The 72,089-nt window shown below is 37.3% G+C and overlaps 1 protein-coding gene across 1 annotated transcript; it reads right to left on the reverse strand.

The window, feature by feature from the left end:
• Positions 1-25,995: 25,995 nt before the first annotated feature.
• On the reverse strand, positions 25,996-27,504 carry LOC308522767 (PCI domain-containing protein 2-like; the record flags this gene model as incomplete). Its single annotated transcript, XM_081096333.1, is given in 2 exon segments — positions 25,996-26,887; positions 26,889-27,504. Coding segments are annotated over 2 exon segments (1,197 nt in total). The 5' UTR covers positions 27,194-27,504.
• Positions 27,505-72,089: the final 44,585 nt, after the last annotated feature.

Consider the following 72,089-nt stretch of genomic DNA (forward strand, 5'->3'; position numbering starts at 1 on the left):
ACTCTTGCATTGAAATGCCCTTTGATTCTAAGATGGCTCAAACTCATGTTTTATTATTTTACTTAAAATACTTTGTAAATGGCATTTTGCTAAGAAATGAATCCATTATGAAATCGTATTGCTTGAAAGAGTTCTAAAGGTTGTAGAATGAATTTTCTAGTTAAATATTCATGACAAGTCTTTGAATGATAGGGCTATTTTGAAAAAGAGTGCTCATATATACTTTTCTTATTGTTCAGTTTTGCCTATACATAAACAGTGTTGGGGGGGGGGAACAGAAAAAATTGAGACCCAAAGAAACATGCCAATGCATAAATTTAGAATTAACTCATGTTATTTTTGAGCAATGCAAATATCTTGAATGCGTGCAGGTAGCTAGCAAGTGGCTACAAAATTGTAGTGATTTTCAGCTCTATTTATATGGAATTAAAGCTGCAGTTATTACACATCATCCTACTTTTAGTAAACAGTCAGCAGATAACCAATTTGCATCAGTAGTTACACCGAGCTTACTCTGTCTGAGGTTCTGTTCCTCATGATCCTTTATCAGTCTCTTCTATGGTTGCCCCTGACAGTGTATCTAGTACATATATTGAGTCATATCCTTCAACAATCCTCAGGGAAGTTAGATTCAGTTCCATTCTCTCACAAAAGGCCATCCCCAATATTTCCATTGCTGGGCCAAATATCTGGATCTTGTAGATTTACCCTTGCATTCTTCCTTGTGTCCTACACAATGCCAGGCACGTATTAGGCACTCAGGCTAAAACAAGAGCCTCTCAACAACATCAGGTTCTGCTAGTAGAATTCTCTCCCTTTCTACCGACTATAGAACTTCTCATTTTTGCTCTCTCCTTCTTAAAAGTTGCAGAACACACAAGGTAAGCTGTCTTGATGACACTGTTCTCATCCCACTTCACAGCTCACCAAGTGATGGTAGTTAATGGAAGGACTTGTAGTGGCTTCTTGGGCAAAGAGGGAAAGTTAGGAGGAGAGTGGGACAGGGGAAGGGGTATATAAACTAGGCAACACATGTTCTGGGAACTGAAGGAAAAGGAGCTGAGTATCTTCCAATGAGCACACAGGATTACATTTACTCTGTAGATACTGAGGCTTCTTGGTTTAACCCTAGAGCTGCTGTGAAGTTAGGTATGTTGAGTATATTGGGCCATTCAACATAAAACACATATTAAGTATGTTTACCTTTATGATCTACAAAGTAAACCACCTGGCTGGTACAAACACTAGAGGGGTCTACTTACTCTTCATTCAGATTTTTAATCAACTCAATTGTCTTTAGCCTCATCTTACACACCTCATGTCCTCAGCTAGTGCCTTTTCCAGGATTTCTGATGAGTTTATCTCTTAATGTCCCCAGCATTCACCTGTTCTCCCTACCCAGGAACTCAGTAGAGAGGTGAAAGCTGAAACCTAAGCCAAGTATCCATTTACTTTCCAGTTTTCTCAGTTTTGTTGACCTATACTATCTGTTACCCATTCTCTCCTATTCTCTTTGTATTTGTGAATTTGTGCATTTTTTATTGTCATTTTAGTGGCCCTTCAGGCACACTCTTGTAATCAACCTGTCATGGCTAACTGGAATTTTTAAATTATTTAATTCTGTCTTCCCTGCCCCACATCCACCTGGTTGAATATTGAATTTCTAGGAATAGAGCAACGACTAGCTTATGCAAAGAGATCGATAAATCTTTGTTAAATTAATTAAGGATTCAAATTTATTTAGGTGTCTGTACAGATGCAAATTAATTAAAATGCTCCTCAAATTATGTTATTCTCGGAAGGGAATTTCTAGTAGTTTCCCAAGGTTGAATTATTAGAGAACAGTAGAACTCAAGGGGTGTGATGGTGTGAATAGCTAAGACTACCTCTGTGATGGGCAATTCTAAAATGAATATTGAATTTGTATTATATTGGAGTGAAACAAACATTTCATTTCTGTTCTTCAACTTTTAACAGACAATTCACATCTTGAAGGGAATTCTCAGATGTTACTAATACCTAGATGATTAAGCACTTATTAGAACTATACATGATATACTTGAGAAATTTATTGATTCAAGAAAGAAAGCATTGTATTTGGGAGTTTTGTTTTCCTAACGCTATTTTATCTTAATTTTATCAATTTGGCAGAGTATTTTCATGTCATCATCTTCTTCAGTAATTAGCAAGTAAGAAACCTACACCAGAAAATCTGAATATGGTCTTACATGATAAGTAAGAATGACATTTCAAAAGCTGTACATTGCACTTTTTTTTTTTGTAAAATAAATACAGTCTATTTTTAGGGGGATAGTTTTGAAGTGATATATACAGATATTCATCAGGGTAAAAATGTAGTTACTTGATAGTTTTCAGATGTGTATATATCTTCAAATTCTAAAATTGCATTGCTACGAAGTGAGCCACCACATGCCATACTATGCTGTGCAACATATGGCCTGGCATACAGCAATAATCGCCAAAATTTGTGTCAGTGCCTTCAGAAAAAGTGAGAAATTGTCCCTGTGGTGGAGCAATGTTAGTAAATAAAAAGAAAGTCCTAAACCTCTAAGCCAGTGGTTCTCAACCTTCTGGCCCTTTAAATACAGTTCCTCATGTTGTGACCAACCATAAAATTATTTTCGTTGCTACTTCATAACTGTAATGTTGCTACTGTTATGAATCGTAATGTAAATATCTGATATGCAGGATGGTCTTAGGCGACCCCTGTGAAAGGGTTGTTCGACCGCCAAAGGGGTCGCGACCCACAGGTTGAGAACCGCTGCAAGCCTTTGCTTATATTTAAGCCTATTTTTAAGGTTTAAAAAATGACTCAAATAAGCTGTTTGGCTCATATATATAGATCTAGATCAGTGATGGCGAACCTATGACACGTGTGTCAGAGGTGACATGTGAACTCATTTTTTTTTGGTTGATTTTTCTTTGTCAAATGGCATTTAAATATATAAAATAAATATCAAAAATATAAGTCTTTGTTTCACTATAGTTGCAAATATCAAAAAATTTCTATATGTGACATGGCACCAGAGTTAAGTTAGGGTTTTTCAAAATGCTGACACGCCGAGCTCAAAAGGTTCGCCATCACTGATCTAGATCTTTAAGGATTTCCCCCACCATACACAACTAAAATGATTATTAAGTAGCCTTGTTTTGAAAACTGATTTTAATAACTTAACCTCACCTTAATTATTCTTTTGTGCTGATTCAGTTAAATTTTTCTCTCTTTGTTACTTTGGAACATTAATTTGTCCTCTTACTAGACTTTGAATAAATTCTATTTGTTTATTCTTAAGAGGTGCTTCATTAAAATGGTAATATTTTGTTTGTTTTTAGTTATTTCACTCTCATAGAAACCTTACAAGTTTTGAACATTGCAATAGAACCTGGTGCAAATCATCATACTTTTACAAACTATAAGAACATTTTGGAAATCAAATGGGTTGCTGCACAAAATTAATTTTGTTATGTTCATGATTATTTACATTGAATATATATTCATTTGGTTCGATAATGACATCTGAGCAAAGCAAAATTCTTTTTCTGTGATTAATTTTTTCCTAAAAATGGTATGAGAACCAGGTGTTGTGGGAAATTATTTATTACACAAAATTCCCAAGTTACCATTGACAATGCAGAAAGGGCTTCATTAGAACCTAACCTGTAACACTGTCCTGAATCTTACAAAGAGAGCAGGCTACATCAAAAACCTTGGCCTTGATCATCAATGACTTCTTCCTATCTGCTATCGACTTTGGCAAGTGGCCTATGGGGCATCTCATTACTTTACCTCTACTGTACTTTGCCTTGTCTCTAAATACATTTTGCTTTGAACTTTCCATTGTGCCCTAATTTTAAAATTAACTAGGTCTGTTAAAAGAGATTTCCACATGATCTGCCCGAAAAGGTCCATTTATCCAACAAATATTTATTTGGCACATGCTGTGCATTGAATATTGCTTTAGGAACTGGAAATAGAGCAACAGACAAAACAGACCAAAATCCTCAGCCTCATATTCTTGTTACATTCTTGTTCACATCCTAGAAATGGGGAAAGAATATATTAAGTGGGATAAATAGGAAACATACAGTGTGTTAACCCAAAGTAAACAATAAGAGAGAGAATGTAGGGAAGGAAGGGAGGTGGATGCTTTAGTGGTGGGACTAGCTGATGAAAGTCAGGTGGAGTAAAGGGAATAGTTGTGGGAGGGAGCTGTGTGACTATTTGGAGAAACAGCATTTCAGGTAGAGGGACAAGTGAAAAAGTCCCAAGGTAGGAGGATGCCTGATGTTCATAGGAGGAGTCCAGCACGGCTAGAACCCAGTGGATGCCCTGGGCAGCAGTTGGAGATGAGATGAGGTTCAAGAGCTAAAGAATGTGTATGTTGGGGGTGGAGGGAAAGATTGTGTGGGTTTAAACCCAAGGAAAACTTATGCTCTAGGTATAACAGAAAGCATTTACAAGGTTTCCAGCGAAGGAGGGATGTATTCTGTAGGTGTGAACAGAATAGCATTAGCTACTAGAATCTACGGATCCGGCCTGTTTGAAATGAATAAAACTAAAAAAAAAAAAGACCGTACCCTTTTATGTAATGATGTTTACTTTGAATTTATATTAGTTCACACAAACACTCCATCCATGCTTTTGTTCTGGCCCTCCGATCCAGTTTAAGAACCCATTGTGGCCCTCGAGTCAAAAAGTTTGCCCACCCCTGTACTAGATTGTCACTAGTGTTAAAAAGAGTAAGGGCAGAAGCGGAGACCAAATAGGAGTCTAATGCAGTAATCCAGAAATCAGTGACTTGAACTTGGAGATTTCAGTAGAGATTATGGGCAGAGGTTAGATTTTGAAGGTCTAGTTGAGAGAATTGGCTAATAAGTAGGGTGTTGCATGCAACAGAAATGAAGACTGATTCTTAGTTTTGCCTGAGCATCTGCAAGCATTGCAGGGTTTCCGTTAGCTCAGGCAGGAGGACCCCAGTGGGGCAGGCTTAGTGGCAGTGTGAGAATAGACTGATATCAAGAGTTTTGTTTGGGTCTTTTTAGGCTTTAGATGCCCATTACACACTCAAATGAAAAGACCAATTGGGCAGTTGGATATACAAGTCTGGAATTCTGAAGAGAAATATGAGTGCATCAGTTGGCAGTTATCAGCATATAGATAGTATTTAAACCCATGAGCTGATGATCTACTTCATATAAGTTCAGACAGTTTTCTGCCATTTCTAGAGAAATTCATTATTTTAGAGTTTAAAAGTACTGCTATTTTTAAGGTTATACTATTTTAGGGTAATGCTAAAATTTCTGTGCTTTTTAGGACTCAGTAAATTACTGCAGGCTTAAGAAGGCTGTAGGTCTTAGTGTTATACAAAACAGAGAATAATGCTCACATTAAAATGTTAAATAAAATTGTATGCATTATATAATCAGAATAATGTAAAATACGCTTAGACAAAAATGTGAAGGAAATATAATATTGATTGTCTTGGTTATTTGGGAGTATGGATGAAATTTTCCAACTTTTATTTATTTCCCAAACAAGAATATTTTTAAAATGGAAAAAATGATAGTTTATCTTCCAAGGTTATAAAAATCAAAATTCCTTCCTATATGCTAATTAGTTAATGTTTGGATATGTAACAGAACCAGTGACTAACTGCACTGCATTTCATCATGTATGATTATATTTGGTCTGATATAAAAACCAGAAAATTAAGATGAAGGGGATTTAGCAATCTTATTTGGATATCATACAAAAATATTGGTTGTATCAACAATTTATCAATACCCCAGGCCAGGTTTCCTAGAGAAATGATGAAGAAAACAGGTCCTATAATTAGTCTACTTCATGAATCTCACTACATTGAGGCTGCCCATTTCCCCCCAAATCAAACTGATGCAATTTCTAGCTTCTGTTTTGGTCTCTGATCTCCTTCTCCAGCACACAGCCCCCCTTTGGGATTTCCTTTTTAACACAAGCTTTCACCATGGGTTTTTTTTCCACCTTGTTCTTCCAGATACACTAAAGGGTTTTGATTCTTCAAGGTTCATTTCAAAGTACTTCAAAGAGGGACCTCCTGACATGGGGTAAAATAGATTTAACAATACCAACCTACCTCATAAGACTGCTGTGAGGAATAATAATATAAAGGACTACAAAGCACTTTGTAAATATAAAGTTCTATACAGATGTTTAATAATAATTGCTGGGTACAGCACAATGCTGTCTCCTGTGCATTTATGGAAGTGCCCATGAGGAAGAAAAGTTTTTCTCCTTTGGCCATTTTTTAATTTTTATGATAAAATTGTTTTATTTAAAATCTTGGACAGAACATCCTTGTGCTCTGGGCCTTGGATGGATTCCCAAGGAAGAACTGAAACAATGTCAGGCTGTGGGAAGAGAAGGAGGGTGTTCTGGGCGCAGCTCTCTTCATGTTTGAAGAGGCTTTAGCACAGCAGGGAAACCAAAGATATATAACCTCATGCTATTTTTTCTCTCTGAATGGGCAGATATATATAATCTGCAGTGCTCTCTCTATTCAGATCAATGTGAAGATCTGCTTAAATTGTGCAATCTCACCTCTGCTTTCGATGATGCAAGGAAATTGATGCTACGTTTTAAATTTCCATCAACTAGCACTGGCATTAAACAGCTTCACATTCCTTGTGTTGTTACAAGTTTCTTTCTCCATCCCCCTTAATTCACCAGACATTTGCAGCTTTGGTCTACTGGTCTGCTTTCTCATTAGTAATCCAAGCTTCCGAGTATATCATTCCTTCAGTGTCTGAAGGGTACCCACAATCACATTGGTGACCACTTACTTTTAGGTACTAGTATCCTCATGAAATATTTTTTATCAAAATACTTTTATTTTAAAAACTCCTTATAATTTTTTTCTAAGATGAAATCTACCCTAGGTTATCTCCAAAGTAGTTCCCCATTGTAGAAGTTATAAGGATAAAGTTGATGGGTTTTTCCAAGGCATAAGATTCTGTCACACCAAGATCCCTAGATGCTGGCCATCATCAATGACACTTTGTAGAGATTCTGGATTCTATTATCTTACTTTGAGGAGTGTTGATTTTTGTTTCCATAGCTGTTGCCATTGCTGGCTGGTCAGTTTGAACTACTGTCGGGTGTTTTTACTATGTTAGGACAAATCTATGGGAATCCCAAATACTTCCCAAGCCCTTTAGCTTTGTAAGATTCAAAAAATTCAAACAGTATTTATCCTAGGGATTTCTTTCAGTGCATAGTTTTAGGCTTTGTTATGACAGTTCTAAAGTAAGCCCTAATCTAAGGCTTGTTCTTCCTGTTGTCTTGCGGGATATCACAAGGTCTTAAAGAAATTTCTCTCCTCTGGCCAGGCTAGGTCTCCAGCATCTCCAACCTCTGACCTCTAGAACATCTGCTCTGTTCTAAATTCCTTAGCAGCCATTCTCTTGAAAGCCCTGGATAGTCTTGCACTGTCAATCTGCAATCTAGCCTTCAGGAAAATGTTTGTAGAGGACCCTTGTACAACTCCGGCCCTCTTCTGTAGGCTTTCTCCTCTTCTTCGGTAACTTGCTCAAATGCCAGTCATGGAAGCTCCCCCATGCTCCATCCTTTGTACCTCAGCTCAACAGCAATTCCATGCTGTTTGGACTCTAGTGTTCTCTGCCATGGTCAGGAAACGGTGCCCAGGCAGAGTCAGGTGAATTGTGAGCCTCACCTCATGAGTTCCTCTTTTCTCAGGGATCACAGGAATCAGCACATCCATTAGAGTGGACTGTAGCATGTGAACTCACGTTTGGGCTCCTCACGCTGGAGAGGTGATCCCAAATCTGTCCCAGGACAATCAAACCGAAAATAGTTCCACCTGGTGATCATTAACATAAAATTTCTCCTCCTTCTGAACCTACAACTGTGCATTATTTTTCATGTTTAAAATCTACTTTCTCTTTATTTTTAAATTTCTCTATACTGTTTTCACTGTAAGTATGATTTATTTCCACTTAACAAGACATAGATTTTTGCTTTTATAGATTTTAGGATGATTTGGAGCTTGATGAGAAAATGATTGAGAGAAATATAATATCATTATCAATTTTTAAGAAAAAATGGCTTCATTAATGCAATCACTTTACATTTTCAAAATAATTTCAAAAATCTTGGCATCACATAACTACTATATATATTTAATTATTAAAGAATATATATATATATATATATATATATATATATATATATATATTACCAATAATGGTATTTGTGACATTTTATCAAAACCACTTCTCATCACTCAATCTGGACTCTCGTTACTCACTATCACCTAAATATCAATCTTGATAAATAGAGCTGGGAATTGAATCACAATGACTTAAAACTATACACTTAGATGCAGCTCATCTGTTAAGCCAATATAAGAACTCTATCATTTTATAATTCCGATGAAAAATTGAAGGCAACTTTATGTAAAGAGAGGGTTACTTTACTTTCAATTGACTTAAATAGCTTGTGATTTTCTACTACTTGTGAGGAGACAATGCTACCAAGTTCCTTTTTTGGAATATCTTTAAGTGTGAGAAAATAACATTTAAAATGTTAAAAAATTGCCTATTTAAAAAAGTATCTCTACAAAATGGACACCAACAGAATCCAGCTATACATAAATAAGCTGTAAATTCTATATATCTTTAAAAATTAAATCCTTTTTAATATTTTAAAATCATGAAAAGAAAGAATACTAAAATTTGTTCATCATTATTACAGACAATGGGTTTTCAACAATTACTAGCAGAGTAGTGTTGTTAGACAATGTGCGCCTTAATTTATTTGCAAAGACAAAATCCTTCTAATCTATTATAACATGTTTAATAGTATTGTTGTATTCACTTTTATAATCCTCAGAATTTTGCTAAAAACATATCTCTACTGACTATAACATCTGACTCTATTTTCAGGCAGAGTAAACAATCACCTCTAGAAAATAATTCTGAAGTAGTGCAAAGCCTGCCCATCCTAAAGTATGTTTTATTCTAGAAACCTACCACAACTCTTTGCATTAAGGCTTTGCTTCCAGGAAAGATCTATCAACTTGGAAATATACTAACCAACAATCATGTTAACACAATTACCAGGTGTTTAAGGAAAGGGAACTAAGACAGGTAAATGTTGATGTTGGGGAAACAGAAGACCACTAGGTGGGAAGTACAACTAGATGGTTGATTCAGGGAAGAGTGTGGGGCAGTAGAGAGTCCTGGCATTAAATACCTTGAGAGAACTCTGGGAAAGAAAGTGGCAGAATGAAATATTAAGGGGCACTAAACATGAACAAAACCCAAGTATTCTGTAAGACCTGTTTTCTAGAATAAAGTAAAGCATATATTTTGAGTTAAGTCACAAGATTTTTAGGTAAGCTATTAGTCATGGTCTTGGCAGGAAACTTTAACTGAGTATTTTGAGTGTGCTGAAATGGCATATTCACATTGCAATTTGACAATCTCTATATATAAAAGCCAAGTGACTGGAACGACAGAACGACTGGAACAACCAGAACGACTGTTCACTATGATGCGCACTGCAGCAGCCAACTGGGTCAATCGGGGCCAATTGGCCAACTTCCTGTGGCCCCTCCCCAGCCAGCCCTGCCCCTGATTGGCCCTCTCACCCTGATTGGGGGAGGGGGCTGGCCAGCCAACCTCTCACATCCTCTCACCCCTGCCTGCCCAGCCCCAATGGCCCCCATTGAAGCAGCCCAGCCAGATCCCACCCGTGCACCAATTCGTTTACTGGGCCTCTAGTAGTTCAATAAAGGGGGTGTTTATTGTGGGCCAGGTGTGGGGGAACTACAAGGGATACTGCAATAATCAGGGGTGGTAACAAGGGACAGGTAAGAATGAATGGGACTACAATAGGACCTGAAAGCCAGGGACATGGAAGAGGCTGGCTCTCAGGAACTATGACTTTTGGTTGAAAAATCAGTCTGTTTGTGGTATAAATACCATAATCTCACTCTCTTCCCTCTTTTCAGTCTCGTGCCTATGTTCTCCATGAACGAAACCCAACAGTACATCAGTGGGTAAGGGAACCCATTATAGTCCGTAAGTGTCTCCCAGAGTAGCAAGCAGGTGGAGAAGAGTGGGAAAGGTATCAATAGGGGCAAAAGAAAGATATCCTACCCAGGAAGAAAGAAAAAAGTACACTTTTCTAATTATGAAGGAAAAACATTTGCTTTCAGAGTTGGATTTAAGAAAAATATTTTCATACAAAATTTTTCAGTAGTATAAAAATGTAGAAAATCTATGTTGAGGATTTATGTGAAGTTGGACTACTTTTCAACTGAAGCTATCCATATGCTCTGTGTAATATAGTATACTTGATCAGAAGTCATGTAAGCTTACATGGACCAAAAGTATATTCTGACTGTATTTTATTTCTATAACTGTGTCCATTTCAAGTTAGAAAACTAATATTTATGTTGTTTCGAGAAAAATAGAGATGAAATGTTCAGCATATTTTATGTTGGAGAGTTTTTAACATGTTTACACTTCTTGTTATCCAAATTTCTGGGCACTAAACGTAAGTTCTACTACTATCTAATGTAATATTTACTCATGCTATAAAAATAAAAAAGATATAGGTGTCATGAATTCTACATTAGTAAAGAAGACTTGTCTTCTCAAATGTTGCTAGTATTATGTAATTAATTCTACTTAACAGTAATAAATTTCATTTCTAGTTTTTAGAAATGTAGATTCCATACTGTGTATTTGGAGGGAGAGGAAAGAGAAGTTGAGAATGAAGCTTTGAAAATTAATAAGAAATTTTTTCTGTTTAAGATTTAATTATTTTCCTTATTTTGTCAAGACTTTGTTGTTGTTTTATAGACCTTTTTATGAGAAGGAGTTGTTGGAGGATAATTGGAATATGTTTCTGAGTAGTTCTATTAATCTGCTGCTTATTACCTAAAAATATAATGGACTCAAATTGATAACTACTATAAGGATTAGATAAATTATTGATACTCTAATCTAGAAAGAGCAATGCCAGACAAGCATGGGTTCAACTGGGTCTTTTCTCAGATGAACATGACTTAATTCTAAACATATCTCTTACGTGAGTAAAGATAAATGTGATCTCATTGCTATGTTTATGTGATCTCATTGTAGGAAACATAATTTTTTATGACTACAATGTGTGGATGAGAGAGAAAGAGTGAACTCACAGTTACAATGTACTTGTAAATTCCAGGCCCCATTTTAATTACATTTTCTATGTAATTATAATTATTTCATCCTGTAACAAACTTATACTATTATAATCAAAAGGAAACTTCACAGTTGAAGTAACTTTCTCAAGGTCACTCAGCTAGTAAGTGGATTGAACCCAGGCAACCTCACTCTGGTGTTTGGGCTCTTAGCAAGTATTCAATTCTCTCTCTCACTAACTTGAACAGAGCGTGCCCAAAGGTATTCTTTTCATTCTGAATTACTATTTATATTATGAAGAAATTACAAGTACATTAATCATGATTTTCTTCTTGAAATTGAGAGAATACTCCAAAGTGGCTTTCATATGGATGGTAAAATTAATGTAAACAATCTTTAGATTTTCTATTAAACCAAATCAATTAGTCAATTCCTTTGCCCACACAGATGGCAAAGATAATTTCAATAGTTTATTCATTAATGTGACTCAGTCCAGGGAAGAGCATGTTTAGTTAACCTATTACATTGGCATTATGTAGACAGAAGACATGTTAGTAATTGTTAAATCTAAACTTTCTGTTTTCTAGCATTGTTTCCAAAGTAATTATTGTGTGATGGTTAAAAAAAAAAACCTGCAAATTTCCCCCTTATAATTAGTATTCTTGGGATAAAGCTATTGAAAACACAACACTAAAATTAAAAAAATGAAAAGAAAAAAAATTTGGGGGAAGGCATTCCTTTTCAAAGAAACATGAATAAATTATCTAATAATTGTTAATATATGTTGAATATAGTCAGCCATCTACTTAACGAAATGGGGAGATCTAGGCTCCTCAGGAAAGCATTTCATATAGTGGTATTGCATGAAGACAACTTTTCTGTTCAATTTCTATCGAGTTTTGTAAAAACTACTCAATTATTAATGTGTTCTTTCTTGATCTGGGGCTCTCCTGTGCATTTAACTTTCTCTGAGTATTTTTATCTTTGCTCATATTAAGAGACTCTATACTAAGTTATCTTTAGTGAGAGCTTTTAGAGAATATTTTATTGGCACCTTGAGATGAAATAACATAACCTATGCCTAAGACTCCAATATGATACTCTGAATATGACATAGGATCTTTGGAATAATAATTTATACTCATAGGGCTATGAAATACCAACGATTCACAAAAACAGTCATGAAATGGTAATGGAAGATTTAGAAATGGGCCCTTCAGAAGCATATTTTACAAAACAATGAGGTGAAAAATCAATATCGAAAGAACTATGGTTTTTATTTTTCACCAGAGTCCTCAGAGCACATTGCCACAGAAATGAATCAACACAATTATTCACCACCTATACTATTCTACCCAGAGTTATAAGCATAGTTTTTCAGATATTTAAGAAAAGTTCCCATTACCAGATTTTAGCCATTGTTTCTCTTGTCACCAGTACAGGGACATGCTGGCTAAAAGCTAACAAATGTTTTGAATAGATAGCTGATCATTAATCCAAGAGAGAAATCCCCATGCGCCAGAAATAAAGAAGAACCTCAAAGCCAGAGTGAGCAGTAGCTCAACTGAAATGCTAGGCGCTACCAAACCAAACCAAACCAAACCAAACCAAACCAAACCAAACCAAACCAAACCAAACCAAACCAAACATAGGCTGAGTGGCAGGTTGGAGTAAGAGGCGTTATTGGTTTGACACCTAAATGAGAAAGGAGACCAGTCTGAAGTCTGCTTGTTGTTGAGAGTTAGAGTTAAAATACTAGCACAAAGCCAGATTTTAGGAAGGGCCTGCCTTGACTGAAAATGGTGCTCAGAAGTGCTATATGCTTTGACGTGGACAAGTGACTAAGCAGCTGGCCTTCTCCCCACGAGAGTAGAGAGCCACTCTCAGAAGCCAGAGCTCGGGATGTGGCACAGACCCAGGCAGGTAATTTAGTGATTGAGTAAATGAGCAGTGTCTTCACACAGGTACCGCCGGCAGGTAACCTAACTTAATGCTATCCCCAATTTTCTTGAGCACCTACCATGGTCCAGGCATCTTCACTGAAGGAGATAAAAGGAATGAAAATGAAAGAAACAAAAAACAAACGAAGTCCTTGCCCTCATAGAACTCACATTTTGGTTTTCTGAGAAACAACCACAAATAAACATTTAAAATATGCCATATGATAAAAACTGCTATGAGGGAAACTGAGGTAAGGTGAGTGTGATAGGAATGGATGAGGGGCGCTATTTCCTACAGAGCCATCAGGGGCGGCTTCACTCCTGTGGTGACATGGGAGCACCCTAAGGGAGTGACTGTGCAGGTATCTGGGGGCAAGCACTCCGGGCAGAGGGAGCGGTGAAGACAAATGCTCTGAGACAAGGATGTGCATGGTCAGTTCAAGAAATAGCAAGGGTGATCTAAGCAGTCCTGCCTGACTCACTGAAAGGGAGAAGCTGAAGCTCTGGCAGCATCAGTCTAAGCCAGGGGTGGGCAAACTTTCTGACTCGAGGGCCACAATGGGTTCTTAAACTGGACCGGAGGGCCGGAACAAAAGCATGGATGGAGTGTTTGTGTGAACTAATATAAATTCAAAGTAAACATCATTACATAAAAGGGTACGGTCTTTTTTTTTTTTTTTAGTTTTATTCATTTCAAACGGGCCGGATTCGGCCCGTGGGCCATAGTTTGCCCACAGCTGGTCTAAACTAACCATATTCAAATTTTCCATATCAACTTATTACAAGATTTCAATTTCAAAATTGACCTTTCTTTTCATGTTTTATATATTTTCCTTAGGCTATAACATATTACACTAGCTGAAAACAGAAGAGAAATATTTAAAAACAAATCCGTTTCATATCAAAAGCTGATTCATAAGCTGATCCATTTCTGGTTAATTAACTGAAAGAGATGGAAAAGTGCAAAGAGTAATTTTCTGGAATTTATAATGATTTAAACACGGACTGACTCATTAGGGCTTTATAAACACATTATGTGATATTGGAAACACTGCTAATCAAATGACTTCAATTCTAGGACTTAAAAACCAACACGTAAGGCAGTCCTTGCGGAGAGCAGACAGTGGTCCTTCCATGTTAGTATGCAAACTAACTACTGGAGGAAGGCTTCTAGAAAGGGGGATCCCCATAGGCCACCTGAGAGATCCCAGGCACAGGAGGGGAGCCCAGGGCTCTTCATGCGGAACAAGCCCCCATGTAACTCTTAGCCAAGAGCCCTTTGACCACATTTTGGGAAAGGTGGTGAAGGGGGGTTGGAGAATCTCCTTTCTGGTTCTTCTTTTGATAAGTAGCATTGCCATCTTCCTCTTTCACCTTTTCTGCTCCAAAAGACTTAAAGAGGTAGATAGTTGAAATGGACATTGGCCAGAGTGGGCAGGGAGACAAATATCAACTCCCTTTATACTCTTAAGTTTAAGGCCCTTAAAGTGTACTTGGCTTTTGTGCGTGTGGTTCTCTGCTATTTTAATGCAAAGTGACTTGGTCCAAAAGACCTGAGGGTCTAACTTTTCAAACATTATTTATTCGCCGAGTCTTGAAAACCCAAACAGTAATTTGGCTTAATTGACAGGGGTGCAGTGATGCTGAAATGTAATAGCATAAGCAACATGATAAGTGTGAAGCAAGTGGAAAATCATATCTCTAGGACTCAACTTTATTTACTAAATATAGATAAAATATTCTGAAGACAAATGTCTACACTTTATTTTTTTTTTTTACTATGGGCAGTTTTAAAAAAATATTTAAAAAGGGAAACATACTACTACAAGCTCTAAACAAGAATGTGAATTCGCATTAGCTACCTGAGCAAGTATATTCATACATCTTTCATTGCTTGGTGAACGAGATGTGACCAGAAAGACCCACTTCTCCAGCCAGATCTATAAATATAGTATCTTTTCTATTTCTTTAGTTGATTACTTGACGCCCCCCCCGCCCCCCGCGACCTTCTCTATTGCCATTAGCCATCCAGGCAGAAGTCCAGAATCCCCCCTTTAGGGCACCCTTGGGACAGTTGTCCAGTCTTCCTGGGCTGTACTCAGGTCCAAAGTTGTTGGAGCTGCTTTCAGTCATGAGGTGGTGAGCAGTGGGACATGCTGATCAGTTCACTATAGGTCCCTGACTCAGGGCTGCCCTTGTCGCTGTGTTCACCACAGAATACTGCTCCTGTAATTTGTATGCAAGGACTAGCCCTTTCCAGTCAGCCACAAAATCTCTGTTAGGCTACATTTCTGTACTTGACATCCAGGTTATAACTTTTTATTCACATTCATATGTAGAATACTTATTTTGTACTTTAATGGTGAAGCAAAGAGGCTTGACATGGCTTCTAGTCTCAGTCATATACTAAGGTACTTCTCAAGATTCTCTCTCATATCACAGCAACATCCTCTTTGTAGACTTGTCTGTCCTTTTCTACCAGTGACACCCCCATCAGACTACTTTAAATTGTGAGCGTGGGGAGTAAGTTAGATTGAAATCTGTTGATAGGCAAATTTTCTCTCTCCTCCCCTATGATGTCCTGTATTTCAATAAGGTATCAAGTAGCAAACAACCACAACAAACAAATGTTTTACACTCTTCACTAGGAGTAACTGGTGCCCAACTGGTATTTGTAAACTAGGACAGTCTAGGGACTCTCAAAACAAAGAATACTTGCTCCAAGGTGACGTGTTTTTCTGAATCCCAACTAAACAAGGGTTAGAGAGAGCCTTTGTTCAGTTTGAGTAGTCAATGATTAGCACAGAACTTTGAAATTTTTGTGCTTGATAGCTTTTAAGTGTATTCATTTTTCTTTATTATGTATCCCGCTACTTCCTGCTACCTCACAGTCAACCTGTCATTCACATATGCATACCTATTTAGCTATCACAAACATTTTCCTTCACACACCTCTTCAAAATTGACCAAAACTTGACTTTTGCTTCAAAAAGGCAAAGCTTAGCTTACTAGGCACCCTGCCGCACAAATACAAGCATACCTCTGAGATATTATGAGTCTGGTTCCAGACAACTGCAATACAGTGAGTCATACACATTTTTTAGTTTCCTAGTGCACATAAAAGTTATGTTTATACTATACTTTAGTCTATTAAGTATGCAATAGCATATGTCTAAAAATGTAAAGAGCCTAATTAAAAAATACTTTATTGTTTAAAAAATGCTAACCATCATCTGAATCTTCAATGAGTCATAACCAATTCTGGTGGCAGCTGACTGGTCAGGGTGGTGGCTGCTGAAGGCAGGGGTGGCTGTGGCAATTTCTTAGAATGTGACAGCAATGAGGTTGGTCACATCAACTGTTTCTTCCTTTCAAGGACAATTTCTCTGTAGGATGCGATGCTATTTGATAGCATTATACCCACAGTAGAGCCTCTTTCAAAATTGGAATTAATCCTCTCGAACCCTGATACTGCTTTATCAGCTAAGTTTACATAATATTCCACGTGTTTGCTGTCATGTCAACAATTTAAACAGCATCTTCCAGGAGTAGATTCCATCTCACAAAATCACCTTCTTTCCTCCTCCATAAGAAGCAACTCCTTAGCTGTTAAAATTTTAACATGAGTTCACAGCAATTCGGTCACATCTTCGGGCTCCACTTCTAATTCTAGTTCTCTTGCTATTTCCACATTTGCAATTACTCCCTCCACTGAAATATCACCTTAAAGTCATCCATGAAGGTTGGAATCAACTTCTTCCAAAGTCCAATCAATGTTGATATTTTGACGTCTTCCCATGAATCACAAATGCTCTTAATGGCATCTGGAATGGTGAATCCTTTCCATAAGATTTTCATTTTAGTTTACCCAGATCCATTAGAGGAATGACTATCTATGGCGGCTATAGCTTTACAAAATGTACTTCTTAAATAATAAGACTTGAACATTGAAATTACTCCTTGATCCAAGGGCTGCAGAATGGATGTTGTGTTAGCAGGCTTGAAAACAACATTAATCTTCTTGTACATCTCCATCAGAGCTCTTGGGTGATGAGGTGCATTGTCAGTGAGCAGTAATATTTTGAAAGGAATCTTTTTTTTCTAAGCATTAGGTCTCAGCAGTGGGCTTAGCATATGCAGTAAACCCTGCTTTAAACAGATGTGCTGTCATCCAGGCTCTGTTGATCCATTTACAGAGAACAGGCAGAGTAGATTTAGCATAATTCTTAAGGGCCCTTGTATTTTCAGAATGGAATATGAGCACAGGCTTCAACTGCATTAGTCCCTACCAAGAGACTCAGCCTGTCTTTGAAGCTTTGAAGCCAGTCATTGACTCTAACTCTGAAAGTCCCAGATGCCATTTTCTCCCAATATAGAGCTGTTTCATCTACATAGAAAATCTGTTGTTTCGTGTGCTGCCTTTTAAAATGATTTTAGCTAGATCTTCTAGATAACGTGCTGCAGCTTCTATATCAGCACTTGCCGCTTCTCTTTGAACTTTTATGTTATGGAGACGACTTCTTTCCTTATATCACATGAGCCAACCTCTGCTAGCTCCAAACATGTCTTCTGTACCTTCCTCACCTCTCTCAGCCTTCATAGAATTGAAGAGAGTTAGGACCTTGCTCTGGATTAGGCTCTGACTTAAGAGAATGTTATGGCTGGTTTGCTGTTCTATCCAGATCACTAAAACTGTCTCCATATCAGCTGTTTCTCTTTCTTGTCATTTTCGTGTTCACTGGAGTATCTTACTTTTAAGGGAGAGGGATAGAGAGTTAGAAACATCGATGAGAGAGAAACATTGATCAGCTGCCTCCTGCACACCCCCTACTGGGGTTGTGCCCGCAACCAAGGTAGATGCCCTTGACCGGAATCGAACCTGGGACCCTTCAGTCCACAGGCCGACGCTCTATCCACTGAGCCAAACAGGTCAGAGCTGGAGTATATTACTTTTAATTTCCTTCAAGAACTTTTTCTTTGCATTCACAACTCAGCTGACTGGCCTAGCTTTTGGCCTATCTTGGCTTTCCTCACTAAGCTTACTCATTTCTAGCTTTGATGTAAAGTGGGAGATGTGCAACTCTTCCTTTCATTTGGATACACAGAAGCTACTATAGGGTTATTAACTGGGCTAATTTCAATATTGTTGTGTCTCAGGGAACAGGGAAACCCAAGGAGAGGGAGAGAGACTCAGGAACGGTGGTTGGTGGTGCAGTCAGAACACACTCATTTGTCAATGAAGTTTACTGTCTTATATGAGCGAGTTTCGTTGTGCCCCAAAACAATTAAAATAGCAACATCAAAGATAATTTATGATAGATCTTATGTCAAATATCATGATAATGAAGATGTTTGAAATATTGTGAGAATTACCAAAATGTGACGTAGAGACAAAAAGTGAACAAATGCTGTTTGAAATAATGCACCAATAGGCTTGGTCAATGCAGGGCTGCCACAATCTTCAATTTGTAAAAAATGCAGTATCTGCAAAATGCAATAAAGCCAAGTGCAATAAAATGAGGTATGCTAGTATAATCCTTTTTTTAAAAAAAATGTATTTTTATTGATTTCAGAGAGCAAGGGAGAGGGAGAGAGAGATAGAAACATCAATGATGAGAGAGAATCATTGATTGGTTGCCTTCTGCATGCCCCACATTGGGGATCGAGCACACAAACTGGGCTTGTGCCCTGACTGGGAATTGAACTGTGATCTCCTGGTTCACAGGTTGATGGTCAACCACTGAGCTATAGGTGCTGGGCTATAATCTTTCTTAATTGACTCTTATATGAAGAGATTTTTTACATTGTCAAATATCTATGGTTCAGTTCTACACTTTAGTATTCAAAATAATCTAGAGACACCAAAAAAAACCAAGAAACAAAACAAAAACAAAAACAAAAAACTATGAGTAAAGCACATAATACCTTGCTTGTGGGTTTAATATAGGTTTCTTTTTGCAAAAAATAAATGCCAGCTTATAAAATATTCATGTGCCCCTATGAAAATGATAATCAGTTGATGATGGTGATCACTAGATGTATAAAACCAATATTAAAGGTCATTTTCATTAATTTTTTTTTTCTAGACTGTGGTTATTTCAGGTATAAAACTATGAACATGAGCTTCTTTGAAGTGAAAATATCAGTAAACTAGGAAACATCGGCAACGAACCTATTCTGTATCTAAATAATGAGGCAAAGGCATGACCTCATTGGATTTTCATTTTCTCTTTTGCAGAGATGGGATATAATGGCCCATACTGATTTTGTGCTCATGATATGAGAAAAATATATCTTTTTAATACATTATTGAAGAATTGAACTTCTAAAAATTGTGTGCAAATTGCTTTTTATAGTTTGAATTAGAAAGCAGAGGATAAATGTTTTTAGGAAATGTATACGGAATTCTTTTATAAATGATATTCCTTCTTAATGTCTTGTATTTTTAGGTTAAGATATAATACATTTATTTCTAATAGAAAAATATGTTTAACCATATAAAAAAAAACCCTGAAAATTTTTGAAAGAAAGCTATAATAATTTTTAGGACATTATCTTTTTTAATTATAGGAAGGCCAACATTCTCAATAAATCTCATAAATAATATATATATATATTTAAAATATATTTCTTTATTGATTTCAGAGAGGAAGGGAGAGGGAGAGAGAGAGAGAGAAACATCAATGATGAGCAAAAATCATTGATTGGCTGTCTCCTGCACGCCCCCCACTGGGGATCAAGCCTGCAACCCAGGCATGTGCCCTTGGCCAGAATCGAACCCAGGACCCTTCAGTCCGCAGGCCGACGCTCCATCCACTGAGCCAAATCAGCTAGGACTCATAAATAATATTTTTAATTGTGTAAAAAATGATTAAATATTAGCTAACACAAAATTTTCCTTTTTATCTTTCTTGATTTTTTTTTCAGGTACTTAGGTAAACAAATATCAAGTTTAAAAAGATAAATTTGAAAAAGTTTTAGAGATTTTGGACTACTGATAAAGATATAATAAAAACAATAGTGGACAATTTAAAATAAATTTTAGTGTATAAATTAGAATTTCAACTTGAAGGCAATGTTAAAAGGTCTTATCAAGAAATTTGGTAAAATATTAATAATTAACAAATATAATAGTTTACTATTTGTATGTTGTTTAACAAATACAAATATTATCAAGTTTTATATTTAATGAAAAGTCAATTTGAAGCTAACTGGCACACAATCTCATCAGTGACTGAAGTTAACTATTGCTTATAAATATCGGATGTCAAAAAATGTAAACACTTCAACAGCTGATAACTCACTTAATTTTCACTCCTTTTCACGTTTAACTGATCTGAAATAGTGGGTGAAGCCAGATTAAGCTTTGAACAAAGAAAATTTATCCTAAAGTGCCACCAGACTTTTTTTTAATGGGAATACATAAAAGATAAAGTTTACATTACAAAACTGGCAATAGTTGACGAGTTGAGGGCACACAAATACTGAACAAAATGATTTTTTATATTTGCGATCCCGTTGCTTTGCGTTATCAGTGGTGCCTGGATCAGAACAGTCATCAGTTTGAAAACAGACATTGACCAAAAAAATCACTCATTTCTGTAGATTCTTTTAAATTTTTGAAAATGAACTGTATGTTAATAAACACTGACTTTATAATCATCCAAAGTGTATTTACATTTTTGGGGACACCCTGTATATTTCAAATATTGTAAAATATTTGAGTCAGGTCATCATTAGTCTCTTCATTTCATAATCACTAAGTCTACCTACAAACCCTGGGGAAGAAGAAGAAAAAAAATACATGTACAACATTGGACATATATTTATACTTAATACACTTAACTGAGCCTTAGTTTTTTATTTTTTCCAGCCATGATGTTTATATAGTTCATTCAAGTTATGTGATATTGAATCTTTATCTATAGTTTGATAAATATACATTTTGGCTCATTAGAATAAAAAATTATAAAAGAACAATGGTGATTTATTATTATAGCTAAGAGAAAAAAATACTTACTCAAAAATTCAAAATCTATGTTTTCCAGTATTCACTGGTTAAGTATGGCACATTTTATTCTCTCTTTTATATATAAGGTCTCTTCTCAAAAAGGAAAAAGACAAGAAAAATACATTGGAAAAGTTTTTATATCTGTACTCTTTTTTTTAAAGTTCCATTAATGTTTTTTTTGCTAGTTTGCAAAAATCTTTTCTATTTTTAAAATCCATTTCAAAAGTTTTAATACAAGACCGTTTTAACTGTGTCCTTAAATATTTTACATGCCTCTATTTTTAATGACCTGTGGTATATTTCCAGCGATAAAGTACTATTGGTTCAATTGCCTTTTTCCGCTACTCCGTTTATAGTAGCAAGACAGTTTTGTCTTTTATAAACATACAAAATGACATTGTTGAGTTTTCTAGGTCTCTGAAGTGGTAATTTTTGGAGAAAATAGTTCTCCTAGTATAGCTATTGTGCAAGATGACAAAGGGAGAAACAACTGCTTCTGTCCCAAAGGTACAACTGTCCACACTCAAAGTGAATGTCATTCCGAGATCAATTACGTGTTGAGAAGGAAACCACTGAAGGCATTAGACTGCATTCTCCAAAAGGGAAACAAAGGATCCTCCAATTTGTAAGTTTCTTACCGAAAGAGAAAAGCTTAGACTCATCCTTTTCTCATGTTGTAGGTGGCATTAATCTCACAGATATATAACTGCATTGCTCTACATTTACTTTCCAATTCGTTTCAATGGAAAACTCTCATTGTTTCAGCTTACACAAGGCAGTAGCCTTCCTCTGGCCAAAATGGCATTTATGCACAAATGCTACATTCTAACTCAACTGTTCTATTGGCTGTGGCAAACAATATGAGTTTAAAAAAATGTTAAACCATGCATCAAAATAAGCATTTTTGCCTGTTTATTTGTTGAGATCATGGACCATAATAACTGAGCACCAACATTTTAATTTTCCCTTTTTGTTTAATTCAAGCAATGTTTTATATTCTCCCCTCCCCCAAATTTGCTGGTGGGGAATTGTTCACGTCTATGAAGAACGTTCCTTTTCAAAGAGGTGGGCTATCAATCTAAGTCACCTTGACCATGGGAACTCAGCAAACATAGAAATAGTCAGGGAGTAGCAGTACCTGGATTCCAGGCTATTCGTTCATGTGAAAGCCAGTCCAACAACTGCTTGTGGATACGGATGCAGAACTAAACCACCTAAGAGATTGGGAAGAGTCATAGATTTGTCAAGCTCAGGCCAGATGGGTGGTGCCATTTTCAATGAATAAAAGCAAACTAAATATGAGGCAGACATCAAGTCCCTTAAGTGGGGCTCAGAGGGGAGAACTCACCAGGCAAGTTTCCATATTTTTTTGTTGGCATTTTGGGCCAAGACCTTACTCTAGGCACCCCAAATCCTATAATTTGAGCGTCCATATTCATTGCAAAGTTCACCAGTGTTCTTTACCCACCGCAGGACTTTGAAAGCACATAGTAGATTGAAGGCCTCCAGGATGCGGTGGTTGGCATTAACCTAGAGACTGAAGGTATTTCAACTCGACTAACCATGCAGGGCAGGGACTGGCAGGATTTAAAATAATATAAATGCTTCAGAATTATTCCTAACAATAGAAAAAAACTCACCCACACACTGAAGGTATCTTCCTATTATCTGTTAACTTGAGTAATAGGACCTTAGCTTCTTTAAGTAGATTCTGTCTTTTTTAAATCAGCAGACACTTGGAAGACCCGAAATGTCTCCCAGAGTACCCTGTTGTTAAGTCTTTTACTGACTCTAGTTAGGGGTCCCCAAACTTCCCAAAACACAAAATTACTGCCTCTAGTGTTCAGAATGGAAGTACCATATGAAGTGACAATTTACACGACTTCACAAGACACCGTCTTAGGTCGCATTTTTCGCTGGTTACCACGACTCTCTCCTAACAGTGTCAGGGTCTCAGCACACCAGCAGCCTCAGGAAAACTAAGGCAGCATGCCCTCCGCCCCCTGTTGACTGTGTCCATTGGTTAGGCTTCTATGCACGCATACAAGTCCTTTGGAGGGCAGGGGTGGGGGGCGGTGGGGGAGGTAAGGGGGATAAGGACACATATGTAATATGTTAATCAATAAAGAAATTAACAAACAACAACACCTAGGCAGTAGATTCACATAATTGCTCTTACAGCTGAATCTTGTTTCGTACTTTGTGTTAAATAAGTGTTACTTAGCACTTGTAATGTTTTACAGACTCACACCGGGAAGACTGGTCCAGACTCTAAGAGTGTTACACTGAGGCATTTCTTAGTGAGTCTACCGTTTCCTTCTCGTCCTGTGCTTTTTCCTTGGCAACATGATGACAGTAATACATCCTTCAGGACTGATGAGGATTCCCTGGGATTACATGGGATAGCCCAGTGGTCGGCAAACTCATTAGTCAACAGAGCCAAATATCAACAGTACGACGATTGAAATTTCTTTTGAGAGCCAAATTTTTTAAACTGAAACTATATACGTAGGTACATTGTTATTAACTTAATTAGGGTACTCCTAAGCAGGCCTTTGCTAAAAACGTCCTCAATCTGATTGAGGTATGTTCCCTGAGGTCGACCCCTTCCAACTCTCCCATCCACATGCATCTTGTATACTTGCTTCGTCTATCTCCTTTCGTTCATCCTATCTGTCCAAACCATCTCAACATACCTTTCTCAATCCTCGACACTACATCTTCTTTCACTCCACAACATTCCCTACAATTAACTTAATAAACTTTACTTAAAGTTTTAAGTCAACTTCGCACTGTATGTGCGCGCCTGTACAATGGTATTTTGTGTAAGAGCCACACTCAAGGGGCCAAAGAGATGCATGTGGCTCACGAGCCACGGTTTGCTGACCACTGGGATAGCCAACGTCCAACCCTTCACCTGGTGTCAATTACAGAGTAGGCCTTGAACATTTGGTAGTTCTGTCTGCCTCTTTTCATTTTCTTAGCTGTAAGCCATTTCTTCTGAAGATTCTACATAGCTTAATGATAAAAACTAAAAATATTGGTAGGGATATTATTATTTTTTATGCACATGTTTTAAATATTAATGTCAAATTTATGAATAGTTTCTTTTATGGCATACACACTTCATATCTCTCATAGGTCCCCTGTAATCCAAGATTACAAATATATTATCTTTGGATGCTTTTTATAGTTTTATCTTAGACATTCGTGTTTTTAAACTACCTAGAATATATGTTCTTTTTCTCTTGGCTCCAAATTAGGAAACTAACAATATTTGTTCCACCTCCATTTGTTAATTCTTAGTTTCATTGGTTTGGAACGTTCTTCATCATGGATTTGGTTTTCCTCCATTTATATATTAATGCATCACTGTCATTTTATTCTAATTGCTACACTTTTATTTATTTTAATTTTTAATAAAATATTTTTACTAGAGGCCCGGTGCATGAAAATTCATGTACTGGAGAGGGGGTCCCCCAGCCCAGCCTGCCCTCTCTCACAGTCCAGGAGCCCTCAGGGGCAGGAGGTGACCCAGCAATCAGGTGAAGGCAATGCCCCCATCACACCTCTGCTGCTGCCACTGCCGGTAGCACAAGCCTTGGCCAGCCCTGTTTACCTGAGCCTCGGGCTGGCCCTGGGTAGCTGGCAGTTGCCATCCGAGGCTTGCCTGCACCTCAGCCAGCCTGCTTGCCTGAACTGCCGTCAGTAGGGGTGCAGGAGGACCCAAGGCCCCCGGCAGGGCTGAGGGGACTGGGCTCCACCACCTTGTGGCTGTGGGCGCTGCCATCTGGTGAGAGTGTGACAGTCAATTAGCATATTCCCTCCTTATTAGATAGGATTGATTTCGGAGAGGAAGGGAGAGAGATAGAAACATCAATGATGAGAATCATTGATTGGCTGCCTTCTGCATGCCCCCTACTGGGGATGGAGCCCACAACCTGGGCAAGTGCCTTTGATTAGAATTGAGCCAAACTGGCTAGGGCTAATTGCATATATATATATATATATATATGTATATATATATATATATAAATATATTTTATTGATTTTTTACAGAGAGGAAGGGAGAGGGATAGAGAGTTAGAAACATCGATGAGAGAGAAACATTAATCAGCTGCTTTCAACACACCCCCTACTGAGGATGTGCCTGCAACCAAGGTACATGCCCTTGGCCAGAATCAAACCTGGGACCCTTCGGTCCGCAGGCAGATGCTCTATCCACTGAGCCAAACTGTTTAGGGCTAATTGCTATATTTTTATAGTATATTTTAAAATCTGATGGCATAATTTCTCCACCTTCTTCCTTCTTTTGATGGTTTTGTGTGTGTGTGTGTGTGTGTGTGTGTGTGTGTGTGTATGTGTCTACTTTTGCATCTTTTCTGGAAACTGTATTGTCAAGTTTTATTTTTAAAAATCTTAGGCTTTGATTTGAGATTGCATTCATTCTGTAATTTACTTAGGGTGGAGAATAACTACTTTTACTATATTTTCTTTTCATTTAGAATAGGGTATTTTTTTTTTATTTGTTTGTTTGTTTAGGAGAAGTAAACTGTAGCTGCCTTGGAGAAGAGCCTCCTTCACAGAAGTTTCTCTGATGCTCCAGAGTCAAAGGAGGGTCTGCAACATTTGAAAAAGAAATTCCAAGTCTCTGTGAGGTCAACATTAGTAACGAGTGATGAGGAAATGTCAAGGTGGCTGTGAATTCAGGGAACTCAGTCTCAACATCCCCGAGAGAAGAGGCCCCAGAGAGATTCCGGCTGCAGAAAGTAACGTCCTGGCAAAGTACTGATTCCATCAGTACGATGCACACCAGAGGAACAGGTGTTGCTACATTCAACACACTGTAGACAGCGGAGGAAACGGATTTTGCTTGCTAACAACTAGCTTCTGATGCTGATGTGATATATAGCCTTTGATGTGACCCATGTATATCAGGTTGTCTAGAATACACTGGACTTCATCGATGTCCACGTCTTCCACTTGCACGAATTTCAAAGCAACTAGAAAAGCATCCAGAGATAACTGGTGTGTTTTGGGTAACAAGGACACTTTCCTAAAAAGATTCCTGTAGGTGATGATCTTCAACTTTTCAAGGATAAGGAAGATGCCACAGCGAATAAAGAAGGTCTTCTGCTTCCCTAGAGCCTCGTTCAATAGAAGGAGATTGCCTTCACTTGCAGCTCTGGTTACTTCAGCAAACTGCATGAGATGATACTTTTTCAAAAGCTCAGTGGTCGGCATATGACCCAACAGCATTTTTACTGGGAGTAAATATATCAAAATCATCCTTTTGTTCTTCTGACTCAAACGGTGACAGTGCGCAAAGGCAAAGGACAGGTACTCCTCGGCTTGTCTAAAGTCACGATCAAACAGGGCCTTTCGTCCAACATCGTACCTGTACGTTACTCTCTGTGCTGTGCTAGAATCTTCTTTCAGATCTGAGCTGTTGATGGCTCTGATGGGAAGTTTACACAAATGGAGTCTGTGGATCTTAAAGTGAATCTTGAATAACTGATTCACCAGAAACAGCATCCCCCGCTTCTTAGAATCCTCTATCCCAGCACCAGCGTCACTGGCACAGACTCGGAAACAGCTCCTCAACAACTCAGCAGCTTTTCCCAACATGTCCCCAGCTTCGCTTTTTCCTTTCTTAACCAACTGCTGATCTGCATGACTGGCAAATACTCGAAGATCAAGTGCTACTGCATACATGACAGGCAGAGCCGTTTTCTTCTTTGTGGGCCTGAAACGCCCGCAGGAATGATTGGACGATGACAGTCTGGCATGTGTATGCCTCTGTGAAGTCATGGCTCCCCGCTGCGTACATGCACCTTAAATGAGCTGCAAACATTTCATCATAAGGGGGTTCCAAAACGTGTTGACACTTCTCTTCCGGAGAGGCCAACTGAAGCCGTGGGTTGGCAATGTGAGGATGCTTGAAAGACACCAGCTCTGCAAAGCATTCCCCATCTCTGGTTTCAATTGCTTCATAGGCCTGCTGCAGGGACTGGTTGGTAGTGATGTGTGCCATGGTGGCTCCCACGCTGCCTGTTGGAGTCCAGCCCCAGCAGGTCCAGGGGTTCCCAAGGGTGTGGACCGAGTCAGCGAAGAAGGAAGGAAATGAGGCAGCGTTCAGTTGATCATCATAGTCAGGTTCTCGGTATGTTTTTTTTATTTTTTTTATTTAACTATATCCTCTTTTACATCCCACAGTAAAGTTTTTATTATAGATATTATACATTTACATTAATTTTATTTCTAGATATTTTCTTTCATTTGCTGTTATTTTCAATTATGACTAGGACTTTTATTCATTACACTTTCAAATTTGTCATTCCTGATGTTTAGATAGATATTCTTCATCAAGTTAGAAAACTTTGTTCTTGTATTACACATTTGTCAGATATAAGAACTATTATAAATAGTTGTCACTTTTAATAAGTTGATTTTTCATTAATTGCAATGATTTTATTGCTTTCATCCTTTAATTTTAAAAATGTAAATTACATTAAAATATTCTGTGGTGTTGAACCTTCCTTCCATTTCTGGTGTCAGACAACTTTTAATACACTGCTATATTAAATCTATTAAATTAGCATTTAGAAATTTTACAGCCGTAAATAAAAGTAGGTATGTCTATGGTCTCATTTTTTGTGTCAGGTTTGTCTAAATTAGACATCCAGGTGATAAATTTGTCTTACAAATATATGGGAATGTTTCTCTCTGTTTCTCCCCAAGCTTTAAAAATGTATTATCTCTACAAATTTCTAAAATTTCCAAAATCCCCCTAAAAATATTCATTGTATACTTAAATTCTTATTTAACTTGGCATCTTGTACCTTTATTTACTAAATATGAAAATCATTGCTTAGAATAAACAATACCAGGCATGTAGTAAACACTTTATAAATGTAAATATGAGTGGCTTGATGATTTCACTGCTTTGAGATCAGATTATGGACTACATTTTAATAAATGTTCCCTCGGGTACAAAAGTTCCTCATATATTCATTATTTATAAAACCAATTTTGATAATTGTCTGTGGTTTTGAGTTCTAAATAGCTTTAATTATTTTTAGTTTACTTGACCTGTCAATTTGTAAGCAAGATATATTAAAATTTCTGACTATACTGTATACTTATTAATTTCACTTGCCTTTCTCTCTATTTTTGTTTTATATATTTTTGCTGTTAAGAACTTAATCTATGAAGAGTATGTATCATTTTATATTGTTTCTTTCATCTCTATTTATCATTCTTTTTCTTTTCATGTTGCTCTTGATTCTATTTTGTCCAACATTGACATTTTTAGATCTGCTTTCTGTTTATTAACAATTTTCTGATATATTTTTCTTCTCAAATAATTTTGTTTCATATTGTTTCAGATAAATCTTTTGTAAACACCATACATTTAGATTTTATTTTTTTACCCAACTTGAAAATCTCTAACTTTTAATAAGTAGCACATATCTGTTGTTTTGTAATTTGTACATCTGAGCTTTTCTTGACCTAATTTTAAAAATATGTTTATATTTATCAAACTTTCTTATTATGTAATACATTTTACCTGCCTTCTATTATTTCAATATTTGTCTTCTACATGAATTCTTTTTTTTAGATAAAAAGTGTCTCAGGGTCTCTGCTGTTCTTACTAGCTGTTATCTTGCTAAATGTTAACATGTAGCACAGTATTTTGCAGATGCAGCTATAAACAGAATGAGCTTGATAGGAACTCAATCAGATAAGTGCAGCCAACGGCAAAGAAGAAATCAACATGAAATTGACCAAATAGTGTATATAAGCGATGGCTACGCCTCTCTTCCTGGAGACAGAGCTTTGGATGTGAATCCAACTGTCTCTTTCACTTGCTGCAAGTAAATAAAACTACTTTATGACAACCACATCTAGTTCTTGAATAAAGCACCCCAAGAAACGAACCCCTTGAGTTCGGTAACATTTTGGTTGGCGTTAACTTCTAGTTTCATACATCTTTCCCCTTTAGAACTTTTCAGAATTGTTCAATTGTTTTTTTACATCCTTTTTTTTTTTTTAAAAAAAGCCAACTTTATTATTTCAACCTCATTTCTTTGTAATTAAATACTAATGATCACATATTTTTAAGATTTATAATTCAGCCTGTTATTTTTCATGGTTAAGTCGACTTCTCACATGCCCCTGAAAATATTTATGATTCTTTAAATTGTTGCTTCCTTTCTGTATGGTTTTGCTTCAGATGTTTTGTGATTTTCATAGTATTCTTATCTGTGTATTTAAGAAGAGCTGTCTATGAAAGCTAATTTTGATTATCATTCCTTGCATGGAGAGAGAGAATACTTTAATTGCTTTAGCTATGAATAAATAATTTATCTCTCTTGGCTTAGCATAAGAGGGGAAGGTGGAAGGAATCACCCTGACAGGTATATTTGCATCTTAATAATTGCCTCAGTTTCCTCTCTTGGGCCCTCCAAGGAGTCTGTAATATCCGAGACTTTATCTGGCCCAGAATCTTCTCTGATTTACATCTGCTCTTTAGAACAAATTACATTAGCCTCCAAAGAGGATAGAATATAATATTTTCCATAGAGGCAGTGGGCTTCAAACTATTTTTGAACTACGATCTACAATAAGAAATACATGTCATATCTTTCTCACACATACACATTTGGAACCAAGTTTTAACAAAACAATTCTTACCCCTACTATCTGTTGTGCAATTTCATATTTTCTAATATGTTATTTTTCATTTAAAAAATTGTACTGCCTGGCCAGCGTGGCTCAGTGGTTGAATGTTAACCTATGAACCAGGAGGTTACGGCTCCATTCCTAGTCAGGGCACATGCCTGGGTTGTGGACTTGATCACCAGTGGGAGGTGTGCAGGAGGCAGCTGATCAATTATTCTCTTTCATCATTGATGTTTCCATCTCTTTCTCCCTTTCCCTTCCTCTCTGAAATCAATAAAAATATATTTTTAAAAATTGTACTCAATTGGATATCACAATGAACTAATGTATGGCTCCCTAGGATTAGAGAAATACTGCTTGATGACAACCAGCTCTTTGCCAAAGACTTTCCTTCTGTTACCATAAAAAGAAATGTCTACCATTCCATGTAATTTACTGCAAAACTGATTTTTTTATTAAGTGAATCTTACTGTCATCTAGTTTAATTCAGACTTACTAGTACACTTTTCTGGAACAAAGTTACTCCAGTTGACAAATCCGGTCACTGCTGGTACGTTATATATTTACTAATCCTCAATCAGGTTGAGTTTTTATTTTTTTGAATAATTTTTCATTTTTAAGCAACTTTTAATTCTAATTAGAGTTTATAATATAAAGTTGATCATATTTCAGATACATAATTCCACAGTGAAACTAAAGTTTCTCTAATAACATATGCCAAAAGTATACATGAATATAGCTCATTTCCATGTGTAAAACCTATTACTGTAATTCTCTAATTATGTAGAGCTGGTGTTTATTTTTTAAATATTTTTTTATTGGTTTTTAGAGAGAGAGAAAGGGAAGGGGTTAGAGAGATAGAAACACTGATAAGGAGGAAACATCATCGATCGGCTGCCTCCTGCACACCCCCTTTTGGGAATCCAACCAGCAACCTCTCAGTTTCTGGGTCGACGCTAAACTGCTGAGCCACCCCAGCCAGGCAAGCTGGTGTCTACTTCAAATAGAAACTTTGTGTATGCCAGTATATTTCTAGTAGAAAATATGGGAATCTCTTTTGTATATTTGTAGATAGGTCCCTTAGTTCTTTGCTCCCTAACCCCCTTCTATACTTTACAGAATTGGACTGCAATCTTATATTTTGCAAGAGGGCATATTTTTTAATACATGATTACATCATTCAGCAAATTCCTTAAGTTTTAGACTTTGGTTTATTTTGTAAAATATTTTCTTCACAATTTCTCTAATTTAACATTTTTTTAAGTTCACTTAGAGAACTTCAGCATGCATCTGTTTTAAAAAATATTTAATTTTCAAATACAAACTTTTCAAACCAGAGCTGTTCAAAGTTATTAGCACTTATAGTGTGTCTTGGTCCAGTGGAACAGATGTTGCCTGTATCTACAAATATTTCAAAAACAGATTGAAGGCATGCAATATGCAGTTCTTTTTTGGCACAATTTATATACATTTTGCCAGGAAATGTTTGAACAGATTTTAAATCTTTGTCCTCATTATCTTTGAAAAATACACAAACTTGCACACATTTTTGCAAGGTGTCGGTTAGGTTCTATGCTGTGAAAGGTACCTCTCAACCAACATGTCCCTCGACATGAAAAAATTGGACTATATAAAACTTGGAAAGATGAGGAAAAGGTCATGTGTACAGTAATTACTAAGAGCAACATCAGACAAGTTTATCCTAATAAAAATATTTAGTCTGGTAGGTGCATAAAATTTAACTCCTTGAGAAAAATTAACAGCACCTACTTTCTAACACATTGCAAAGAGGCAGTGCTTCATTCAAGAATCGTAGCTCTGAGCAATTCTTATTTTTCATGTCTCATCTAATTTTGGAGTCCAGTTAAATTTTATCTCTTAACATTTACCGACGTTTATATCTATCTTCAAACTGTTTATTCCACCTGGAATGTTCTTTCCCCCTCATCTCTGTTTAGAGCAGGGGTGGGCAAACTTTTTGACTCGAGGGCCACAATGGGTTCTTAAACTGGACCGGAGGGCCGGAACAAAAGCATGGATGGAGTGTTTGTGTGAACTAATGTAAATTCAAAGCAAACATCATTACATAAAAGGGTACGGTCTTTTTTTTCAATAGTTTTATTCATTTCCAACGGGCCGGATCCGGCCCGCGGGCCGTAGTTTGCCCACGGCTGGTTTAGAGTGTGTGGAGTCTGGGGAGATTTCATGTAGTTCAGTGTGTCTGGGGGACAGGGTACATTTTAGGACCTTCTGGGAGGTAAGACTGGGAAGGTGGACAGGAGCCACATAACTGGAGAAACTTGTATGCAATGCTAATTTTAGGAATTTGCAATTAGTCCCGGAGATTTGATGAAAACAGTAGAGGATTTAAATCAGGGATACGAATGACAGGATCAGAGCTACATTTCATGTCATCGAATCCAGATGATGAATTTAAAAGAGCAAAGCTGGAAGCAGAGTGGCCAGCCAGGAGTTTATTACAATAGTTTAGGTGTGAAATGCTTGCAATGAGAATCAATGAATCCCACTGTGCCTCACATTCCCATCATCTGTAGCCGCTACCCTAAGTTAAAGCCTGCCACTGTGTGTTGTTTCCCATGTTCTCATCTTCAGTTCAAACAGGCTTGTTCTCCCCTGCCCCACCAAACCCTTTCCCCACCACCTCCCATACCCTTCCCCCTCACCTCCCATGCCCTTCCCCCTCACCTCCCATACCCTTCCCCACCACCTCCCATACCCTTCCCCCTCACCTCCCATACCCTTCCCCACCACCTCCCATACCCTTCCCCCTCACCACCCATACCCTTCCCCCTCACCTCCCATACCCTTCCACACCACCTCCCATACCCTTCCCCACCACCTCCCATACCCTTCCCCCTCACCTCCCATACCCTTCCACACCACCTCCCATACCCTTCCCCCTCACCACCCATACCCTTCCCCCTCACCTCCCATACCCTTCCACACCACCTCCCATACCCTTCTCCACCACCTCCCATACCCTTCCCCCTCACCTCCCATACCCTTCCACACCACCTCCCATACCCTTCTCCACCACCTCCCATACCCTTCCCCCTCACCTCCCATACCCTTCCACACCACCTCCCATACCCTTCTCCACCACCTCCCATACCCTTTCCCCTCACCTCCCATACCCTTCCACACCACCCCGTGCGATGCCTGTTCTATGCAATCTACCTCTCTTGCTTCTTTACTCTCAACACACACAGTTGATCCACTCCTTGGCCTGCACTGAAAACTGGTTTCCCCAGCATCAGTCTTGAGTGGGTGCTTCCCATTTTCCCACACCAAGCTGGGGGTGGGGTGGGTCAGACCCAAATTCTCCTGCCACAATGTCACATCCATACTCTTACTAATATGATTCCTCACCTCTCTCCTCCTTGGAGATTCATGACACTTTTACAGTATCATCTTCTACACCTATTTTGCTCTTATAAACTTGCCAGTCATTGCCTTTCATTCATTATATATTTTGGCCCCTGATGCATCTTTCTTTCTACCCCTACACTGTCATTATCTGGAGTAGCTGCAGTGATCATGGGTCTTTCGGAGAGTAGCCTAGCTTCTCATTAGCTGGGTTTTCTCCACACCAATGATCTTCACATCCGTTCCATTTCAGATAGGCACTTCCGTGCCTCCAACTCCATCCCTGTTTCATCAGGCAGTGCTCCATTTCTGAATACTCACAACTTGCTCTTGTATCACAAACTCTTATCCTTCCAGGCCCTCCCACTACATTTTCACAACCTCCCGGGATCTACAATCCCTTGCTCTCTTTCTCTTTACTTTTACCCATAGTTCCCTCCTTTCTTCACTTCCTTCTCAGGCCCTACTACACCATTTGAATCCTTTTCTTGCCATTTTTCTCAATTCTTGATATTTTCTCCTCCCTGTATCCACCAGCAAAAGGAAAGTTTAGCCTATTTCTTTGCTCACTTTCTCCATTCTCATTCCCTGGCTACTAAATACTAGTAAAGAAAACTAGCAAAACAAAAGTCCAATGGGCTGACAAGTCAACAGTCTTAACAATAACCAGGTCCTGAAAGCTGCCTGGAAAACTTCCTGAGTTTCTCTAATTGATCCCCTCTTCCAATTTCCACAGCAAATTTTTTCAAATATTTTTCTCCTGCCAACCTTTGATCTCTCTGTCTCACACTCCACTCAGGGCAGGCAATTTACAGAGAAAAGAAATAGTATCAGATGGCTCTTTCCTCATATTCCTCCCACCACATTTGCAAACCTCCCAGCTCCCGCCCCTGCTCTTGCCGCCCTTCCTTTAGGTCACAGTGTTATAAATGTCCTTCCTTCTGACCAAGGACCTTCGTGCTCCTGTGTTCTGGATCCATCGTCTCCCACCTCATCCTTAAGTCTTTACTATCGCCTATCTCTTCTTTTCAACATATACAACCAATCTCATCACAAGATTCCTTTCTGTCAGCATTTACATGGTCACGCCTCTAATTTTATTAACAACCAGCCAACCTTCCCCCTCTATCTTTCTCTAGCATCTTTCTCTTTTAACATTCAATCACCATGAAGACGGTCTTCATTTCTCTCACCTTCTATTCATTCGTCAGTCTAATTGCAATCTTGTTTTTGTTTCTAAAACACCATGCTCTTTAAGAAAGAAGTCCCTATTTTATTTGCCTCTATCACTGCATTTTAAAAGTATTGTCTACTTATCATCTTGCAATGCTCCTTCCTTCTTCCCCACCCCTCCTTTTGGCTGACGTGACATTACTTCTCCTGGTTTTCCTCCTAACTTTCTGGCTGTTGCTTCTCAGATTCTTTCATGAAGTGTTTTTTTTTTTCTGTTTTCCTTTTAAAGATGTCAGATCATCAGAGTTTATCTTCAAACTTATAACAAACTTATAGAAGATTAATATTTTAATCTTCATAAAGTCTTATGAGGTAGTTACTGTTATTATTCTTACCTTACAAAGACATTAAAGATCCTGGGCATTGCAGGTAGCCAAAGCAAGATGCATACCCAAATCTGACCGCACAGAGCCTGTCCCTTGACCACTTGGTCTGTGTTTTTAACTTCTGTGGTCTCATCCACTTGACTTTTTTCACCTCCCAAATGCTCATGGTTCTCAAATCTAGCACTCCTTCCCAAATATAGTTCCTGAAGACAAGGCTGACAAATCCCACTGCCTCTTGCTATATTGTACAAGCATCCCCAAACCCACATTTCTCAAACTAAACTCACCATCGCATCACTTCCTACCTTCGCAAAATTGTTCTTCTTAGTTTCATTTGTCAATGGAGCCACAATTAACTCTGTTTGCCAGATGAAGACCTGACTTTCATCCTCAATTCCCCTCAACCCTTACCTGCCTGTTAATTAGTCTTCTTACTTTTACTTATTTATGACTTCAGGAATCTTATAACTTCTTTTCATTTCCACTGTCCACATTACTAAGTCGGGGTTCCTTGCTTCCAGTAGCCCCACTACCCTAAACTGTTCTTCACCCTGCAGCTTAATTCCGTTTCCTAAAGTCCACATTTTATCAAGTCAGCCCCAACCTTCAATAACTTTAGTGGCTTGTCTCTGAACTCCAAACTCCTTAGAATGACACTATGACCCGCCTTCTTCTTACTGTTGTAGTCTAACTTTCTACAATTTCCTACCTCAAATTCTGTGACCCAGCCTTACTGAATCACTAGCATTTCCTTACATGCACTGAAATATGTTCTTTCCCTTGATTCTGACCTTCTGCAGATTATTAAATAATCTTATCTATGTCTAAGATAGTCATCATTCTCATCTTCCTCATGAGAGTTAGGTTTCAATTTATACAACATCTGTTTTGGGAAGTGGTTTCTAATAACCCAAGTCTGTATAGGTGCTGCTCTGATGTTTGCCATAGCATCTTGTGCACATCTGTACTTCAGTGTGTTGTAAGTACCCATTTATTGTTTTCTCCATTAAGGTACAAGCAACTTGACAGCAGGGCTTATGTTTACCTACGGTGTTTAGCACTGGGTGTAGCATATATCAAATGATCAACAAATATTTATTGAATCAATGAACTTATAACTGTCTAAAAGTGTCATGCTGAAAAACAGAAGCCATCTGTTGTACTTGGCAGTTGATAATCTGCCAGAACAGCTTCATTAGAGGTGAGCAGGTTAGAAATGAATGGGAAATAAAGAGGTTAGATTTCTCTCTTGAGAAACGTAGCTATCAAACTATTTAATTCTTAAGAGCAATGATAAATAAACAAATAGCACACAGGAATAACCTCTCAAGAGTCATGCAGGGCTTATAGGAAGGAAGTTAAAATTCTTGACTAGAGAGCCCTCGCCGGTTTGGCTCAGTAGATAGAGTGTTGGCCTGCAGACTGAAGGATCCCAAGGGCACATGCCAGGGTTGCTGGCTCCTTCCCCAGTAGGGGGCGTGCAGAAGGCAGATCTCTCTCCCTCTCCCTTCCGCTCTGAAATCAATAAAGATATATTTTTAAAAAATCTTGACTGGAGGTATAAAAGAAGAGATGAGCACATGGTGAGACATACCATGTTTCTGGTTAGGAAAACAGTACTATAAGATAGACTTATTTCCCTAAATTAACTTACAGCTTCAATGCATTGTGACACAAATATTCCATTCAATTTTTTATTGATAATTTTTATTATGAAAATAGCTCATGTTTATTGGGGGAGAAAATTAAATCAAGTTTCTCATTCTCTTACTTTCTCTTGTGTGTAAGTATGTGTATATATGTATTCATTCAGACATGAATATATATATTTACACACAACACAGACACACATATATGATTGTCTTTTTTAACACATATGGGACTCTTTCTTTATGTACCCTCTAACAACTATTTTATTTAACTTAGCAGCATAACTTGGATATCTTTCTACATCAATACATATGGATCTACCTTATATATTTTTAAACTTCTAAAGCTGAAATTTATCTACATACAAAAAGTGCAGAAATCATCCTTCCTCACAACCTTTTCTGATCCCAAATCTCCAAAGGTAAACACTATTGTGACTTTCTACAACATTGATTAGTATTACCCACTTTTTAACTTTATTTGAGTGGAATCATACAGCATATTTTTGTTGTGTCTGGTCTCATATTCAACATTACACTTATGATTCACTCAGTAGTTTGGCTTTTCATTGCCATATCACATTACATGAATATAATTTATACATTCCTTTGTTAGTGGCCATTTGGGTTGTCCCCCAACTAAGAATATTATGAATAGAGCTGCTGGGAATATTCTTGTATGTCTTTTTGTGAACATATGCACATATTTATGTTGGGTATATATCTAGAAGTGGAATAGCCTGGTGATAGGGTATTCGCATAATTAGTTTTAGTAGATATGGCCAAAGAATTTTCCAAAATAATTATAGCAATTTATGCTTCCATAGCAGTATACATATCATATTCTTTTTAAAGTCCTAGAGTATCACAATGTATAAGTATATCATAAATTTATTTAACATTGGTTGTTCTTAATTTTCTTTATGAGTACAAACAATTCTTTTTTTTAGATTAATCCTCACCTGAGGATATTTTTCCCATTTGTTTTTAGAGAGTGGAAGGGAGGGAGAGCAACAAAGAAAGAGAAACAACATTGATGAGAGAGACATCAATTGATTGCCTTCCGCATGTGCCCTGACCAGGGCCAGGGATGGAACCTGCAACCGAGATACATGCCATTGACCATAATTGAACCCGGGACCCTTCAGTCTGCAGGCCAACGCTCTATCTACTGAGCCAAACCAGCTAAGGTATAAACAATTCTTTAATAAACATTTTGTATACGTAGATTTGTTTACTCATGTGAGTGTATTTTTAATATATAAAAAATATTGACAATATCTTTTTAAAGTTCACTTGGAAAAATTAGTTTTTATGAAACAAAATTAGGCAATAACATTTTTTAAAAAGATGAGTTAAATGAAAATATTTTAGAAAGATGACAATCATTAAAATTGTAACTCTGGTCCAGAAAAGAACACATACATCAATGAATAGCAAGAGAACATCATCATTTAGGTTTCAAACAGGAAAACTTATATTCAACTGAGTATTCAAAGCAGAGTAATGGGTGACACAGATAATAGAAGAACCTGAAAAGCCACCCCAAATTCACAATGCAGCTGCAGCTGCCATACCTCTGTTCTGCAGGAATGAAAAGGGGGAGTGGAGTCCCTGGAGCTCAGGGGCTGGGTCAACTAGTAAACTAGGTGCAATCATGGGATGCCTCTCTAAAGAGGGAAAGAGTGTCAGAGAGTAAGTGCGGTCTCTGCCCAAGATACCACCTGGAGCAGAAAGGAGGGAGAAATACCTTGGTTCCCCTGCTCTTCCCATCAGTGCCTCCCGCCAGGAGCCCTGGCAGCCTGTTAATGTGGACCATGTCTCTGCAGGCCAGCCTCCTTGGGACACACAACAGAGCACAGAAGGACTTGAAAGGGCCGACAGAATGGCATCACAGAATATACCATAAAGATGGCATTTTGTCATCAGAAAGTATAGGGATGATGATTTAATAAATGCTACTGACATCATTATGAAAAATATCAAGTTAACTTGGGTTTTCACCTCATACTATAGCCCAAAGTAAGTTACAGGGGTGTGAAAGAGTTAAATGTAAATAGTTAAAGTCTCTATGAAAAAGAAAATCATTTAGATTTTCAGGAAGGGGTCGATGTACAGGTCATAAAACGAACAGGGTAAGTCTAAAAGGAAACCTGAGTATTTAAATTTAAAATAACACCATAAAAATTAAAAGGCACATAACAAAGTGGGGAAATTATTGGAACACACAAAGAGCAGGGTTAATACTTGTAATTAAACAGCCCTAAAAGTAAGTAGAAAAGTGGGAAGAAAACACCAACAGATATTTCATAAAAGAAATGGCCAGTAAACACAGATAAAATAATGCCCAAATTCCCCCAAATCAAAGTCACCCAAATTTAAATACACATGTATTTATTTATCCATTAAACTGACAAATACTATAAGGTATTGTTAATGCCATCATGTGGGGAAAAGAAATGAGCAGCGAAAAATGAGCTAACATGCTGCTATTAAAATTATTTTTCAAGAAATACTTGGTGACAAAGATAATATCTACATGTATAAAAAGCCAGTGACCAGAACACTGTAACAACCGAAACAACTGGTCGCTATGATACCCACTGAGGCCAGCGAACCCCTAGCCAGCCTGGCCCCTGATCGGCCTCTCCTACCCCAATAGAGGGCAGGGTGGCTGGCCAACGCCCCTATGGACCTACCCCCCATCTGCCCCTGCCCCTGATTGCCCCCCACACCCCAATAGCAGGCAGGGCCGCCCAGTCAACCTTCTGCAGCCCCTCCTCCGGCCACTGACCCCTGATTGGCCCCCTCACTCCATTTGGGGGCGGGGCTGGCCTGCCCACCTCCCACAACCCCACCCATGACTGGCCCCACCCCCAATGAGTCCTCAACCCCAATTGGGGGTGGAGACCACCAGCCAATTGCCCTCTGCCCCTCCCCCCAGCCGGCTCAGCCCTGATCAGGCCCCAATTGGGGCGGCCAGCCAGCCAACTTCCTGCCGTCTCCTCCTCTTGACAGGCCTGGTCCTGATCTGCCCCGATTGGGGCCGGACCGGCTAGACCCTACCCATGCATGAATTCATGCACTGGGCCTCTAGTTCTTGACGTAACAGGTGAAAACATTAAAATTTAAGGTATATTGAACTTAGGTTAACATTTTGTTACAAAATAAAACAATCCACACATATAAATGTATAGAATAAAATACTAGAGAGAATACACCAAGAGTTAAGTAAAATGCTCATTTCTGGACTATGGGATAATAGCAACTTTTATTTAATTATACATTCTTAAAGTTTTCAAATAACTATGCTATAGTGAAACTTTATAATCTGACAAAAAGCAATGGTTGCACATACCAATGAAGAGAAGTCAAAAGATAGAGTGGTACAGTGCTATGGGGGCATTGTTTGCAAAGACAAAGAGATTTACACAAGTTTTCAGGCAGACAGGAAAAAGCTGGTGGAGAGGAACCAATTGAAGATGTCAAGGACTAAAAATTGCTGCAGGAAGGTCTCAGAGGAGACTCGTGAGCTCTAGAGCCCTGGTGGAAAAATTGGCTCAGATAGGAGGGTATGGGTGTGTGTATTTGGGGCTGGGGCACTGTAGGGAAAAGCCTTAGGAAGCAAGTATGAAAACCAGACCTTGAGGGAGTTCATGCTTTATAACCCTGACTTTCTCTCTGTGTTTTCAGGCAACCTCTGCTGAGCGTGAGGTATAGGGATTGAACAGTGAATTTACTAGGGGTATGAGTATTTGCAGAAAAGAAAAGAGAGAAGGAGTTGCTTATAGAAATCAAAGGATTACTAGGTTGTTCTAAAGGCCTCTTTGAGGTTAAATGTCTCAACTCTGTAATGGTGGTGTTTTTCTCTACGTTATGAAAGGTTTTCCAGAAAAAAATAGCTAGACTTATGAATAGAGGTGATAGAAGTTTGGAATGTTCTCTATGTTGAGAATTTGCAGCGTGGAAATAGACAAAAAGGTTAGAAAATGTAAGAGACACTGGAGTCTGTGCTAGGTCTCTGCTGGATAGGAAAGGAATAACGCTTGGATTGGTGGGGTCAGGCAGAGCAGGTCACTGGAAGCGGTTACTGCAATCACTGAAGAAGGGAGAATATGTTCTCTGCCTTTACTGAACACCCATAGCCTTCAAACCTAACTCTTGGTATTCACCTCACTGCCTAAGGCACCTACCTGATGGTTAGGCCCTTGGCAGTTTTTTAAGCACTGTTGTTGGAAGAGTGAAGGCAACAAAATATGTTAGTTTTTGGCATTATAGCAAGTGCTTTAGTTAAATTTAGAATGCCTCTTTTGAAGATTGTGCAGTCAAAAGAACTAAATTGGCAACAGTGCCTGCCAGTGACATCAATATGGTGCTTCTTGGGGAAAAGCCAATTGAAGGTGTTACTGGCATTTTACCAAGCTCAGGGCATCAAATTTAATTGCATTTAAGGACACACCATCTTTTTAAAACTTCAAACTAATGGTGAAAATACCTGTTTCACAAGCAGGCACAGTTCATTCTGAATTAGCTGACTTGTGCTTGCAGGAATAATAACCCTGGATGTTATTTGCTCAAACAGTTTCTACTCAGGAGGGTGGCAGGAAACCTTTTGCTTCTCCCTGGAAGCATGGTTTCCGAAGTGAGTTCGCCTACTACTATACCACCAGGCAGAGACTCCCTAAAGTATATTCTTCAATGCCTTTTCGGTCAATTTTCTTTAATTTATGGAGAAACTCAGACTCCAAATTTTTATTTACTGGGAGGAGTAAAGAGGAAGAATATAGTTGTGACGATATTCTGGTCAATGGTGGATCCCATATATGATGGTCTCATAAGATTGCAATGGAGCAAAAAAAAAAAAAAAAAATCTCTATCACTTAGTGATGTCAAATGGCACAGTGCAAGTCATTACATGTTAGCGGTGATGATGGTGTAAACAAACCTACTGTTGCTAGAGGTACAAAAGCATAGCATATGCAATTATGTACACTACATAATACTTCATAATATAATCAATGTCTCATGTATTTACTACACTATAATTTTTATCAGTATTTTAGGGTGTAATCTTTCAACTTATAAAAAAAATCGCTGTAAAACAGTGTGCCCCGTTATGCCAGCAGCAGCAGCATACATTTCGTGTTTATGGTGTCTCTTGACCTCATCATTTTTCCTGTGCTTGATTTAATATCGTGTTGTTTTGTTCATCATGGCCCCTGTCTGCACAATGATGAAATCGCCTAACAATGCATTTCTCAGAATGTGTCCCTGTTGTTGAGTGACACATGACTGTAATATCACTCTCTGGTGGTGGTGAAGCCGGGGGTTGAGAAGGAGAAAGAATCACAATTTCTTTAGGTAACTTTAACTGTGGTTCAATACATATACACACACACACAAATACACACATACACACGCACACGTAAACACACTCATACATAGTCAGTTACTTGTTCACTCACATAGACCTTTCCTGTTTCATTCTTTTCAGTTGGATGTTAAAATTCCAACTCTGATATTTAACTTTTCGTGTTTTCAAGGCTCTTTCTTATAAATTCATCAATCTAGTAGTCCTTATTCCAGTGAACATTCTTAATTATAGTCAATTGCCCCAAATTGGCTTTCTTGAATTTAAATGCATTTACCATTTCATTTTTCAAGATGAATTTGATTGAATGTCTCATAGTGATTGATGCAAGCTCATTCAGAATATGTGAATAATAAATTTATTACTCTCTAAAAATAAGTAATAGATCAAAAAAAATCTCAGGTTTAATATTTTACTGTTAAAGATTAAACAGTTCTTCTAAATAACTTAGCAACCCTTTCAAACTCAAATTGTTTGGCTCTATGTTTAAGGAAACTATTGAAATCATTTCCGTTCCCTTGGGTACCGTTGTGCAATTTGGATTTAGCTGGTCTGCAGAATGTACTCATCTATGTTAATGTTTCCGTAATGAGAATGATCCAACTGTGTCACAGCCTTTTGGGTCTTAACCTTCTTCATTTAAATAACCTTTTACTTCTCATTTACACAAGCCTGTCCATTTTAGGATGAATATATCAGACACCTTCCTCTTTCTCCCACGACCTGATTTCTGTTGCTAAAAAAAAAAAAAAAAAATCAATTGGGTTGTCTTACATATGAGAAAAACATGTTGTTCATAACGGATTTCTCAGTATTTGGAAGAAGCTAGGTGTTATAACAAAGAGAAGTGAGTTAAAAGGATTTTAGCATTAGTATCATGATTTTAAGAGAAAATTCAGTAAATTATTCTTACTCTTAAAAATGTTAAATCTGGAAATATTTGAAAACATAAGTAGACTGTTATATTAGTAACTTATAGTATTCAGTCTATTGCTTCAAACTAAAAATATATTTAAGAGGAGATTGTGTTTCAAAAATTAATGACAGAATTTGTTTAAATAGTAAATATGATACACATGGCATGATTTGTTTTTAAAATCCTATTTATATGCAAGTTTTTAAAAATATTATTAACAATTCTATTCTATTTGTGATACTTTGAAGGAAGGACACCAGCTGCATAACAGGAAAACCAGATGGAATCGGGGGTGCCACAGAGGACTTCCCTGAGAAAATGTCATTGGAGAGCTGAGTTCCAAAGGGTAAGTAGAAACTAAAAGGCAAGGGGCAAGGGTCTGGGGAGGAGGAATCTTTTTAGAGTAAGTTTTCCATGTAAACCTGACCTATAAGTCCCACACACTCTCCTAAAACCCTACAATAGCTTTTTCATATCCTCACCTTGACTTACTTGTAAACTCTGCTTGAACTGGTCTGTCTCTGCCTACTTCTTCCCCAGTAGCATACTTCACATTTGCAATTTTCTATTTAGTGGCTATATTCCTGAAGGATAAACACGGACCTTCAATCCCATGAATCTAGATCACTATTACATTGTAGGGACCAAGCAAATATGTGAATAAATGAATGTACATAAACCTTAAATCTTCAAAATTTAAAGATAATGTGGCCTGGCCACAGGGGCTCAGTGATTGAGTGTCAACCTATGAACCAGGAGGTCATGGCTCGATTCTAAGTCAGGGTACATTCCTGGGTTGCAGGCTTGATCCCCAGTGTAGGGGCGTGCCGGAGGCAGCCAATCAATGACTCTCTCTCAACATTGATATTTCTCTCTCTCTCTCTCTCTCTCTCTCTCTCTCTCTCTCTCTCTCTCTCTCTCTCCCTCCCTTCTTCTCTGTAATCAATAGAATATATTTAAAAAAGATAATGTGTCTTATTAGTCATTATAAGAATTGTAGCTGCCATTTATTGAACACAAATGTTTAGCACAATGCAAGATGCTAAATGTTGTGGTTATTGAACCATATTAGTGATACAAAAACAGGTTTAGAAGTTCAGTAAATTGCCCAAAGTCAGACTGTGATCTGCTCTATAACATTTAATAAAGATAGAATCACTAAATTGTCTTAGTATCATCAGGGCAGAGGAAACACTACTTTTTTATTACAGTCTTGATGTAGTTCATTCCAAATTTAATACTTTTATTTAAATTTTACTTAAAATTTAAATTTTTATATATTATTAAACTTACTCTCCTATTAAAGTATCCACTTCGTCAGTATTATCAGACATGCACTATCTCTAAGTGAGCATAGTAGGTGGTATGACATATATGGTTTTTATGCACTTCTGGCTATGGGTGTGATTACAATTTGAATTGGGAGAGAGGTTTGGGGGACAGTACATATGTCATAGTAGGGGTAACCACAAAATTCCAAGGGTCATAGAGTTATATATATTTAACAAATATTTAAAAAGTGCCTAATATGCCCACCTCTTGTTTTAGGCACTGAACTATGCACACGATGGTGAATAAAATAAACAGGGTCTTTGGACTCATAAAAAAGAAAATCTAGCCGAAACCGGTTTGGCTCAGTGGATAGAGCGTCGGCCTGCCGACTGAAGGGTCCCAGGTTCGATTCCGGTCAAGGGCATGTACCTGGGTTGCGGGCACATCCCCAGTGGGAGATGTGCAGGAGGCAGCTGATCGATATTTCTCTCTCATCGATGTTTCTAACTCTCTATCTCTCTCCCTTCCTCTCTGTAAAAAAGTCAATAAAATATATTAAAAAAAGAAAAAAGAAAATCTAGAGCAGAGACATTAAATTTGATTAAGGAAGTATAATTAGGCAGGGTTTACTAGAGACACTGATACTTTCATTGAATCTTAAAAGATGAGTAAATAGAGTCATGCACTCCCCAATGCATTAGTTAGGGTTAGAATAATCATTAGTAGTAGAAAACCCAACAAGCTTTGGTCAAACAAGCTAGGAAGCCGTCTCTCCCTCCCATAAAAGACATCCAGGTGTCATCAGTCTAGTGCTAGTGTACACAGTGCTCCAGGGACAGGAGTCTGGGATGCTCCCTCTATGTTGTTTTTCTACCCATCTTTGGCGTGTAGCTTCCAGCTCAGGCTCTAGGGTGGCTGCTTTATTTCCTAGCATCATGTCTGCATTTCAGCGAGCAAGAAGGGAGAAGGCAAGAGGGAAGAACTGCATGCCCCCTTTGTTTCTGGACACTTACCAAAAGTTGCATACACTGATTCTGTTTATTTCTAGAATCAACCACAAGAGAGGTGGGGAGGTCAGAAAATGGTAAGTTTTAAGTCAAATAAAATGTTAAAAAAAGATGATTTGTGAGGAGAGTACCAAATGCTATGTAAGTTTGCACTTATCTTGTTAAAAGTATTGCAATAATTATTTCCCATGTTTTCTGAAAGTTAATTGATTAATTAATTAATTAATTTTTGTTACTCCTCACCCGAGGATATTTTTTCTATTTATTTTTAGAGAGAGTGGATGGAAGGGAGGGAGGAGAAAGAGAAGGAGAGAGAGAAGAAAAGAGAGAGAAACATCGATGTGAGAGAAACATATCAGTTGGTTGCCTCCCCCCACGCACCCCACCAGGGACAGGGATCAAACCTGCAACCTATGTACATGGCCCTTTGCTGTGCAGGGTCAACGCTCTAACCATTGAGAACACCAGCCAGGGTATTTCCCATGCTGTTTAATTTTGCTATTTACCATGGTGTTTTATATTTTTTAAATAAAAAGAAAAATTATCTGTAAAAAATAATGAGGATTTTATTACTGAAGATGTGGAAAATAAATATATCAATATAAAATAAATAAATATATGATAGCCTCTACCATAAGAAAATAGGTAAAGCATAGAAGTATGCCAAAAAGGGATTCAGAAAAATAACTTGGAAAATGTTGTGTGACATGGCTGGAATTTCATGTGTGTGGAAAATATAGAAGGAAATAAGACTATAAAGCAAGGTTAATGAAAGCATTTATTTGCTATCTTTTTTCTATGTCATACTTGTATATTTTATAATATCCAAAATCATTTTTCATATATTATTTCATTTAATACTCAAAATGATCCTATGGAATACTTACTGGTATTATCCTGGCTTAGTAAGTTAAATAACCAAGTACAGATGCCTTTCCTATTATACCTGAAGTATCTAATATATTCAGAGAGATTCAAGAAGATATATTCTTGCCCAGCTGGCATTCGATTCCCAGTTGGGGTGCATGCCCAGGTGCAGGCTTGATCCCCAGTAGGGGGCGTACAGGAGGCAGCTTTTTGATGATTCTCTCTCATTATTGATGTTTCCATCTCTCTCCTTCTTCCTTCTGCTCCGAAATCAACTATCTATATCTATCTATCTATCTATCTATCTATCTATCTATCTATCTATCTATGAAGATATATTCTTAATCCAAGAATAGTAAGGCAATGCAAAGGGAACTATTAGAAAATTTAAAAAGAGCTCATTTTGACCCCAAAAGTAGACCAAAATTAACAAGTAATAGAAATATTAATAAAAAGACAAGGCATAGGATTCAAATATGGAATGTTTAAATTTTGATTAATTAGAGTCCTAGGAAGAGAGGACAAAAAAAATTGTGTATGGATGTCCATATATGAGGGAGTATGGATGATGGTGAAAGAGGGAATATTATCAAAGACAAAAATAGAAGACAATTATCCAAAACTAAAAAAGACTTGAGTCTTTATATTTAAAGAATTCACTGAGTGTCCAGAACTATAAAACGAACCCCACAAAGTCAGACCCTAATGAAATTTTATAGGGCATCAAGGATAAAAGACACTAAAAACTTCTATAGACAAGCTCTTCAAATTTCTGAGGAAAAAAAATATTTTATTCTCAGACTAGCAAGCAAAGATGAGGGCTGTTTGAAGATGTATATAGACATGCAAAAATTCAAAAGATTTATTGTTCATCAACCTTTTCTCTATAAGTGACTATAGGATATACTCCAGAAAAACAGGAGAGTAACACAAAGAAACTGGAGATGTGGGGTCTAGTAAAGAAATCAAGAAATCTCTGAAGTACAGCTTTGCAAAGTATCAGATTAGAGCTGAAGAAAGAGGACTCTAGGAAGTGTCTTGGGGTGGAGGGAGGAACTCTATAGATAATATCATTGAGAAGGCAGAAAAATGTATGATAAAGTCACAAGTTCAAGGAACAGAGAAATATAATGAAAAATTTCAGGAAAAAATATGAAACAAACTAAGATGTGATATAATTTTAAGCAATTGTAGAATGTTTAAAAGAAAAAGAATTCATTTGAAATTGAAGTTAGAAACAAGCCATAAGGTATTTGCATCTGATGTTGGAGTTATTTTTAGGTAGAGTGGAAGAGAGGGAGGAAGGAAGGAGAGAGAGAAATATTGATGTGAGAGAAGCACATCCATTGGGGAACGAACCTGCAACCCAGGTACATGCCCTTGACCGGTAATCGAACCTGTGACCTTTTGGTGTGTGGGCTGAGTCACATAGGCCAGGGCTCATCTTTACAAGTTTTCCTTTGATTGAACATCTCTGCGAATTATTATCAAGTGCATTACTATTAACTTCAATAAGTAATGTTAGTTTAAATAATTTATCCTGTTGAAATACTATATTACATAACCAATTTCTGCAAATCTGTTAGTGATTTGATTTAATTTGTTCTTTAGAAACTATGCTCAAATAATTATTCTTTGATCCTGTAAATTAGCCAAATGGAATATTGTTTATAATGTAATTTAAATGAAATCTGCCATTCTTGGCTCATTGCTTAATGGACCTCAGTTAATATGTTATTCATGGGGAAATGGCAGATCCACTGGGGTCAACAGGATAAGAGAAGCACAGTTGTTCTCACCAGTATTTTCATTACATAGGAAGTAATAAAAACCAAATCAATCTATTTCAACAGGATTGTTCACAGTGTTATTTAGGAATTTATAAGCTAAAAATAATAAATTTGGTGTAGCAAAAAAAAAAAAGTTTATAAGCTAGAGGTAAGTTGTGTTTGTATAATGCTTACATTAGTGAAAAGCAAAAATGTTAAAACTGACTGTTTTGGGATCTGTTCCAGAAGCCTCACAGTTGTGGGATTTTATCAATGAGAGCGATCACCACAGGCATGCATGTTAGCTACCTATGAGACCCTGGGCCCCCATCCTAGATCATTTCATTGCCTGGAACTATTTCATCCTTGAAATTGTAAACTCAAATATTCCATTCTCAGACCAACTTCAGATTCTTTCAATCCTCCCAGTTTTTTTTTATTACTGCTAATCATGTCTTGATTGCATCAAGGCCTTGATGATCTTGACCTTTTCATTTTGTTTTGATTAATTTAGTTGAAAATTATAATTTATTGTGCACTTAATATTGTCCTAAGTGCCTTATACACATTATCTTATTTAAAGCATATGGCAAGCCTATGAAGCAGGAATTATTATCCCATTTCATGCATTAGGCAAAAAGAGGTTAAATAAAGTGCTTAAGGGAAGTGGGAGGACAATGATTCAAATTGTCCCTTCCTCCCCTCTCCCTCTTCCTTCAGTTCCTCATCTTCTAGTTTTCTCTGCCACCCTTAAGAAGACCCAGTTCCATTAGCTGAACCACCCACCCTCTCTGTTCATATATTCAGGCTGGTAGCCCTACGGGAGAAATTACACATCCCTGGGGACTGGTGCCACTACCCACGCATTGCCTCTGGTCCCGGCTGAGGCTTCAATGCTACCCAGCTATGTGCCTTTGTCAGCTCCCCTCTCTATTACAAACTTAATTTCCTTAAACCTCCTGTTTACCATTTCCTGTTCATTGAGCTAACCCAAAAGATTGGACTGTCAAATTAGCTTACATAAATGACACATCTCCCCCAGTATCAAGCTTTACTAATCCTTTCAAGAACACAAACAATCAAAAGGCACAGGGGAACCATGGAGAGATCTAAGACATCCTGCATAGCCCTCAGAATCTGTCACTGCTGCGTTAGATAAGCACAATGTGGTCAGAGAAATAGATGAGGTCTCTAAGAAATACTCATGGCCCTGGCTGGTGTTTCTCAGTGGATAGAGCATCAGCTTGCAGCCTAAAGGGTCCCGGGTTCCATTCCCGTCAAGGGCATGTACCTTGGCTGCAGGCTCGATTCCCTGGCTGGTTCAGGGGCATGTAGAAGGCAACCAATCATTGTGTCTTGCTCACATTGATGTTTCTTTCTGTCTCTCCCCGCCCTTCCACTCTCTTTAAAAATCAGTGGGAAAATATCGTTGGGTGAGGATTAACAAAAAACAAACAAACAGAAGAAAGTAGTAGAACACTATGTGAAGATGAAGGTGGAGATTGGGGTGATGCTTCTTCATGCCAAGGAATGCCAACCATTGTCAGCAAACCACCAGACCCAGGGGAGAAGCATGGGGCAGATTCTGCCTCTCAGCTTTCTTTCTTTCTTCTTCTTTTTTTAAAATGATTTTATTGATTTTTAGAGAGAGGAAGGGAGAGAGATAGACACATTGATGAGAGAGAAACATCATCTATTGGCTGCCTCCTGCATACTCCCTACTGGGGATCAAGCCTGCACTCTGGGCATATGCCCTGACTGGGAGTAGAACCAGTGACCTTGGGGTTCATGGATCAATGCTCAATGACTGAGCCACACCAGCCAGGCTGCCTCGCAGCTTTCAAAGAAACCAACTCTGCTGACACTTTGATTTCAGACTTCTAGCCTCCAAAACTGTGAGAATTTCCTTTGCTTAAGCCACCCAGTTTGTAGCACTTTGCTAAGGCAACCATAGCAAACTAATATAGGCCTATTGATGCTTAAAGAATCAATCGTTGCCCTGGCCGGTTTGGCTCAGTGGAGAGAGTGCCAGCCTGCGGACTGAAGGGTCCCGGGTTCGATTCCGGTCAAGGGCATGTACCTTGGTTGAAGGCACATCCCCAGTGGGAGGTGTGCAGGAGGCAGCTGATTGATGTTTCTCTCTCATCGATGTTTCCAACTCTGTATCCCTCTCCCTTCCTCTCTGTAAAAAATCAATAAAATATACTTTAAAAAAAAAGAGTCAATCATTGCTCCACAAAATTATATATAAAATCATGTGTGCTTATGTCTGTAGGTACACTTTTTCTTTTCTTTTTCACACAATTTCACAATCTCTTATAACCCACTTTTCATGATTAGTGGCAGGAGCATAATCAAGAGAGAGAAGAAATGAGCTTCCAATGTGACAAAAACCCCTGTTTAATTTTGGGGTTCTCATAGTATGTCCAGCTCATGAGCATTTAGCATCTTATGACACAAGAGCATCCTATATAATAAAAGCCTAATATGCTAAGTGTCCGGTCATCCAGTGACCATTCGACTATTCAACCAATCAAAGCATAATATGCTAATGATATGCTAAGGCCACTCAACTGCTCGCTATGACAAGCACTGACCAACAGGGGGCAGACAGTCAACCGGTTGACCAGTCACTATGACATGCACTGACCACCAGGGGGCAGACCCTCAACCTGTAGGTTAGCTTGCTGCTGGGCTTAGGGACCACACCCCCATGCACAAATTTCGTGCACTGTGTCTCTAGTATATCTATGATTTTGCAGATCCATCTGAGCTTTTAGATAGAATCTTGAATCCAAGGGTATCTCTTGGATCTTCCCCAACAGTAAGCATTAAAAGTGGATTAAAAAACACAAATACATCAACCTTAAATGAAACGAAGGAAGGTGAAGGTGAAGTTACTCTGATACAAAGGGAGAACAGGTTATCACTTGGCACTTGCTCTATGTAATAGATTTGGGAATACAGAACTATAGCAAACTCAGTATCAGTGTCCTAGGGCGGCCATAACAATTGACCACAAACTGGGTAGCTTGTAACAACAGACATTTATTCTTGCACATTTCTGGAGTGTAGTCCAAAATAAAGTTGTATTCCCTCTGACGATTCCAGGGGGAGAATTCTTTCTTGCCTTTTCCAGCTTCTGGAGGCTTCAGGATTTCCGTGACTATGGTTACATCACTTCAATTTGTGTCCCTGTCTTTTCATGGCTTTCTCTGTCTTCTTTTCTCTCCATGTGTTTCTCCTCTATGTGTCTCTTATAAGGATGCCTGTCATGAGATTTACGGCTCACTCCTGGCTGATCTCAACTCCAGATCCTTAACTTAATTACACTGGCAAAGACCCCCCTTTCCAAAGAAGGTCACATTCATAGGTTCCAGGGCTCAGAATACATACATATCTCTGTGGGGGCCACCATTTAACCCAATAGATGCTCTAACTTTATTGAGTTCCGAAAATAAAGGAAGAATAAAATTAGTCTAAATAGATTTAATTTTTATAACTCCATTTCTTTCTTTTTTTAAAAAAAATATTTTTATTGATTTCAGAGAGGAAGGGAGAGGGAGAGATAGAAACATGAATAATGAGAGAGAATCACTGATCGGCTGCCTCCTGCATGTTGCCCGCCCACAGGGATCAAGCCCGCAATCCGGGCATGTGCCCTTGACCAGAATCGAACCTGGGACCCTTCAGTCCGCAGGCCGACGCTCTATCCACTGAGCCAAACCAGCCATCCAGGTCTATAACTCCATTTCTTAAGAAGCCAAGAATAAACTCTTAATTATGAATAAACCACCTGCTGACAAAAGGACCTGAAATATTTACACTGTGGAAATGGTAACTGAAGGGTGTAGACTGAATCCACCTTCTCCTTGAAGATAATTAATTCAGTATTTCAAATGCTAACTAAAATATTTTGGGGGTGGGAGTAAATCACTGTCTTCTTACTTTTGTGGAATGTCACTTAGAAAAGTATTTTGTGAAGCTCTCTAGGGCATATCCAGAATTTTCCAAAGAAGTCTTATTTGAACCTAATGAGACCAAACAATTCCAAAAGCAAAGATAAGTAGAAATAGAGTAAGTTACAGTTTGAGTTATGAGTGCTTTGTACAGAAGTCACCAGCTTGGGGTAGGGGGGTGGGGCTTGAATGTTTTCAAGTCCACATTCTGTGATTCTGCAGTTTTCTTTTCTACACACAAGCAAAAATTTCTTAGAGGTATTTTTCAAGTCTAGGGCCACTGAACAACTGTTTTGTTGAGTAACTGCTCACAGAACCTCCTGAAAGAAACAACTGAAGCATTTGTAGATTGAAAGGAAGATGCAATAATCATAGAACTTGGGCTGACAAGGATTACAGGGCCTGTTAATGTGCATACATTGTCCTATCCATGACTTTAATAACCAGGATCATCTGCTATGAGTTCAGGTCATGAGTCATTTTATTTTTCATTAAAAAGACATCTTTAACTATATTTTCCTCCACTTTTATTGTTATTATAAAAGTATTATTCATTCTTTCCTGAAAACTATTTGATAACAGTGAGTTTGCAATTATTAGACCAGCATTGTGTCCCACAGATTTTGAAATTATGCCACGGCACGTGGAGATAAGAGCTCGAGGGAGGAGGAAGCATATTATAACGAGTAATAGTTTCATATATATATTTTTCCTGCTTGCTAGCACTTTTTACAGATGGGGGTTTGGAACTGGTTGGAATTCAAATACTTTGGAATAATAAATAGTGCCAGGTGCAGATCAGGTTCAATTTCTTTTTAAAAATGTTGAATCCAACATTTCAAATCACCAAAATATGTTAAAGTTGGAAACAGATCAGAATAACCGGTGAAGGCAGATGCTCCGAAGTAACTGGTGAAGCTCACCAACTTGCTTTGTGACCCGCAGACGTCACTTGACTTCTCAGTGCCTCAGTTTCCCCAAGCATTTAAAATACAATAAATAAAATTTAAAATAAAATGGTGGAAAAAATAGCTCTTTGGCATGAGGTTGGAAAGATAGCATCACACAAACTAAAATGATTTTCATCACTAGGGCAACTTGGCAAGCAACTAGGGAGGGTTGCATTCTAATGATTATGGAAAATGTTGCAATTTTGAATGTACTAAAGTGCACTGAACTTGGAGATTTCACTTGGGTAACAATAATGACTGCTCACAATACGTCGGGTGTTATAAGATGCTTTCTTTATGGTGTCTTATTTAATCCACACCTCAATCCGATGATGGGATTATTTTTTCCCATTTCTCAGAAAAGAAAGTTGAGGGTCAGAGTAATTTGTCTAAGTTCCCACACCTCATGTCTATTTCCTCCCAGATTCCAATCCAATCAGCCTGTCTCCTAGGCTCCTCTCTTAGCAAGTGCTATATAGAAGAGTTCTATGTTAATCATAGGACCTCTCCTTAGTCTGAAACTACAGCCAATTAGCTTGCCTTGGTGAACTTGAAGATTTGTACTTTTATCTCATCTGTTTAAAAAGAATTCATATGAATCATGAAACAAAATACTATTTCATATAAAATATACCCGACCTTTCTGAAATGTAGAAAATGATAGAATGAAATCTTTATTTAAAACATCAATTTGTATAACCAGTATTAATTGACGACTTGCTACATGCCAGATACTGTGAAATGTGTAGGGAGAAACGGACCTGTCCACTAACCTCAAGATGTATATATAGTCCTTGCTGGGTGGGGGTGGGGGTGGGGGGTGGGGAGGCGAGGGGTTAGGGATCATAGACAATAGGGATTTAAGAATTTTACATTTTTCTTTGCTAAATGTTGGGGTGGGTGGGGCTATACATTTAAGCTGAGATATGTTGGTTGAGAAATAACTAGCCATGAGGAAGGAAGGTAGGAAAGAAGCAAGGACATTCTAAGCACAGAAAACAAGCCGAGGTTCTGATCTGATTTGTGCTTTAGAAAGTCCGCTTTGGTGCTGTGTGGAGAATGGATTTGGATACAGGTTTTAGTATTCTCGACTGAGATTTTCAAACTCAACCATCGAAGCACTCCTTGGGAACTACTGAGACAAAACATTTGAAAATTATTTCCCTGGGTGGATTTCCTTTTTGTTTAATTCCTAAGAACTCTACCTGTACTAGATTTTTTATGTTACAGACAGATTTTGACTGCTATGTTATTTATTATATTTGGCCTATGCTATTGCTATTAACCTCTTCATATTTTCTTCTTTTACTACAAATCATCGATCTATTTCAATGACATTTTCTTCTAAGATAAGGTATTACACTCAGTCATTCTGTATTTTTTCAAATGTATAGATACCATGTTCACAGAACATCTGTTAGCTTATTGCTTCTTTCACATTTTATTTAGCATTGTGATGTCATATCATTTATAAAATGTGTGTAAACAGATTGAGTTTCATTACAATTCCAATTGAATGAAAAAATGTTTTGAAAACGGTCTTTCATTTAAGACATTCAAATGCATTGCAGTCATTTAAATTAGCCTCCAGAATGTGACAGAGAGCTCTGGAAGGAAATCAGGCGAGATTAAAAGATGGGCTTTGTATCTCTGTACTTGTCTTCATATTTTATATCATTTAAAAAAGAAGAAGGAACAATCATGTCATAGACTTTTTTTGTGTGCTTTCTTCTCTGTTTCTGTTCCGCTTCTAATATCTGCCATTAAAAAAAAAAAAGGAAAGACCACACTGGGTGCAGTGTCAGTGGGAGGCAGGGCCACTTCTGTGATGGAAGGTGAAGGGGGAATTCCTCTCCGTCCTCACCCCCTCCCAGCCAGAACTAGGCGCAGAGGGCTTTGAATGAAGGTGGGGTGTGCCATGCTATGAGTGTCTAGGTTTTAAGTGCCATGTAGTTTTTGTGGTCTTGGCCAGAAAGTCCTAACTTCCAGAATCCCTTTGGGTCTCACATATTTCCCAGAACAACCTCCTTACAATGTGTGGACTATATTCTTCCAATCATTTTCCTTTCACACCTGCCAGCCAGTTGGCCCTGCTGCCTGCACCAGACCCTCGATCGCTGACCTGCCCCTGCGGGGAGGCACCCACGTGGCGCTGTGAACACGTGGCAGACCTGCTTTGTGTAGGTCATGCACCTGATTCTCGACAGAACAAAGAGTAAAAATCCATCCTCCTCTAACTCTTGACAATGATGATTGACCAGCATAAATACATAAGTATCTGTTACAAATATAATTTTAAAATATTGAGACAGTTTTGAAATCACTGATGAAATAAACCTCTATGACTGATTTTCAGAAGGAAAGGTGGTCCCTGTCACCAAACGTATATTTTATGCCATTTCTGAAGGAACTATTTTATATGAGGGGAGTGTTAAGACCACCTCCTGACAGGTGACTTTCAATTCTCAGTGTCCTCTCTGCAAAAGTCACCTGTATTACCTTTTCAATAACCTTTCGTTTTATTTTATTCTTTATTTTATATACACACAGAGTTTAACAGATTAAGTATTCTTTAATCTTTTCTTCTCTAACAAGCATAAACTATCTCACCGCACATACGTTTAATGTGTCAAGGAAAAATATTTTGTAATTTTCATTCCAAAGCATCAATTCACAACATCGTAAGTTCTTCAGCTTCTTCTATAAAAATTCTGACTGGAAGAGTCCTCAGACATGTTAAAGTGTTTAAGAGTAATAATAGTTTATAAGAAAATATCAGACTATTATAAAAAGCAGATGATTAGAAAATGTTAAATTATTGTAAGCTTTCAAATCATATGTACTTACAATTCTTTCAAAGAGTCTCTCTAAAATGGTACCATTCCATTGGCTATTTACTCTTAGAGAATGCGAGGCCAACCTTTCTTTTTAAATAACAGCAAAATAAACTTTTCAAACTGTTGCGGTTTCTGGGAAAGGGCTGGGTTTGTTTTTTTGTTGTTTTGTTTTTCTTCCATTTTACTGTGTCATCTGGGAAACTGAAATACGATTGGGAAACAAATGACAGCTCGGGACTCAATATTCTAGCTTCACAAGAAGCTCGGAGCACAGATTTTTAAGTTCAGGTTGGAGCATTCACTTTCTGATTTCAAAGGGAGCTCTGCATTTGTCATATCTTCTGTGATGAAAGCAGGTGCTGACTTAGACAAAGGAAGGTGCTAGCATCTGACACCATTCTCTTACACTTTCTGTTCTGTGCATGTTTTGTGTTCACAAGAATTCCTGCATGTTTTTCTTTTGTTTTGCTCTCCTGGGGCAGATTCAGCATATTGCCTGCTGCTGTGATTTACAGGTTGGCAGATAAAAATTCAACAGTTTTTAAACCAGGAAAGTACTGAGGCCTCGAGAGCCAGTGACTGCGGTTACTCAGTAAGGTCTTGAGCTTTTCTCGTTTCCACACTAGACGACTCCATTAATGTTAATTATTGTCAGTGCCTATTATCTACGTGAAGATGAAGACTGAATCTTCTTCCACATGGAAAACTGTTTTGACTACAGGATTTGATTAGAGATTTGAGTTATTCAGACAAATGGGCAGTTCATTTTAGTAAGTGGTTTGACTGATTTCATTTTAAGTTGATTTATTAAATTCAGTTTAAATAATTAAATTGCTCATGCTGATATATTATAACTTATTTATTTAAACAGGAAAACTCATGGCCTGTAGGCATGGTGCTAGGCATTAACCAATATGATCACTTTATATTTTAGTATTTTTGTCACTTGCTCTATTATCTTCAGACCCAAACTGAGATTAAGACTGTAGTATTATTCATTTGATATTAAATCTACATTAATTAAAAAGTATGCTGGAATTATAGGAGTTGCTAAATCCAAATAAAACTAATCATTTTTGAAAGGAATGAATTTTCTAATTTTTAAAAGCGAAGTGAGTGACTTTTAGGTCAATTTAGAGAAAATCTGGTCAAACATCTCAGTAAAAATTATACAGAGAAAATCATCTTTCGAAATTATATTTCCATCAAAGGAATTACACACATGTAGAGAGCAAGGTGAGTGCTGGCCATATCAGGGGGAACACTTTATAAAGTAAATGATTGTCTAACCACTATACTGTATTGAATATAAATTTTAAATGAAAACATTTTAAAAAAAGAATTAGCCAAAATGTAATTAGCTCACAATAAATTTTCAAAATGATTTTTACATTCATATCAGCCAGAGAACATTCTAAAATGAGGGGGTCTTTAATAAGTATAAAATAAGAATAAATTATAAGAATATATTATTTACTCAATAATTATCCTCAAATAATCTTTGCTCTTCATTTTTGGATTGAGGGTCAAATGCCATCTTGTGAATCCTTTCTTAATCCTTGTGGTAAGAATGAATTACTCTCAATTGCCTTCTCACAGCATTTTTATAACCTTATTACAGCGCTTAACACATTGAATCGTCATTATTTTTAACCTGTCTTCCACACTAGACTCCTAGTTCTGAGATAATGTTTTATTCACAGCTGTGCTCCCACAGAGCCAGTCACAGAGGGGGCAATCAATAAATGTTGCTGAATGAAATGAGTATAACATTTTCCTAAGCAAATATTTTACTAATTTTCTGTTTCCCTATTTTATTTTTGTTCTTGCTATTATTTTCGAATGGCTATCTTCTCCTATCTTCCCTTTGCATTTACCAACTTTGCAAATGTTGCTGCCGTTGCCTGCTCACGGTCATGCTCAGGAACTTCCCCTGCTTTCTGGAGTTCCCCAACTCCTGATTTAAATGCTCCACATTAGCTCTTGTTTGAGACTGGAAATCCCATCATGAAGTTGCACCACTTACTTTGCAATAAAAAAAACAACCTTCCATAATCAAAGCACGACCCTGCAATAATGATTATTGAACACTACTTTATTACCTTAAGACTGCTGGCAACATTCTACACTAATCACAAAAGATGGTCTCGTGAAGGAATTAAGAATTAATGTTTTAAACAAAAAAATATTTTAGAAAACTGCTGCCTTGCTTAGTAATAAGAGGGAACCACAGAAAGAAACCCAAAGATCAGGGATTCTACCACTTGTATTAGTCCAGGAGCTAATTGTTTTGGGAACTCTGTGAATACATTTGCTTCAAGGTTCCCAGACTCCATATACACAGCAACCCCTGAGTCAAGTCCTGAGGCCTGTGAGGGTAACGTCTTCAGTCCTTGACCCCTTGTTTGGATCAAAACAGGAGAGTCTATAGATGACGGTATGAAATTTAGGTGTTTCAGGAACTAGATAGATTTTAGAGAGTAAGAAAATGTATGTACAAGTTACATCATAAATAGAAATTTACCAGACTAACTTAATTAGAAAATGATAGGTATTTTCAGTCCAGTTTTTAAAAATATATATTTTTATTGATTTCAGAGAGGAAGGAAGAGGAGAGAGTGATAGAAACATCAGTAATGAGAGAGAATCATTGATTGACTGCCTCCAGCCGGCCCCCCGATTGGGGATCGAGCCTGCAACCTGAGCATATGCCCTGACCAGGAATTGAACCATGACCTCCTGGTTCATAGGTTGATACTCAACCACTGAGCAACACCGGCTGGGCTAGTCCAGTATTTTTAAAATTTTACTTTTTTTTTCTCCTTCTCTCCTTCTTCCCCTTCCTTCCTTCTCAGATAAGAGTGTGGAGTTAGGGTTTATTTGATTTTAGATCTTAGCTAGGTTCTGATAACTGTTCTTTGTGTGCATTCTTTATTGATTGTAATTATGTAAGGGGTAAAAGAGTGCAAGACAGAGTTTGGGCACTGTATTAGAGTTCAACAGAGAAGCAGGACTAATAGAAGTCCTATCTACCTATTATCTATCTATCTATCTATCTATCTATCTATCTATCTATCTATCATCTATCTATCATCTATCTATCTATCTATCTATCTATCTATCTATCTATCTATCATCTATCTATCTATATCATCATCATCATCATCTAGAAAGTGGTTTGTTATAAGGTATTGGCTCATGTGCTTATAGGAGCTGAGAAATCCCATGATCTGTCTGTTGGGAGACTCAGGAAGGGCCTGAGACCTGGAGAGCTGATGGTATAGAATCCAGTTCCCAGTCTGAAGGCCTGAGAACCAGGAGCAGAGAGGGCAGGAGGAGATTTGTGTCCCAGCTTACAGTCAGGCAGAGAGAGAATTCAGCTTTCTTTAGCCTTTTTGTTCATTTCAGGCCCTCAAGGGCTTGGATGAGGCCCACCCACATTGAAGGGCCATCTGCTTTACTCAGTTCACCGATTCATATGTAAATGTCTTCTAGAAACACCTTCAGACACACCCAGAAATCATACTGAACTAGATTATTTGGGCACCCCTGGGTCCAGTACAGTTGACACATAAAAATAACCATCATAGTCACTAAACCCTCAACAATCCTTATTTCACTACTTTGCTAAGACCTGCTCTAAACTTCAATATAGACCAGAAATGGTCTGTGGGTTAGTGTTTGGAAACCACTAAGTGAACTCACCTACTCTTTAGGCTTTTATTATACCTATAAATTGGAAACTCTCAAGTCTATATTCTTAGCCTAGTCCTCTTTCTTAAATTTCTTAAATTCTTATACCCAGCAAGCTACCTACCAATAGGATGTTCTCTAAGTAGCTCAGCTTGACATCTTCCCCATCAGAGCTATTCCTTTCTTTATATTTTCCATAGCAAAAGGCCATGGAACATGCCTTTTGCCACATGTTACATGTGAGAGGTAGCTTGGATTAGCAGTTAAAAATATGGGTTCATGAGCCGGATTGCCTGGGTGGGAGTTCCAGTGCTCCCACATAATAGCTCTGTCACCTTGGAAAAGCTACTTGGCCTCTCAGTCACAAGACAGGGATAAATAATAGGAGGGTTGTTATAAAGGATCAATGAATGAATAAGTGCCTAGAAGAGAGCCTAGCATGTAGTAAGTTCTATATGGGTATCTGCTAAATATAAATAAATGAATAACAAAAGAAACAAACAAAAAACCCACTCATTTTAGAACCCTGAAAGCGATTGTTTATATGTTCTTCAGCTTCAACCCCTACTCATCCATTACATCACCCATCTATTGATAACTACCAATTTTGTCTTCTTTTTCTTAACTCTCTAGACTATAAACTCCATAGACAATGATATTTGTTTGCTTGTAATGTTATTTCTAGTTCTTGGAATACCACAATACCAGGCATACATAGTGAGTATTCAATATAATTTTTGTTGACTAGTGTAGTGAATTATATACATCTCCATGTCTTTCATGACTTGGTAGCTTATTTTGTTTTTATAATTTCATTTTAAATGGAATATAATTTATTCAGTTACCTATTGGAGGACATATCTTGGTTGTTTTCAAGTTTTGGCAATTATGAATAAAGCTGCTATAAACGTCTGTGCACGGGCTTTGTATGCACACAAGTTTTTTTTATTTTTTTATTAAGTTATTACATATGTGTCCTTATCCCCACATTACCCCCTATCCCCCCACTCATGCTCTCACACCCCTGTTGTCTGTGTCTATTGTATGCACACAAGTTTTTAACTCCTTTGGCTAAATACCAGGGGCTATTTATTATATCTGGATCATAGTTTTGTAAGAAACTGACAAACTGTCTTTGAGTAGCTATGCACCCTTTGGCATTCCCACTAACAGTGAATGACAGTTCCTCCGGCTCCACACATTTGCCAGGATTTGGTGTTGTCACTGTTCCATATTTTGGCCATTCTAATAAGCGTGGCATGGTACCTCACTGTTGATGAGATACCTGACTCCATATGACACGGAACATCTCACATGCTTACTTGCCATCTGTTTTTCTTCTCTGATGAGGTAACTGTTAGGGGTTTTTTTTGCCCATTTTTTCATTGGGTCATTTCCTTTCTTATTTTTGAGTTTTAAGAGTTCTTGGTGTATTTTTGATAACAGTACTTCACCTGTTGTATTTTCCCCCACTCTGAGGCTTGTCTTCTCACTCTTTTGACAGTGTCTTTCACGGAACAGAAATGTTTAATTTTAGCGATGTCTAGCTTATCAAGTATTTCTTTCAAGGACCCTGTCTTTGGAATTGAATCTAAAAAGGCATCACCACAGCCAAGGTTATCTGTTTTCTCCTATGTTATCTTTGAGAACTTTTATAGTTTTATGTTTTACATTTAGGTGTGTGATCTATTTTTAATTAATTTTGTGAAAGATGTAAATTCTGTGTATAGATTTATACTTTTGCATGTGGATATCCAGCTGTCTCAGCACCTTTTGTTGAAAAGATTATCTTTTCTCCATTTTATGGCCTTTGCTCCTTCTTTTTTAATTCCTTATTGTTTAAAGTATTACATACGTCTCCTTTGTCCCCCATTGACCTCTCCCAGCCACTCCCCCCCAACCCCCCCACGCCCCCCACCCCCCAGCCCCAGCACATGCCCTCACCCCTCTAGTGTCTGCTTATATGCATGCATACAAGTCCTTTGGTTGATCTCTTAACCTACCCCTCCCTCCCCTCCCTTCCCTGTGAAGTTTGTTGGTCTGTTCAATGCTTCTCTGTCTCTGGGTCTATTTTTGTTCATCAGTTTATGTTATTCATTATATTCCACAAATGAGTGAGATCATGTGATATTTATCTTTCTCTTACTGGCTTATTTCCCTTAGCATAATGCGCTCCATGCCCATCCATGCTGTTTGCTTCTTTATCCAGGATCAGTAGACTCTATTCTGGTCTATTTATCTACTTCTGTATTATTTTGCCAATGCCATGTCTTGAATACTGAAGCTTTATAGCAAATCTTGAGTTGGGTAGTGTCTACCCGGCAACTTTATTCTTTTTCTTCAGTATTGTGTTGGATACTTTGAAACTTTTACCTCTCCATATAAACTTTAGAATCAGTTTGTTGATATCTTTAAAATAACTTACTAAAATTCTGATTTGAATTGTCTTGAATCCATAGATCAAGCTGGAAAGAACTGACATCTTGACAATATAGAGTCTGCCCTTCTGTGGACATGAAATATCTCTCCATATATTTGGTTCATAGATTTTGTTCATTGGAGTTTTTCTCATACATATTTTATTCACTTCATACCTAAATATTTCAATTTTTATGCTTATATAAATAATATCGTGTTTTAATTTAAATTCCATTTGGTCAATGCCACTACTATATAAAAGTGATTAATTCTGCATATTAACCTTGTACCTGCAATCTTGCTATAATTATTAGTTTCAGGAATTTTCTTGTCAATTCTTTCAGATTTTCTACATGGACAATCACCACCTGCAAATATACACAGTTCTATTTCTTCCTTTTCAATTTGTATACCTTTTATTTCTTTTTTCTTCTTCTTTTTTTATTGTTCTTATTAGTATTGTCTTGTTGTATTACCTAGAACTGCCAGTATGATGCTGAGAAGTGGGGGGAGGAAACATCCTTACTTTGTACTTGATCTTAGTGGGAAAGCTTTGAGTTTCTCACTATTTAGTTAGCTATAGGTTTTTTGTATACGTATATTCCTTATTAGGTTGGGAAAGTTCTCCATTGATTTATTTTTATTATTGAGGAAGCTTGCATCTCTGGAATAAATGCCACTTGGTTATGGTGTGTAATTTAAAAGAATTATAAGATATTTTTTAATTCTACTTGCTAATATTTGTTAAGGATTTGCATCTATATTAATGAGGTATATTGCTCTTCATATTTTTTTTTCTTTTTCTCTGGTATTGTTATCAGGGTAAAACAATTTCATAAAATGGATGAGGAAATGTTTCCTTTCCTCCCCCCCCCCTCCTCCTCCTCCTCCTCATCCGCTTTTTTCTTCTTCCTTTTCTCCTTCTCCTCCTCCTCCTCCTCCTCCTCCTCCTCCTCCTCCTCCTCTTCCTCCTCCTCCTCCTCCTCCTCCTCCTCCTTCTTCTTCTTCTTTGAAGAGTTTGTGTAGAATTGGTGTTACTCCTTTGAATGTTTGGTAGAGATTTCTTTTTGGGGGGAATTTTAAAACTATGAATTCAATTTACTTAATAGTTATATGGATATTCATATGATCTACTTTATCTTGGATGAGTTATGGTGGGTTTTTTAAAAGAATTGGTCAATTTGGTCTAAGTTTTCAAATGTATGTAGACAGAGTTATTTAGAGTATTCCCTTATTATTTTGTTCATATATAGGGTGTCTTTCATTCCAGATGTTGGTAATTTCAGTCTTCTCTCTCTTACTCTATCTCTTTTGGGAGTCTTACTAGAGATTTGTCAATTCTATTGATTTTTTTAAAAAACCTCCTTCTTTATTTCATTGACTTTTCTCTATTGTTTTTCTGTTTGCACAGGATGCTTTTAAAATTATCCTTGCCATTTCATAATAATTCAGAAGTACAAACAAGTATAATGTAACAAATAACTGTAAGTCCATCAGCTAGATTTAACTAAAGTTAATGTTTTACCAGATTTGCTGATCTTTCACTTTTAATCAAATGCTCAGATAAAGTTTCTTTCCACTAATCAAATTCACTCCTTTATTCAGAAATAAATAATTTCCTTAAGATATGTATCCTTCTTATCCATGTTTTCAAAATTTTACAATTTGTGTAATGTTAATTTGTGTAATGTTTACAAATAATATGTTGTTATTGTTTGTGTTTAAAATCTTTATATCAGAAGACTTCATATATTTTTGAGGGAGGCACAGATAAAATAAAACACTGTATACTGTAAGAATAACTCTACCAAAGTAATTCAAAACACCAACTGACATTTGGTCTTCATTTTGGAGATACAGAAAGGTGGGATGGAGACCAAAGTGAAAGTGAGAGCAGATTCTCTCTCTAAAAGGGAGCCTGCTGTTACCTACTGCATGGGAGGAATGGAAACATTGTTGTCAAAGTGTTTGAAAACTCTTCCCTGAAGAAGCTTGAAATTTTGAAAAATTTTACTTTAAAATCATGTGTCTAGCCTGACTGGCATGGCTCAGGGGTTGAGCATCGACCTATGAACCAGGAGGTCACAGTTAGGTTCCCTGTCAGGGCACATGCCTGGGTTACGGGCTCTATCCCCAATGTGGGGTATGCAGGCGGCAACCGATCAATGATTCTCTCTCATCACTGATGTTTCTGTCTCTTTCTCCCTTTCCCTTCCTCTCTGAAATAAATACAAATATATTCAAAATAAAAAAATAAAAATAAAATCATGTTTCTGAGATACAGTCATGCCCATGCATTTATTTCCGGTTCATTAACTGCATTGCCAAATAGTATTCTTTTTATATATAAACATACACCAATTTGCTTATTTATTTCCTTGTTGGTGGATGTTGAAGTTGTTTCTAATTTTTAAATAGTGCCAATAATACCTTAATGATTATCCTTACATATCTATCCTCATGTGCATGAGTGAGAATTTCTACATACTGAGAGAGTTCTATATCTCTAAAAGTAGAATTATTGGATTATAATGTATACACACCTTCACATTATTCAATTTTTTTAAATTGCTCTCCAAAGTGGCTTAAACTAATTTATGTTTCCAATAACAGTATATGAGAGTTCACTCATTTCCTTAATCTTTGACAAAACTTAGTGTTGTAAAACTTTGTAAATGTTGCCAAGCTCATGGTTATAAAATGGTGTCCCACTGCACTAATGTGCACTTTGTTGATTATTAGTGAAGCTGAACATCTTTCTGTATATTTAAAACCATTCAGTCATTCACTATTTACTGACTGATTTGGAAAGAATTTTTATGGATTTCAGACGCTCATACTTTATCACAAAAATTTATACATTTTTGGGACATTCTATATATACATTACAATATCTTCTCCCATACTGTGGTTTGTCTTTTAATATACCCCCATGATGTGGCTTTTTAAATTAAAATTTGAATATAGATAAATGCATTAATATTTTCTGTTATGGTTATTTTAATGCCCTTTAAAAGTTTTATTCTTTTTCCATTTAGGTTTTTAATGTATTGGCAACTAATTTTTGTTATGCTATGAGGTGAATGCCTTTTTTTTTTTTCTTTCTATATGACAGTCAATTATTAACTCAGCCATGTGTCAAGTTTCTGCATATGTATGGCCCTTTCTGGGATTTCTAATTTGCTGATTAGATTAATTGACTATCCTTGCCCCAATAAATAATATTTGTTGTTTTATTCTATTTTCATTGTAGATCTTGATATGTGGCAAAACAAGTTATCTCTTTTCATTTTCTACAAAATTATCTGGCCAATTCTTGGAATTTTATTCTTTCATGTGAGTTTTAGACTCAGTTTGCCTGGTTGCACATAGAATCCTATGGGATTTTCATTTGAGTTGCATTCAGTTTCCATATGAGTGAATGGAGAATTAACTTAATTACCATACTGAGTCACCTCATTGGTGAGCGCACTGTATCTTGACAGTTTCTTAGGTCTTTTTTCATGGCCTTCAGTAATGGTTGCAATTTCCTCAACGTAAAAGTCTCATCTTCTGCTAGTTGTTACCATTGTTGTTACTATTGTCGATTGTTGTTACTATTATATTTTCTCATTGTTTTCACTATTATGTTTTCTAATTTTCACTTGTGCACTGGGGAGGTATTAATTTTTGCATCCAACGAAGTTTCAGTCTTCTCTTATTAATAAGATTTTGTTTATGAACGTCTTTTGATTTTTCTCTACATTTAATTATATTGCCTGAACACAAAAAAATTTGCCTCTTTTATTCTTTTCATGCATTTTTCTTTGTCTTACCTTATTGCAAGAACCTCCAGCATAAGGTTGTTGTACTAGACATAACAGCCATAATTATTGTCCCTCTATTTTGATAGGATAGCTCCTAAAATTTTACTCTTTCCTATGGAGTTTAGCATAGGTTTTGCTAAATATATTTTATAAGGCTAGGGCATTTCCTTCTATTTCTTGTTTAATAAAATTTTATTTTAAAAATGATGGTTGCATGTCTATTAGATCAAATGCCTTCTTCTGCCTCTTATGAAATGGTAACACAATTTTTTTCTCAATCTGTTAATGTAGTTAAATTGCACTGATAAATCTTGTGGTAGTTAAGCATGCTTTCATGCTGGTACTGTGTTTTGTTTTAAATACAAAGTTGGAAATTAGAGTGCTTTTAACTCAAGCTTATGTGCATTTGATGTATTCTACAAGAGACATAACCATTTTCTCAGACTCAGAACTTCACTTTCTGATTGCTGTAATTAGGTAAGATTATGAATCTTTCACTGTTACACATTAGTGATTTGAATAAAAGTGGTTTTATGTAAATCAATATAATTTAATGAAAAACATACTTTAATTTTAGTTTAGGTTAAATTTTTCCCCTATTGCTAATATTTGGTTTTAAAATTACTCAATTTGGCTCTCTTTACATGAGAGATTATATTAAACACACACACAAATAACATATTTAAATGTAATTGTCATTTTACCATGTATCATCTCTTAAATAACATTTAAATAATCAGAATCTTTAGTTCAAGACTCAAATTACCATTTTATTTCCACATAATATTGGGTTATCTTGATCCTGGGAGGGGTAGGATATCAGTAATGTCCCTCTTGTCTCATATTTTTCTCAATAACATGTCAGAGGAGTTGGCTTGACTGCTTGAAAATTGAAAACATAAACATTGTTTCCAGCACTTCTCAAGTTATATCAATCGTAGTGCAAACATCTGTTATTAAAATTATAAATAATGCCTAGAAATTTCCATACAAGGAGGGGTTCTTCAGGAATTTTGCAGGGTTTCTACATTCTTTCCATTAAGTGGAATTAAAACATAATGTGGTCTACAAAAAAGATTAAAACATAGACTTAATATTAAGAAGTGAATAAACTGTCATGTAAAATCCCTCAGTGTAAAATAGAAGGTATTTAATTTACCTTTATTTTATATCAGAAATTATTTAAATTAAGTTATTTTAAAGCAATCATTATCACCACCAGTATGACTCACCTGACTATGATTAGAGTGGACAGGAAACAAGATGCCTGGAACAATTGCTGATTTAACCTTTCATCCTGCTGAGTTATAGAGTAATGACTACAGAATTTAGACCAAGAAAGGAAAATCATAGATGCATTAAGTAAAAATAATAAATATTTTTAGAGTCTGGAAATCAAGTTATCATGAGATAAATTATCCATATTCTTTTTTAAAACAATGTTTTTATTAATTTCAGAGAGGAAGGGAGAAGGAGAGAGATAGAAACATCAATGATGAGAGAGAATCATTGAGTACCTGCCTCTTGCACACCCCACACTGGGAAAGGAGCCTGCAACCCTGGCATATGCCCTGATTGGGAATTGAACCTCCTAATTCATAGGTCAAGACTCAACCAATGAGCCATGCTGGCCGGGCCATATTCTGGTTTTTATTGGGCTTTGGTCTAAGGGTAGTGAATTTGAATTGATAAAACACTACTTATCTATCTATCTATCTATCTATCTATCTATCTATCTATCTATCATCTATCTATCTATAACCCTAATATGCAAATAGACCGAACGGCAGAACAACCGAACAACTGGTTGCTATGATGAGTGCTGACCACCAGGAAGCATGTGGAACATGGCGGGCATTTGCAGCAGGCAGCAGAGCACGGAACATGGAGGGCATTGGCTGTGGTGGGATGGTGGAGCAGGTGAGCGGAGGCACCAGACCAAGGCAGGGTGCCGTCGCTGTCATCGGGGCGAGCATCTGGTGGTTACTGAAAATTCTTTGCTCCTGAGTGCCATGGTCCCGCCGGACGCTTGCACCTGCTTCTGGCACTGGCCCTGCTCACACCCACTGCTGGTGCCGGAGCCGCCACTCGCACCTGCTGACAGTGCCAGTCCCATTTGCACTTGCTGCTGGCACCAGCCCCAATCACTCCATGCTGTCAGCGGGTGCAAGTGGGGCCAGTGCCATCAGGCAGTGGGAGCAGGGCTGCCAGCAGACAGGGGACTGGAGCCATGGTGGGTGGGGCCAGGCAGGGGTACAGAGGATTGGCTGAGACCCGTTCCTGTGCCCACCACAGCCTTGTGGCCCACAGTTCCTTTCAAGGTGCACAAATTCATGCACTGGGCCCTTAGTATTCTATAAATGTCTCTTTAATTTTTATTGGGTATTTATTAATTTTAATTAATATTATAAGTGATTATCACTCAACACCAAAACAATTTTAAGAAATCTTAAGAATGAATGAAGCGCTTTCTATGCATTTTAATCTAAAGTATAAGTAGAGCATGTTTTATGTACTTAAACCATAGGTAGGTAAATGTGAAACACATTGAAATTCCCCTCTTAAGTAAATTAAAGATGTTGAACTTGCTGCCTTGAATACCTGTCCATGCTTATATTGTTTAAGCTTTAGATAAGAGTGAATCTATCTTTAACATTTGAAAAGAGAAAAGCATGATTAACATGATGAAGTCTAAACCAGCATTGTCCCATAGCATTTTCTGCAACGAGGGAAATGTCCTACACTTGCATTGTCTAATACAAGAGCCACCAACAACATGAGGATACTGAGCACTAGAAATGTGTTCAGTAAAGGACTGAATTTTACATTTTATTTAATTTCAATTAATTCAGTCTTATGCACAAATATCACATGTGGCTAGTGATTACCATATTGGACAGTGCAAGACAATACTCTTGGGTTTTTCAAACTCGTCATTAAAGCCATAATCTTTTATTACAATTTAAACATAACTCTTGCTTCTATAAAATGGATATACTAAACTTGAAGTTTTAATATTATCTATTATTAAAGGCCATCAGGTAATATTTTTATATATATGGATCAACTTAATCTTCAAAATAGGATGTGGTCCCAAACTGGAAAGATTCTGAGCAGAGCAAATGATGAAGATTATTATTCCATGTAGGGAGCACTAGTGTGTTTGATGGATATGTTTCTACCAGTTTCCATGCCAACAGAATTTTTATTATTGTGATATTTGATTGTAATTAATATAATGAAACAAATATAGAACACACATTCTAAAAGCATCTTTATTTTCTGATATTGTGAAAAATCCCTAATTAGGATTGCTTGCTGGATATCTTCTTTAAGTAACATTTTTCACCAGCCCTAGACATTATAGAACTCAGAGGACCAGGAAAATAACTTAATATTTAAAACTTATTTTCTTTTTTTTAAGAAAGATTTTTAATTGATTTTAGAGAGGGAGGAAGGGAAAGAGAGAAAAAAATGATGTGAGAGAAACACATCTGTTGGTTGCCTCCCGTAAGTTGCGTGACCGAGGATCGAACCTGCAACCTCGGTAGGTGCCCTGACCAGAAAATTGAACCTTTAACCTTCTGGTGCCTTCTGGTGCACGAGATGACGCTGAATCAACTGAGCCACACCAATCAGGGCAAAACATATTAATTTCTTTTTAATTTGGACTCTTTACTGAGGTCCATATTTTCAAGGGGAATTAAACTGTCCTGTAAAATTACATAGCAATGTATTACATTAACATTTTAAAAGCTTGAAATCATAAGAAACCACATTTTTACACTGCAAATGACTACAGTTATAAATTTTTTAATTTAAATCTCTTCATTGCTTAGTATTTAAATTTCAAATTAAAGAAACTGTTGCATATCCTATATGGAGGGTAAAAGAGAAGAAGAAATAATTTTCTGAGGCCCAAACTCAAAAGTTAGATTCTACATTTTGGTTTTTCAAATAATACTTTTATAAATACTTTAATCCCAGAATAAGAAAAAGTACTGAAAGACATAATTTATTATGTTTAGTAGTTTTTGGCAATGATTTTCAGACTAAGGACTGTCTTGACTTTCTCGAATATTTCTTAATATTCTTAACATATAATTAAGGCCAACATAGAATCCTTTTATTAATATTGCATAAATGATATCATGAATTCTCTCTTTCTCTCTCACACATATATACACACACACAGCTAAAATACTGCGTAAGGCCAAAATATAATTTTAAAAAATTTATAAACATGATTCTCATACAAACATAAAATGAACACATCAGGATTTTTGAACCCACTAAAGAATAAGCCAGCTTTAAGAGAAAATTTTATGAACAGCAGTTTATCAGTCAGGAAAGGAATGCTGAAATAAATGGGCCATGTTAGAAACAAGACTGATTAATGTCCTATAAGGCAATAAAACATAATCTTTGTGGTTCTCTTTTCTACTGTAAGGAAGTAATTAGCATCTCTACTGGACAAAAACATACAATTTTACATGTAACCTTCAGAATTGGGCCCTCCCTCTTCAATAGCAAATAGTAAGTGCAACAGAAGTATTTGCCCCCAGGATGTAAATAGTCCTTGGATGTACCTGTCAAACAGTATTCCATTAAGACATTGAAAGGATATGTAGCCATTCTTTTTCTTAAATTCTCAAGTTTGGGATACTTTTTTTTTTTAATAGAAAAGAATTATTACATTTTAGAATTTTAAAATCAAAATAATACATAAAAATGGAACTCATAATAAAAAGTCATAGATTATTTCTTTGGAAGCTCTTGGATATCTTTTTATTTTGAATTTATGAGAGTTCTTCCCAATGCTGATAACCTTGAAAAATAGAATTTTGTATATTTTAATAGTAACAGAAAAAATTCAAGAATCCTTTCAATGACAAGTGTTGATAAAACTAGCGATCAGTTCTGTGCATGACATTGTAGAACATGCTCCTTCCAGTTTTCTGCCAATGACCTTAACTACCATTGTAGCGACCGCTGTGCCATGTGTCAGACTAAGACTCTTCCCAAACTAAAAAGATTATTTGGTAAATTTCTATCTCTTGAGGACATAATTTAAAACTGGAATGTAACCATAATATCTGAAGAATCTCCCTTCTTTTTTCCTTTGTCCTTCCCCTCCCTCCCTCCCTTCCTTCCTTCCTTCCTTCCTTCCTTCCTTCCTTCCTTCCTTCCTTCCTTCCTTCCTTCCTTCCTTCCTTCCTTCTTTCCTTCCTTCTTCCCTCTCTCCTTCCCTTTCTTCCTGAATGCTCTCACTACAGAACTTTTTGATATAATGGCCATGAGCACAGGTATCTAAGTCCTTTGCATCTCCTTTTCTACTCAGCAATCCCAGGTTAATGTCCAACAGAATAATAATAATAATAATAATAATAATAATAATAATAAAAAAAACTGGAGGAAAACTGTGCATTAGTTTTCCATTGCTGCTGCAACAAATTATCACACACTTAAGTGGCTAAACACAACACAAACCTAATATCTAAAGTTCTGTAAACCAGAAACCCAATACAGGACTCACTGAACTAAAACCAAAGTGTCCACAGGGCTGCATTCCTTCCTGGAGACTCTGAGAGAATTTGATTTCTTGCCTTTTTCAGCTTCTAGAGGGCTTCCACATCCCTTGGCTTATGGCCCCTTCCTCTATCTTCAAAGCATCACTTGGATCACATCTCCTCTGACCACAGCTGTGAAAGCTTCTTCGCATATGATTAGATTGGATCCACCTAGATAATCCAGGATTATTTCCCTATCTCAAGATTCTTAATTTAATCACATCTTCAGAGTGTCTTTCACCATGCAAGGTAATATATTCACAGGTTACTGGTTCAGTCATACACCACTTAAGTACAGGGTTATGTTCTGAGAAATGCATTCTTAGGCAATTTCTTCACTATGTGAGCATCACAGAGTGCACTGACACAAGTCTAGATGGTATATAGCCTTCTACACACCTAGGCTGTATGGTTTATCTTATTGCTCCCAGGCTACACACCTGGACAGTATGTTGCTCAATAAAACAGTACAAGGTTATATCAAGCATAAGGGGAAAATGATGCTGATGCAATCAAGAGATGGGGTGAACACAAGTTGTATTGTTATTGGAGTAAAACAGCCTAGTGTTTTACAGCAAACTGTTTTTCTGGTATGTAGAAAGAATACACTCTACAATAATGATAAATAGTATAGTAAATACATGAACCAGTAACACGGCTGTTTATTATCATTATAAAGTATTATGTAGTGTGCACAACTGAATGTATTGTACTTCTATATGACTGGCAGCACAATAGGTTTGTTTACACCAGCATTACCACAAACACCTGAGTAATGCATTTTGCTATGATGTTACAACATCTCTAGGCGATAGGAGTTGTTCAGCTCCATTATAATCTTACCAGAGGCCCAGTGCACAAATTCATGCATGGGTGGGGTCAGGCTGGCCTGCCCCAATTGGGGAGGGAGAAGGGTGATCTGGGGTGGGGCTGACTGGGAGGAGGGGCCTCAGGTAGTTGGCTGGCCAGCTCCGCCCCCTGGTCGAACTCCTGGTTGAACTCCCCATCAAGGGGACAATTTGCATATTAGCCTTTTATGATATAGGATGGGACCACTCTAGTGTATGCTCCAACATTGACCAAAATGCTATATAGCACATGACTACACATGGACACTCTTAAGGGGCTATTATTCTGCCTACCACAACCTCCATCCATGCTGTAAAGTTTTGGGGTTTTTTTGTGTGATTTTTGGTTAATTCTTACCCAAACATA

This window comes from Myotis nattereri (assembly GCF_964212035.1).
Source record: "Myotis nattereri genome assembly, chromosome: 7".
Lineage (NCBI taxonomy): Eukaryota > Metazoa > Chordata > Mammalia > Chiroptera > Vespertilionidae > Myotis > Myotis nattereri.